Source organism: Medicago sativa, chromosome 7 (assembly GCF_051527215.1).
Source record: "Medicago sativa cultivar Bolivia chromosome 7, Bolivia_mono, whole genome shotgun sequence".
NCBI lineage: Eukaryota > Viridiplantae > Streptophyta > Magnoliopsida > Fabales > Fabaceae > Medicago > Medicago sativa.
The window spans coordinates 48,732,917-48,805,005 of NC_140755.1; the positions used below are offsets into that span (position 1 = coordinate 48,732,917).

General features: G+C 37.5%; 5 protein-coding genes, 1 long non-coding RNA gene and 1 other non-coding gene across 7 annotated transcripts; 2 read left to right on the plus strand and 5 right to left on the minus strand.

The window, feature by feature from the left end:
- Nucleotides 1–11,316: 11,316 nt before the first annotated feature.
- Nucleotides 11,317–16,070, minus strand: LOC146906379 (uncharacterized). Its single transcript, XM_085728805.1, has 4 exons — nucleotides 15,574–16,070; nucleotides 13,846–14,773; nucleotides 12,289–13,689; nucleotides 11,317–11,862 (listed from the first exon to the last, which is right to left on the minus strand). Exons 1-4 carry the CDS (start codon nucleotides 16,068–16,070, stop codon nucleotides 11,317–11,319), a joined length of 3,372 nt encoding a protein of 1,123 aa, XP_085584931.1.
- A 7,552-nt stretch (nucleotides 16,071–23,622) lies between these two features.
- LOC146906380 (small nucleolar RNA R71) lies at nucleotides 23,623–23,729 on the plus strand. The gene has a single exon (XR_015020774.1). It is a non-coding gene; the product is annotated as a small nucleolar RNA R71 (small nucleolar RNA).
- An 11,783-nt stretch (nucleotides 23,730–35,512) lies between these two features.
- On the plus strand, nucleotides 35,513–38,489 carry LOC146906381 (protein FAR1-RELATED SEQUENCE 5-like). Its single transcript, XM_085724936.1, has 2 exons — nucleotides 35,513–36,455; nucleotides 36,943–38,489. The coding sequence occupies exons 1-2, from the start codon at nucleotides 35,525–35,527 to the stop codon at nucleotides 38,469–38,471; spliced, it is 2,460 nt and encodes an 819-aa protein (XP_085581062.1). The 5' UTR covers nucleotides 35,513–35,524; the 3' UTR covers nucleotides 38,472–38,489.
- A 1,617-nt stretch (nucleotides 38,490–40,106) lies between these two features.
- On the minus strand, nucleotides 40,107–40,874 carry LOC146906382 (uncharacterized). Its single transcript, XM_085727171.1, has 2 exons — nucleotides 40,809–40,874; nucleotides 40,107–40,721 (listed from the first exon to the last, which is right to left on the minus strand). The coding sequence occupies exons 1-2, from the start codon at nucleotides 40,845–40,847 to the stop codon at nucleotides 40,197–40,199; spliced, it is 564 nt and encodes a 187-aa protein (XP_085583297.1). The 5' UTR covers nucleotides 40,848–40,874; the 3' UTR covers nucleotides 40,107–40,196.
- Nucleotides 40,875–40,992: 118 nt separating this feature from the next.
- On the minus strand, nucleotides 40,993–45,259 carry LOC146906383 (uncharacterized). Its single transcript, XM_085728806.1, has 7 exons — nucleotides 44,464–45,259; nucleotides 44,148–44,375; nucleotides 43,988–43,991; nucleotides 42,868–43,036; nucleotides 42,657–42,761; nucleotides 42,310–42,555; nucleotides 40,993–41,203 (listed from the first exon to the last, which is right to left on the minus strand). Exons 1-7 carry the CDS (start codon nucleotides 45,070–45,072, stop codon nucleotides 40,993–40,995), a joined length of 1,572 nt encoding a protein of 523 aa, XP_085584932.1. The 5' UTR covers nucleotides 45,073–45,259.
- A 1,614-nt stretch (nucleotides 45,260–46,873) lies between these two features.
- LOC146906384 (uncharacterized) lies at nucleotides 46,874–48,640 on the minus strand. Its single transcript, XR_015019414.1, has 3 exons — nucleotides 48,404–48,640; nucleotides 48,068–48,281; nucleotides 46,874–47,510 (listed from the first exon to the last, which is right to left on the minus strand). It is a non-coding gene; the product is annotated as an uncharacterized LOC146906384 (long non-coding RNA).
- An 8,819-nt stretch (nucleotides 48,641–57,459) lies between these two features.
- LOC146906385 (uncharacterized) lies at nucleotides 57,460–58,002 on the minus strand. Its single transcript, XM_085728807.1, has one exon. The coding sequence runs from the start codon at nucleotides 58,000–58,002 to the stop codon at nucleotides 57,460–57,462; it is 543 nt and encodes a 180-aa protein (XP_085584933.1).
- Nucleotides 58,003–72,089: the final 14,087 nt, after the last annotated feature.

Below are 72,089 nucleotides of genomic sequence, written 5' to 3' on the forward strand. Positions count from 1 at the left end.
TCTAATCTGGACGAAATTCTGAGGCTCATCAAAAAGAGCGATTATAAGATTGTAGACCAACTGCTGCAAACTCTGTCGAAAATATCAATCTTGTCTCTGCTCCTGAGCTCAGAAGCTCACAGGAAAGTGTTAATGAAGGTATTGGAACAGGCTTATGTTGATCATGAGGTCTCCGTGGATCAGTTCGATGGAATAGTGGGTAACATTACTGCTTGCAACAACTTGGGGTTTGGTGATGATGAGCTCCCCGAAGCAGGGAAATACCACAACTTAGCTTTGCATATCTCGGTGCACTGTAAGTCTGACATGATATCCAATGTATTAGTGGACACTGGATCATCCTTAAACGTAATGCCTGAGTCCACACTGAGACAGTTGAGTCATCATGGACTCTCTCTAAGGGGAAGTAGCTATTTGGTTAAGGCTTTTGACGGATCTCGCAAGGATGTTCTTGGGGAGGTAGATCTACCAATTACCATTGGGCCTGAGACATTTTAGATCACTTTCCAAGTTATGGATATCAATGCTTCTTACAGTTGTCTCCTCGGAAGACCATGGATTCACGACGCTGGGGCAGTAACTTCCACTCTGCACCAGAAGCTCAAATCCGTGAGGAATGGTAAGCTTGTCACTGTACATGGTGAAGAAGCATATCTGGTTAGCCAAGTGTCATCTTTCTCTTGTGTTGAAGCAGGGTCCGCTGAAGGGACATCATTTCATGGCTTGACTGTTGAAAGTGCAGAACCCCAGAGAGCTAGTGCTAGTATGGCTTCATTAAAAGACGCCCAGAAAGCTGTTCAAGAAGGGCAAGCTGCTGGCTGGGGCAAAGTGATACAGATTTTGGAAAACAAGCGTAAGGAGGGCCTTGGGTTCTCCCCGACCTCAGGCGTTTCAACAGGAGCTTTCTATAGTGTTGGGTTCATCAATGCTATTGCTGAAGATGCTGCTGGAAGTAGTTATGTGCCAACGTTTGTTGTACCAGGAGGCACTGTGATAAATTGGGAGGCCATTGATGTTCCTTTAGTCATGCATGCTTCCATGTAATGTGTCTTGTTGCTCATGTTTTTCTTTGTTTTCAAAATAACAATCCTTTCGCTCTGCCCAAGGCGAAAGTGATATCCTTGTAAGGGCATGTTTGTTTCGGCATTGCCGTTATCAATAAAAGTTGTCGTCTTTCTCACGACTCTTTGTTTTTTTTACTTTTTAGTGCCTTTTTCTTGGAAATAATGGTAATGCCAGAAAAAACCAAAACATCTGTATTTTCTTATTAATTTCAAAAATCTGCATGAAAAACATTTTTCTAAAACATCCCAATCATATTATGCTGATTGAACTATAATAAACCTGTTGAACACAGTGACCCTATGGTTCCTCCAAATTTTGAATTCCCTGTATATGAAGCTGAAGATGAGGAAGATGATGAAGAGATACCGTATGAGATCACTCGACTGCTTGAGCAATAAAGAAGAGCCATTCAACCTCACCAGGAAGAGATTGAGCTTATCAACCTGGGTACTAAAGAGAACAAGTGAGAGATCAAGATCGGTGTTGCACTCGAGCCAGAAGTGAAAAAGAAGATTACTCAGCTTCTCCATGATTATCCAGATGTCTTTGCGTGGTCCTATGAAGATATGCCGGTTCTAGATCCCAAGATTGTGGAACATCGGATACCGATAAGACCTGAATGCCCTCCTGTCAAACAGAAATTGAGAAGGTCTCGTCCAGACATGGCTCTTAAGATCAAGGCTGAGGTGCAAAAGCAGATTGACGCGGGTTTCCTCATGACAGCTGAATATCCTGAGTGGATTGCCAACATTGTACCAGTACCAAAGAAAAATGGGAAAGTTCGAATGTGTGTTGATTACAGAGATTTGAATAAAGTCAGTCCTAAAGATAACTTCCCATTGCCTCATATTGATGTGCTTGTTGACAGTACTGCTCAATCCAAAGTATTCTCTTTTATGGATGGTTTCTCTGGCTATAACCAGATACGAATGTCACATGAAGATAGAGAAAAGATGTCCTTCATCACTCCATGGGGAACATTCTGTTATAAGGTGATGCCGTTCGGCTTGATCAATGCGAGTGCAACGTATCAGAGAGGTATGACAACTCTGTTTCATGATATGATTCACAAAGAGATTGAAGTATATGTTGATGACATGATTGTGAAATCAAGTGATGAAGAGCAGCATGTTGTGTATTTGAAAAAGATGTTTGAAAGATTGAGAAAGTACAAGCTGCGGTTGAATCCTAACAAGTGCACATTTGGTGTAAGATCTGGGAAGTTGCTAGGCTTCATTGTCAGTCAAAGAGGCATTGAAGTTGATCCTGACAAAGTCTGAGCCATCAGAGAGATGCCGGCCCCTCAAACTAAAAAGCAAGTCAGAGGTTTCCTTGGACGCCTGAATTATATTTCAAGATTCATATCTCACATGATTGCTACCTGCGGACCAATTTTCAAATTGCTCAGAAAGAATCAGCCTGTTTGTATGGAATGATGAATGTCAGGAAGCTTTTGATAGCATTAAAGAATACTTGTTGGAACCACCTATCCTTGTCCCGCCAGTGGAAGGAAGGCCTTTGATTATGTACCTGTCAGTGTTAGATGATTCTGTAGGTTGTGTTCTCGGTCAACAAGACGAGACTGGAAAGAAAGAACATGCTATCTACTATCTGAGAAAGAAGTTCACCGACTGTGAGACTCGGTATACAATGCTTGAAAAGACTTGTTGTGCTTTAGCTTGGGCTGCCAAACGCCTGCGTCATTATAGGGTGAATCACACAACTTGGTTGATATCCCGAATGGATCCAATCAAGTACATCTTTGAAAAGCCTGCTGTTACTGGAAAGATTGCACGTTGGCAAATGTTGTTGTCTGAATATTATATTGTGTACAAAGCTCAGAAAGCAATCAAAGGAAGTATCCTTGCCGAGCATCTTGCTTGTCAACCTCTTCATGATTACCAGCCAATTAATTTTGATTTCCCAGATGAAGAGATTATGTATCTGAAGGCAAAAGACTGTGAAGAACCACTGATCAATGAAGGGCCAGATCCCAATAGCAAGTGGGGGTTAGTCTTTGATGGTGCTGTCAATGCCTACGGTAAAGGGATTGGGGCCATTATTATAACTCCGCAGGGGCACCATATTCCTTTCACTGCTCGAATAACTTTTGAATGCACGAACAACATAGCTGAATACGAAGCATGCATCTTGGGCATTGAAGAAGCCATTGATATGAGAATTAAGCACCTTGATGTCTATGGAGATTCTGCACTTGTTATTAATCAGATAAAGGGTGAATGGGAGACTCACCATGAGAAGCTGATCCCTTACCGTGACTGCAAGACGGCTGTTGACATACTTTACAAAGGTTGAGTTACACCATATTCCTCGGGATGAAAACCAGATGGCTGATGCTCTTGCTACTTTGTCTTCCATGTTTCGTGTGAATCACTGGAATGATGTGCCCGTAATCAAGGTGCAGCGTCTCGATAGACCCGCTCATGTGTTTACTATTGAAAATATGCCAGATCAGGCTGATAAAGATGTGAATGATGGAAAACCTTGGTATTATAATATCAAACAGTTCTTGCAGAATCATGAATATCCACCTGGTGCTTCCAACAGGGATAAAAAGACCTTGAGAAGATGGGCTAGCAGATTCCTTCTGGACGGAGAAATCCTATACAAGAGGAACTATGACATGGTCTTGTTGAGATGTGTTGATAAACAAGAAGCTGAGAAATTGATGCATGATGTACATGACGACACCTTTGGGACCCATGCTACGGGTCACACCATGTCAAGAAAACTGTTAAGGGCCGGCTATTACTGGATAACTATGGAGCGTGACTGCTACAGACATGCCAAGAGATGCCACAAATGTCAAATCTATGCTGACAAGATTCATGTGCCTCCGCATGCCCTCAATGTTATGTCTTCCCCATGGCCTTTCTCTATGTGGGGCATTGACATGATCGGAAGAATTAAACCGAAGGCTTCCAACGGACATCGTTTCATTCTAGTCGCAATTGACTATTTCACCAAGTGGGTTGAAGCTGTCTCCTATGCAAATGTGACCAAGCAAGTGGTAGTAAAGTTTATCAAGAATAACATCATCTGTCGATATGGTGTTCCTAACAAAATCATCACTGACAATGGTTCCAATCTGAACAATAGCATGATGCAGGCTTTATGTGAAGAATTCAAGATTGAACATCACAACTCTTCTCCTTATAGACCTCAGATGAATGGTTCAGTCGAGGCCGCTAACAAGAACATCAAGAAGATTGTTCAGAAGATGGTCACTAATTACAAAGACTAGCATGAAATGCTACCTTTTGCCTTGCATGGTTACCGTACTACAGTGCGCAGTTCAACCGGGGCAACTCCTTTCTCTTTGGTATATGGCATGGAAGCAGTTCTCCCTCTGGAAGTGGAGATTCCATCTCTTCGTGTGATCATGGAAGCAAAATTAACTGAGGCTGAATGGTGTCAAAGTCGGTATGATCAGTTGAATTTGATTGAAGAAAAACGTATGGATGCTATGGCTCACGGACAGTTGTATCAAGTACGAATGAAGAATGCTTTTGACAAGAAAGTCCAACCTCGAGAATTCAAGGAAGGCGAACTTGTATTGAAAAGAAGAATAGGCCAGCAGCCCGACCCAAGGGGCAAGTGGACACCTAACTATGAGGGTCCTTACGTTGTCAAGAAGGCTTTCTCTGGTGGTGCTTTGATTCTTACACACATGGACGGTGTCGAACTTTCGAATCCTGTTAATGCCGATATAGTCAAGAAATACTTTGTCTAAAAAGAAAAGAATAGCGTGGTAGGTCGAAAACCCGAAAAGGCGGCCTAGGAAAAAATGCGCTTCCTGGTGGATCGAAAACCCAAAAGGGCGATCCAGGCAAAAGTTAGGGACAAAAAATGAATATGAAAAAGCTCGCTGAGATTGTACGCAACTCAGGCAAGAATGAGCGTCTCGATGAGCCGAAAACCCGAAAGGGCGGTTCATGCAAAAATGAGATTGATAATAAAAGACAAGTAACTATATCTGGCAAATCACCCCGCTGATTGACAACCTATGAAAACAATTCAGGCAAAAATGGGGCAATGAAAAGAATTTATTCCCGGCGAATCGAAAACCCGAAAGGGCGGTTTGGGCAAAAATGGGATTGAAAAATGGAAAAGAAAGAATGGAAAATATGAAAAGCATTGACCACAGATGCGAACATCCTATGTTTACCCAGCACTGACACGCCTAACAACGGCGACCTGTATCCAAGAATCTTCCAAGGGTCCCTCCTCTACAAGTTTTTATTGACCTCAGCCATGGGTTTGATACGTCTTCCAACGACGGTCTCTCCAAAGAGGATTTCCATATGAATATGTTATAGCACGAGCCACTACGTGCCCAATCTTCCAACATTTTGTTTGTCTCTGTGAAACTTCTCTGTCAAACTACAAACCAATCATGCATTTTCAAGCATTCATACATGCATAATCATGCATTTTATGTGCTCATACATTTAATAATCTTGTTATACCATACATACATGTTGCATTTCCTTTCAATTCAACCCAATTTCAATTTTCAATTCAATTCAATTTCAACTATCCATTCAACTCAATCTCCACTTTCAAATTCAACTCAGTCTCCAATTTCAATCCAATCTCAATTTCAATTCAATTCAATTTCAACTGTCAAATTCAATTCAATCTCAACCTTCAATCCAATCTGAATGTCAATTTAACTCAGTCTCAATTTCCAATTCAATTCGATCTCAATTTCCAATTCAATTCAATTCAATCTCAAATTTCCAATTCAATTCAATTCAATTTCGATGTCCAATTCAACTCAATTTCAATTCTCCAATTCAATGTCTATGTCTATGTCTCTGATTAATCTCAATTTTCAATCCCTCTTTCAATCTCAAACTTTCAATTCAATGTCTTTGTCAATGTTAATCCACTCTCAATTTGCTTTTGGGCCAACAATAATGGTCATGTCTATCTTCAAATCAAGTCAATGTCAACTTACTCTCAATTTGTATCTTTTCAAATCAAACTTCCAATTTGTATCTGGTTATATGTCTTGTTATCGGTCAAGTGGCTAGTTCGATCCAAAGAACAGCTTGTACTTGCTTACATGCCTATGTTTCCGGTCAAACGGCAAGTTCGATCCGAAGAACAGTTTGTACCCTGCTAATGTTTTGTTATCGGTCAAACGACAAGTTCGATCCAAAGAACAGTTTGCACCAACCTACATGTTGTGATATTGATCAAGCCGCAAGTTCGATCCAAAGAACAGCTTGTATCAACTTTTTGTCTATGCCCCCAGGTCAAATGGCAAGTTCGATCCAAATAACAGTTTGTACCTGCCTATCTGTTTGTGTTTTCAATCAAGCGACAGGTTCGATCCAAAGAACAGCTTGTATCTTCCTATATGTCTATGTCTCCGGTCAAGTGCCAAGTTCGATCCAAAGAACAGCTTGTTCCTGTCTTGTATTTCTATTCCCAGTCAGGCGGCAAGTTTGATCCAAAGAACAGCTTGTACCCATCTTCTGTTTGTATCTCTCGGTCAAGTGGCAAGTTCGATCCAAAGAACAGCTTGTACCTATCTTTTGTCCCCTGGTTTGTCTACCCTGTCAATGTCTACCTAAATCCCCAGTGATATGACATGCTCTGTAGACTCCAGTTCGTTTGTCTTGCATTCATAATCAAAATGTTGCATGGCATTCATGTTTTTGAAAATGTGAGAAGCGTATTTTTATGTCCAAAAACAGTGCAAATGTTAATATTTAAGTATCTTCGTCCCGTCAAATCAAAGACTTCGTCTCTTGACTCCCCGAACAAAGAAACTTAAATAGGGGCAGCTGTTATACCCTAATTTTGGACCTAAAAATACTTGTTCAAAATTTTCTTTCATCTTTGATATATGTCTATTACCCTTGAAGAATTGTCAATTTGCTATTGTTTACACTGACATTTTACTTTGCTTTCTCTCCCTGTGTAGCTTTAAAAATCTTTTCAACTGTGTATTTGTCTATGCTTTCTTGTATTTCAAGTCATCCAAAAACATTTTTTCTTGCATTTCAAGTCATTCGACTTTGTCTCTGATCAATTGCATATTTCTCTACATTTTATTCCAATATTATTTGCAAAATTCATGAAAAAGGGTATTTTAGTCATTTCCTGCATTCAAATTCATTTTAGTCCTTGAAAATTATTTGTGTCTTTTCAAATGATTTGTATAAGTCCTTGCTTCACTCTCATGTTAAAATCCATTTCAAAAAATTACATTTGAAGTCATTTTGAGTCAGTTTAGCCCCTAGGGGCATTTTAGTCATTTCCTGTGTTAGAATTCCTTTTAATCGCTGAAAAATTGTCTCTGAGTCTTTTAATTTGCTTGTATAAATTCTTGCTTTATTTTCCTGTTAAAAAACCATTTTGAAATTGCATTTGAGTCATTTTTTTGAGTCGTTTTAGTCCCTAGGGGCATTTTGGTTATTTCACACAAAATTTTGACAGAGAGAGGTTACTTTGAAGTACCTCATTTTTGTAATTGGTTCATTTTAGTCCTTTTTGTGTTTTTTAATCGTTTCACTTTACGTTTTGTTCATTTTACCAATTTTATTCCAATTTTATTATTATTTTTTCATTTTTTGGTCCTTTTATTTTCAGAAATTGCATTTAAGTCCTTTTGGTCTTAAATTTGTTTTTTTGGTCTGTTTTTTTATTGCAGAATGGTCCCTATTAGTGTCAAGTCTTTTTTTTAGTCCATTTGTCTCAATTGCAGATTGGTCCTTTAATTTCAAAGAATTGCAGATTAGTCCAAAAGTTTGTTATGAGTCCAAGTCCACGTGTTAGCTTACTACTGGTCCAGAAAGCCACATGGCAACCTATAAAAGGCGCATTCACTGCACAAGTGTCAGAAGGATCAATCAGGCAGTGCCAACTCATAAACACATCCACATTTCTCTCTCCCATATCAAAGAATCAAAGTCCAGAAAGATCCCAAGAACATGATGAAGGTTCGAAGAACCTAACAAACCCTAACCGTTCCAGATTCACCAAAACAAACACGAAATCAAAAAATTCATCATCAATTACACAAGAATCAACGAAATTTCTCAGAGAATCAAAAACCAAAACCATTTCAATTCAACAAATTTTCACCAATTTCAATTGGATTCGTGTAAGTTCTCAGTGATTTTCTTCGAAAATCATCATCATCGAACTGCATCTCTCTTCTTGCAATTCGAGCTCAAAGGCGATCACAAGAAGGAGATTAAAGGAGAGAAGAAGAAGGATCAAAGCAAGATCGAACCAGAGAAGGAGATAGAGGAGAAAGAATCAGACCAGTGTGTCAAAACAGATTCACCGTCGTGTCTTTTCAGTTGAAACAACAACGAAGCGTTCACAAGAAGATCAGAGAAGAATCAAGGAATCTTCCTTCGTCTTCCTTTGAATCTCCAATTTCCAACAGGTAAACACGTTAAACTCCTCAGTTCTTTCCTTTAAATACATCTGCGAAGTCAGATCGAAGTGAATCGGTGTGAATCTGCACTTCTTTCCTCGTTTTTTGAAAACGTTTGCAAATAGAGGAAGAGGTGAGGATTCACATCGTAAAAACGAACACCAAAGCATCGTTTCAACTTGTTCTTCGTCAGTCTCAACATAACCGAACCCTAAAAGTGTAGATCTAGGAAGATCTACAAATTTTTTGCAAAAAATAATGAAAGATTCAGATAGAGGACGAAGAAACAAGTGTTACGGTGTTTCAGTTCTAAAGAAAACGTTTAAGTTGAATGTTCATCGGAGTCTGGAGGCTACGTCGGAGAAGATGAAGTTTTCGACCGGTATTCATCCTCTCCGGCGAGCTCTTTGCAGAGCTTTGAGAGAGAGAGAGAGCCTTAGAGAGAGAAACTAGGGTTAAGAATGAAGGGAACCGACCTCTTTTTGCTTTTATAGAGGCCTGAACCGAACTGGTTCATTCGAACCGGTCTGGTTCACCCTTAGTCCACGTGTTTACGCCGTTTAATCTAGGGTTCTGGGGACTGGATCAATCCAACGTCCCTGATACGTTTGGATGATCCAGGATCCATATTCCCTTGGGCCTGGGCTTGGTTTCTGCGCATACTGCTTCTCTTTCATGTTTTCTTGCTATTTCATATGTTGCTTTTTACTTTTTACACCTCTTTTGACTCAAAAATCTTTTTATAAAAATATCTAAAAATTCTTGTGTGTTTTCAAAGTGTTTCTTGATATTTTTGTGAGTGTTTTACATATTAAAATTGATAAAAGAAGAATATACTTGACACTTGTGTTTTGTTTATCTTTCTTGTGATTTTTTTTACTATATTTTGATATGATAATTTGTTGAATTAATATGGATGCTTGATGTGCAAATTTGTGAATACGTTAGTCTCTGAGTTGATTTTTTTACTGATTAGAGAATGCAATTTGTTGATTTCTTGTGGTGCAAGTTATGTGGATATTGATTGTGGAAATTAAATGCCAAATATGCCTAAGATATATCATGATTCTTGACTTGAATGTGTTCTTATAATTCTCATATTGTTGATTGTGACAAAAATCTTTGAACATTGTCATGATATGGGAGTTATAGGTCATACATTTGTCTTGTTATCATGATAAATTTTAGGTATATTTTGCTAAGAGTTTAGTCACCTTGTTGTCAAGTTTTTGCTACTATGTTTAATGTTCCTTTTGCTTATAATTTTCATGCTATTATACCTTATTCTACTAACCATTTCATTTCATGTTTCATTCGTTCATAAGCATTCCTCATCTCACTTCATTTCTATAGCTTTAAAGACTTAGTATGTAAAATCTAGGGATTTTGTAATTTCTTTATATTTTTAAATTCTTGCAAGACCAAAACATGTATCTAGGCCAATGATGTAAAGGACAATGGACTCTAATGATGTACACCGACACAAGCATCGACACATGCACACACATCACATAGATACCTTAGATGTATGATTAGGATATGCATGCCTTAGATGTATGTTTAGGGTTTGAATGATTTAGATGTATGTTTAGGACTTGAAACTTAGCAAAAAATTATTTTTCAAATAAATATGAACAATATCACTCAAATCATTTTCTCAATAAACTTTAGGATCAAATCCCATTGAATTTTCCTTTTCCTTTCTTAAATAAAATCTTAATGAATTTTAGTCATACTTAGACCTTTTTGCAAAATAACTAATTCAACCTCACAATTTCACAATCTTATGCCCTGGAGGCCTCTCTCTCTCATTCTTCAAATTCCAATTTTCAAACTTAAAATCAACCAACAAAAACAAAAAACATTTTTTGGAAGAGAACTACGGTGGATTTGATCCCTTAAAAGGGTACGTAGGCAAGGAAACAATATTCCTTCAATTCAATTAAAACAAAAATTCAAACACTTTCTTCTCCCTCCAATTCTTCACTTAGTAAACTCTTAGGTGTAAATATCATTGTTTCAAATAGCATTTAAAAATAAAGCGCGCGCGTAGAAAGTAAAGACGGTTCCTATAGGATACTATAGTCGTTATGGGTGCCTAACACCTTCCCGTAGCAAAAACAACTCCCGGACCTCGATTCTCAAGGGTTTTGCTTATTTTTTCCCTTCCCAAGAAAAAATGAGATATCAAAGGTTAAAAAGGTTCAAACGTAATCAATGTTTGACACCCGAAAACCAAGATAAAACATAGGTATATATAGACAAAGGGTCATCGTGCCACGTTAGGTAGTGGTCGTGCCACGAAGCTACTTGTAACGGTCAAATGATTTCAAAACTTCCCACTCACGTGCCACGATGCAAGAAAACGTGGCACGATCATAAGTCTGGGTAGCATCATGTCACGATCATAGAACCATCGTGCCACGTTCATAGTTCTTCCAGCAAACGTGCCACGTTTTGAGAGGGTTCGTGCCACGAAAATTCCAATGGCGAACCTTGGGAAGTAGCTCTCAAAACGTGCCACGATGAAGAACCACCGTGCCACGTTGGTCTAGACTTAGAAATTTTTTTTCTTTTTCAGCTTTCAAAAAATATTTTTGCTGTTTTTGTTTTATGAAAATGCAATAAATAAATATAAACAATACCTTAGCGGATCTAAATCCGATGGGTTGCCTCCCATCCAGCGCTTCTTTACAGTCATTAGCTTGACTTATGATGACCCCTAAGGATCATTCAACACCACTCCCGCTCTATTCTTTGGGAGTTCACCTCCAAGGTACGGTTTCAGCCTTTATGCGTTTACCTTGAAAGTTTTTTGTTCACCAGGCTTATTCAGCTCCACAGCTCCATAAGGAGACATGTCTACAATCACGAAATGGCCCTGACCACTTGGATTTTAACTTTCCGGGAAATAACTTCAACCTGGAATTAAACAGCAAAACAAGTTGTCCAATATAAAACTCTCTCCTCACTAACCCCTTGTCATGATACCTCTTAGTTCTCTCTTTGTAAATTACGGCGTTCTCATACGCACTCAATCTCATCTCCTCTAGCTCATTAAGATTTAACAATCTTTTCTTTCCAGCTAAAGTTTGATCAAAATTTAGGGCTTTGATATTCCAATAAGCTTGATGTTCCAATTCAACTGGGAGATGACAAGACTTTCCATAAACCAACTGATAAGGGGAAATCCCAAGGTGCGTCTTAAACGCAGTTCTATATGCCCAAAGAGTGTCATCTAACTTCCAAAACCAATATTTCCTAGAATACGCTACAGTTTTCTCCAAGATTTGTTTCAACTGACGGTTTGAAACCTCCGCTTGACCACTAGTTTGAGGGTGATAGGGAGTTGCAGCTTTATGTTTGATGTTAAACTTTTTAAGCACAGTTTCAAGAAGATTGTTGCAACACATGGTATCATTAGCAACACATGGTATCGCTTCAACCCACTTGGTAACATAGTCAACACACACAAGTATGTGAAGATAAGAGTAAGAGGAGGGAAATGGTCCCATAAAATCTATTCCCCAACAGTCAAAGGGTTCAACTTCAATGATTCCAGTTAGGGGCATTTCATTCCTCTTAGAGATACTACCTGTTCTTTGGCATTCGTCACACCGCTTTACAAACTCTTGGCAATCCTTGAAGAGAGTCGGCCACCAGAAGCCACTTTGCAAGATTTTTGCAGTGGTTCTTTCTCCACTATGGTGGCCCCCATAAGTTGAGCTATGGCAGTGCCACATGATACTATTAGCTTCCGTACCTGTAACACAACGTCTAATCAAACCATCAGCACTTACCTTGAATAAATAAGGATCATCCCACAAATAGTGGTTTGCATCCTTGAAAAACTTTTTCCTCTGGTGCTGCTCCATGTCATCCGAATTTATGTTACCGGCCTTAAAATTCGCCATGTCGGCAAACCAAAGCCTTTCTTCAATAGCCATCAGCTTTTCATCCGGGAATTCGGCCGTGATGGCCTTCTCTTTCTTTGTCCCCTCCTGATTTTCCAACCTTGAGAGGTGATCAGCTACCACATTCTCCACTCCTTTCTTGTCACGAATCTCCAGGTCAAAATCTTGTAATAAAAGGATCCACCTCAACAGCCGAGGTTTCGAATCCCCTTTCGTCAAGAGATATTTAATAGTTGCATGATCTGTAAAAACAATGACTTTGGAGCCTATTAGATAAGAACGAAATTTTTCCAATGCAAAGATTACTGCAAGCAATTCCTTTTCAGTAGTGGAATAGTTCACTTGATTTTGATTTAAAACCTTGCTTGCATAGTAAATTGCATGGAATTTTTTTTTCTTTTGTTGGCCTATGACTGCACCAACAGCATAATCACTTGCGTCACACATAAGTTCAAAAGGTAGTTCCCAATCGAGTGCGATGATTATTGGTGCAGTCACCAACTTGTTTTTAATCAAAGAAAAAGCATTTAAACATTCAGAATCAAAATCAAAATCATTTTCTTTGACCAAGAGGTTACAAAGGGGCTTGGAAATTTTTGAAAAATCTTTTATAAAGCGCCGATAGAAACCGGCATGCCCCAAGAAACTCCTAACTCCTTTATCATTAATGGGAGGAGGAAGTTTCTCTATAACCTCTATCTTGGCTTGATCCACCTCTATGCCTTTAGCACTTATTTTATGCCCCAAAACTATACCTTCGGTAACCATAAAATGACATTTTTCCCAATTCAAAACAAGGTTAGTTTCGGTGCATCTTTTAAGTACATCATTTAAGTGAAACAAGCATTGATCAAAAGACTTACCAAACACATAAAAGTCGTCCATGAATACCTCAATGTTCTTCTCTATCATGTCAGAGAAGATGGAGAGCATACACCTTTGAAAGGTCGTCGGCGCATTACACAGCCTTAAGGGCATTCTCCTATAAGAAAATATACCAAAAGGACAAGTGAAAGCAGTCTTTTCTTGATCTTCCGGAGCCACCGCAATCTGATTATACCCCGAATACCCATCCAAGAAACAGTAAAAGGCTTGGCCAGCCAACCTCTCTAGCATTTGATCCATGAATGGTAGTGGAAAATGGTCTTTCCTTGTTGCGGAATTCAATCTCCGGTAATCTATACACATTCTCCAACCAGTGACAGTGCGTGTGGGTATCAATTTGTTCTTTTCATTAGCTACCACCGTCATTCCTCCCTTCTTTGGCACCACATGAACAGGACTTACCTAAGAGCTATCAGAAATAGGGTAAATCATACCTGCATCCAACAACTTTAACACCTCTTTCTTAACCACTTCCTTCATTGTCGGATTTAGTCTCCTTTGAGGTTAAACCATAGGTTTGTATTCAGCCTCCATATGTATTTTGTGCATGCAATAGGCTGGACTAATACCCTTTAAATCAGAAATGCTCCATCCCAATGCTCCTTGATTGCTTCTCAACACCCTCATTAGTTTATCCTCCTCTAGAGGTGTCAATGTATTACTAATGATTGCTGGCTTGGAAAAATCATCGCTAAGAAAGACATACTTCATGTGGGAAGGAAGTTCTTTTAGTTCTGGATTTTTTTCTTTTGCATTGTTCAAAGTTTCCGATCCCCCATACTTTTCACCAAGGATGTCTTCAAGTGGTGGCGGTTGCATTTGTTCTTTGCTTGCCTCAAGTTGCTTAACACAATCTTTCACCTCAACATCTTCAACATCTTCATCATTCTCTATAGAATTAACAATTGTTTTCTCCATAGGTTGTGTTGGTTGAGGCTCACGAGAATCATCTTCCACTATTTCATCAATAACATCAATCAGGTAGCACTTAGGATTTTCAGCTCGATGTTTCATGGCTTCAAAAATATTAAACACCACTTGCTCGTTGTGGAATCTCAACATAAGTTGGCCCATTTCAACATCAATTAGAGCACGACCTGTTGCAAGGAAAGGTTTTCCAAGAATGAGTGGCATGTCTTCATCTTCAGCCATATCTAGAATCACAAAATCAGCAGGAAATACTAGCTCATTGACTTTGACTAGCACATCTTCAAGCACACCAAAAGGGTGAGATATTGACCGATCAGCTAGAGTGAGGGTCATCCTTGCTGGCTTTGGCTCACCACATCCAAGCTTCTTCATCATTGAAAGGGGCATCAAGTTTATACTTGCCCCTAAATCACACAAAGCTCTACTAATATCTATCGGCCCAATGGAACAAGGGATAGTGAAAGCACCAGGATCTTTTAGTTTGGGTGGAAGTATCTTTTGAAGAATGGCACTACAATTTTCTGAAAGTGCAATGTTTTCATCATCCTTTGGCTTCCTTCTTCCAGTCAACAAGTCTTTCATGAACTTAGCATACATAGGCATTTGATCAAGGGCATCACCGAAAGGAATATTCACCTGAAGTTGTGAGAAAAGTTGCATGAACTTTTTGAATTGACCTTCCTCCTTCTTCTTCTTCTTAGCTAAGTGAGGGTAGGGAAGTTTCACATATGATGAAACAACTTGTTGCTTATCTCCATCCTTAAATATTTGGCTCTTAGACTTCCTCAATATTGAGTCTTCATCAATTAATTTCTCACTTTTTTCTCCCTCTATTTTTTCTTCCTTTCATTTTCGACTACTCCTTGATCATTCTCCTTTTCAACTACACCATGTTCAATTTCTTTTTCAACTACACCCTCATTATTCTTTTCAACTACACCATCCTCCTCTACTACTCCGTCAACTTTCTTTGGAGCCTTGGGAACTAAAGGTTCAAGAACCTTTTTGCTCCTTAATTCAATAGCATTGCAAGACTCATTTTGAGGGTTGTCTTTCGTGTTACCTGAGAATCCCCCTTTGTTTTGTTCAGCCAATTTCTTAGCTAATTGCCCCAGCTGAGTTTCAAGCATCTTTCTAGAGGCTTCATTGGTCTTTTTTTCAGCCTCTTAACTCTTCTTCATCTCTTCAAAGTTTCCTTGTGTCATCTTCATGAAATTGATCATAGTCTCCTCAAGAGCTGAAGGCTTTATTTGTTGTTATTGTGGAGGATTAAGCATTTGAGAATTCAAAGCATTGTTATTCGAGTAGCTTAAGTTGGGATGCTTGTTGATGCCCTGGTTGTAGTATTGATTTTGCCTTTGATAGCTCCCCATGTAGTTGGCTTCCTCACTAGTCCCTTCAGGTACACACTCTCCATTAGCATGTCCTTCACCACATAAGTCACACCTAATTGCAGCCACTTGTTGTGGCTTGTGAGCTAAAGTGAAACTCTGAAACTCCTTAGTTAGAGTCTCTATCAGTTTGTTCATGGCTGCTTGGTTGGCTAAGATTGCAGTTTGATCACTTGCCCCAAACACTCCTCTTTCTTTGTTTTTCGCTTCAGCATGATACTCATTGCTAGCCATGTTTTCAATTAGAGCTTGAAGTTCAAGATCAGTTTTACTCTTAAGACTACCTCCCGCGGAAGCATCTAAGAACATCCTAGTGTTAGATGTCACTCCTTCAATGAAGATTTGGAGGTATTGTTTCTCAGTGAACTCATGGTTAGGGCATCTCTTAAGAAGCAAATTGAATCGCTCCCAAACATCATATAGTGACTCATTCTCCCCTTGCTTGAAGTTTGAAATCTCCATCTTCTTATCCCAATATTTAGACATAGGGAAGTACTTCTTGAGGAACTTAAGCTCTAGCTCCTCCCGTGTTTGCACAGTCCCATTGGGTATAGTTAACAACCAATCTTTTGCTCTGTCGGTCAAGGTGAAGGGAAATAACCTAAGTTTCTTTTGTGCATCGGTCACAGTGGCTGGTTGTACTCAAAACTCACAAGTTTCTGCAAAGCGGCTCAAGTGTTCATGTGGGCTCATGGCCGCGGTCCCATCAAACTGTTTGTCTCTCAACGCATTCAGAACGGTGGTTTTGATGTCAAACGCAACGGGGTTTACAAGTTGAAAAGTGTGGGTCAGTTGTCCACGGTGAGTAGCTAACCCATAGTCTCCCAATTTTGGTCTTGGTGATACAGGTTCTCCCATAGTTGTAGATTTAGGAGAAGAGATTGTTTTAGATTCAGTAGTAGTCGGCTCCGGTATTGGTTCCCGTACACCCGGTGCAACGGATTGAGATAACCTTTGTAACCGGACAGCTTTCTGAAGTGCTCTAGCAGTCCTTTCTATCTCAAGATCGTACTCTAAGTCGTCGGAGCTCTGTTTACCTCACATAAACAGCAAAATACCTTAGTAGCACTGCACAACACAAAAATAATGAATGAATACTGAAACAAAGAAAACTTTAAAAACAGAAAATTAAATTGCAGAAATCCTAAATTATAACGTAATTGCCTTTTTGAAATAATTCAACAGTCCCCGGCAACGGCGCCAAACACTTGATAGAAATCTGGCAAGTGTACCAAAAACTACCGAAGTAGTAATAAATATCGATCCACAAGGACTGTGTTAATTTCAATTCTATCAAACGCGTTATACGTTAGGATGTGTAAAGTTTGTATTGGTTGCCTTAGGCAGAAAAGTTTGGTTTTATCAGACTTCGTTGAAATAGAAAAAGTTCGAGAGAAAATTATATTGAGATGAATGATTAAGCCGGTGAATCCGTTATTGCTCTATATGAAAAGTCTACCTCTCTTTATTCTTAATTGCTACTCAATTTTTACGATAAATTAACTAAGTGGTTTTGATCAATCTCTTGACTCAAAACCCTTTCCTAAGTTATAACCCTATTAATCTCTTAACTAGATTGAATAACCGTGGAAGCGATGTTGGAACGTTAATTCATACATCATAACTCTCAATTTCCTATCTCTAGGTTCCTAGTGTTGAGTTAAACAAAGTTACTATATCAGGATTAAAAGCTAGGGCTAGTAGTCATTCAATTCCTAACATCAATTCATGTGATTGCAAGAAGCTAGGGCTAGTAGTCATACAAAACAATAACATGAAAGGCAATAACCACAAGCAATTCTGAATAAAAACTGAATAGCATTGATTATAGAGAGAGTTCAACTACAAAATCATATATTACAATAGTTTCATCATGGCTTAATCAAACTAAGGGTTTAGCTACTCATAACTAAACAATCATAAGCATAAACAAGAGAAAACATACATAAATCTAACCAACGGAGAGTTGGTATGAGATTCAGGGCTTGTTCCTTGGTCTCCTGCCGTCCTCAGTGCTCAAAATCGCAATAATAATCGGTACCTGATAGCGCCAAACCGCAAGTGCACGGCCTATCGAAGTAATAGTAGTAAGTAGAGTTATCGTTCCGCTAGGGAGTTGGTCAATCTAATTAACTTTTAGAAAATGATTAGAGGAGAAAGAAATAGGAAGTTGGAGAGTGCAGTTTTTGAAAGTAAATAACAATAATATTAAAAAGCCTCGGGATCATTGGTTCATCATAATAACGAATCTTTTCACAAGCAAGCCTTAAACTTATAATTATATGTTAATCTTAATTACTAAGGACAAGTTTCTCTTTAGCATATCACAGCTCCTCTCGAAGTCAGTGAGTGTATCCCTCCAACAACCACACCTATTCTCATGGGTGATTGCCTTTGGGACCCTTGAAGATCGAAACTTTATGTGTCCCAAGGTTTGCTAGACTATTCTCATGTTTCGCAATCCTTGTCTAAATTCACTTGATCGGATATCAAAGCTCCGCGTTCGCTTTATGAATTGATATCTGTGATGATGAATTAACCATTATCAAACCCTCCGCGTTCGCTTCCACAGTTTGATAATAATTAATTCATGTCAAAACGGTGAATTTAGATTAGGAATTAAGGTAACAAATAATTAGGGTTTAAGGCTTGGCTTGATCCGGATTACGTCATTAGACTTATCCAACAATCCCAAGACAAAGAAGTCTACTCACTCATGTTCATCGTAGACATGGGGGAGGAAGAGAGAATGCGATAAAAATAAATTGCAAAGGAAGTAAAAGGAAATAAAGACTTTTTATTGAAATAATGCTTGAAATAAACAAAGTAAAAGGTGAATGTTTATGGTGGAGAGCTACTCTATTTATAGCTTTACAATCAACTTAGAAACTAAGCAACTAAAAGGGTAAAACAGTAAAGCTGCAACAGGGTAACGTGGGCCCGAAGAAAAAGCAGCAAAAGGGGCTTCTGGAGGTGGCACGGCCGTGCCACATGTTGGCACTGGCCATGCCAAGCTTCTGACTTGGTGGGAACATATTTTTGTTCCGTATCTTCGTATTTTCGCACTGTATTTGCTCCAGTCCTCTTTCTTTTGCTCCAAGACACCTTCTACCATATATTCGTTCATAAAATAAAATAAAAACCAATTTATAGTAAAATATTCTAATAGATAAAATCAAATCAAATCTTATTTAAAACTAAACTAAATAAAGCATTAAAATATACTAGTTTATGACTCATCAAACTCCCCCACACTTGAATCTTTGCTTGTCCTCAAGCAAAAGGCAATAGACATAGCAGCAACAAAAGATTTATTCATGGCAATATTAAGAACACATGTCTCAAAAGAAAGGCTTTGCTTCAAGTACACTAATTACAATTTCAAATGCTTCTCATGAACCTATTCTACCCAACATCAAGTCTCAAGTGAGTGTGTGTGTGCAGTCCAACCCTTTTATTGCTCCTGTATAAGACAGATATTATGAGGAATAGGTTCTATCCTTAGTGCTAAAGTAACCGAGAAAAGTCCTTTCTTCATTTCATATAAGAGTGATGGGAATTTAAGTTAAAACTAGATTAGATTAACAATTAACCACAAGGGGCTGCAGATGCTTAGGGACTATCTATCCTCGTAGGAAGTCTTCTCGGATGTAATTGTCCTTTCCCCCTAGATTCAAAATCACCCTAAGCAGTGCTGCAAAATTTTATTTGTTTCATCTCCGCGTAGGAAGTCTTTTTGGATGTAATTGTCCTTTCCCCCTAGCATTGATGAATTTATTTTACTTTCAGTTCAAATTAGGGAGTCACCACCACAATTAGGAAGTTAGGGATTGTCCTTTCCCCCACATGTTGGTGCCATTCTCCCGCCCCATTTTAACTTTAACAATTCAGGATATAACAATTAAGAACATAGATTAATTTCCCACACAAACTTATACTACTTTTACTCTTAAGACTTTAAAGGGTCTAAGTTAACACTAAAGATAGAACGTGTTCCTTAAAATACCTATTCATACATTTGCTCAAGGATTGCAACCGGGTGCTTTTCCCATTGGAGAATTTCACAATAAAACAAGACATGGGTATAGCAAGAACATAAGAAACACAAGAAACTACCTTCATGTACAAGAAGCAACCTAAAGAAGAGACAAAACAAAAAATTTCATGCCATTTTTTGCATTAAAACAAGCTACTAGTCATGCCTCTTGCTATAAAAACAAAACAAAAAGAATAAAGTTCAAGGGAGTTTGGACACTACGACTCTAGACACTTTATTAGCCCCCCCCCCCCCCCCCCCCCACACCTAGGGGAAGCATTGTCCTCAATGATTCAAAATTGAAAAGAAATTAAAAGAGAAGAAGAAGTAGAGGAAGAAGAAAGAAGGAGTAGAAGGAGAGTAGTAGAGAGAGAGAAGAAGGGAAGAAAGGAAGAGGAAAGCTCACATGTTATTGAGGTCCATAAGGAGGACCTTGAAGTTGGAGGTGTTGCATCATCCGACGGAGCATCTCATTATTTTTATCATTGACACGGTTGCCCCTTTGAACTTCATTGCGAAGGCCGGAGATCTCAACACCTTGCCTTTGTTGCTCGGTGCTCATCCTCTCGATTTCATTGTGAATCCATGTCCATCTTTGATTTTCAGTAAGCTCACCGGCTTCATGGCCATGGTGCCTCTCTTGGTGCAAGTTAGCACCCTCTCCTTCATCATGGTGCAAGTTAGCACCTTCTCCCTCATCATCATCTTGCTCACCAAGAACCTGCACATCATTAACATACAACCAATTTTCTTCCACCTCGGTGGTAGTCCGAGATGGGTTAGGCAATAAAAACATGATTGGCACATTTAGCTTAAGTTGGTAATGAAGGGGTGGACGATGTTTGATGAAATTCATAGCAATAAGGGTTTCTATGTTAAGCATATTGTTTCCCTCAATTGGTTTGATACCCTCATCTTCACCCACTCCAAAACACCTAGCTATATATGTAATGATGCCACCCACCACTATGTCTCCTCTACCGGCCGGTCTAGTACCGACAAAGTCTAGGTGATCAATCAAATAAAAACAAGTATTGACGGGGTGGTTGTAGAGCATTGCCCATAACATGAAAAATTCATCGGTTCTAGTGTTTCCTAGCACGGTTCTACCCCAAATAGTGCAAGCCATTACCCTCTGAAGGTACCTAAGTACAGGGTTGTGAATGTTGCTAGCTTTGTTCGCCCTAGGGACGTATTTGTTAAGACCAGTGATTTGTTTCCAAAAGGCAGCTGGGTCATAGTTAATCGGTTTTAGACTAGGATCCCAATGATCATGAATATATCCTTCATTTGCAAAACCTAAGGCCTCACAAAAGTGCTGAAGTGACATGTCATAATCAATATTCATCAACCGGAAAACAACTCTATGGTTACGGTTATCATAATCCAACTTATCTTTGGTAAAATCTATTGAGCTCAAGAATTCATAAGTGAAATTTTCATAACCCCGCATAGGTTTCAGCAATTCAGTCCATCCTAACTTTCCTATCAGCCTAGAAACATCATCAAAAAGCTCTAGCACATCCAAAGTATTGGGATCAGGATAATGAGAAGGATGCAAGTGTTTAGAGATGAGATTTTTATACCTGTCCCTTTGCTTGTTGTTTTTGAACTGGATTCCATGATTCTTCACTTGTGCTTGCTTCTTTGGGGGAGGTCCTCCTTGAGAGCTTGCTGGTTCCTTACCACTTCTTCTTGAAGCCATTGACCCTTGTTGGGATTGGTTTTGAAGGTTTAGGGTTTGGTAAGATTTTTGGTGGAAAGGATTGGTTTAGGGTTGGGGTTGATGTTGAAGGAAGGTTTGTTGGTTTGGATGTGGAGATTGGTTAAGGTTTTGTGGTGTTTGGGTTATGTTTTGAAAGATTAGGGTTTTGGTGAATTATGGGTTTGGATGGATGAAAGATGTTTTTGATTGGTGGTTTTTGTTTTGGAGGAAGTTTGTGATTGATTGGTGAAAGATTTGAGTGATTTGGGTGAGAATTGAGGGAGATATGAGGGTTTGAAGTTTTGAAGGTTATGGAGGTTTAGAGAGAAGTTTGAAAGTAGAGAGAGGTTTGTGGTTTGAGAATGAGGAAAAAGAAGAGAAAAATTTATGTATATAGGCACAAGAGGTCGGGCACGGCCGTGCCACCGATTGGCACGGGCTGTGCCATCTTTCTGACTTCAACATTGCCTTTTTCCTTAAAAACTTGGCACGGCCGTGCCAATGCTAGCACGGGCCATGCCACCTCTCTGGTCCTAGGGGCTTCAGAATTCTTCAATTTCTTGATTTTTTTCGAACTACACTTGGACAATTACCTACAAAACAACTTAAAACAAAGAAAAACAAAACAAAAACAATTAAATGCGTGGGTTGCCTCCCACGAAGCGCTCTTTTAATGTCATTAGCTTGACGCTATAAAACGTTCTTTCACAACATGATCGTTAAACATGCAACAAGAGTAAAGAGCGGGACCCTTCATAACATTTTCCAACTCAAATCCTACCATCTTATCACTCACTTGGAATACTATCCTACCGTTCTTAACATCTATGAGAGCACCTGCAGTGGCTAGGAAAGGTCTACCTAGGATTATGGGGACGTCTTCGTCCTCCGCAATGTCAACGACTACAAAATCAGTTGGGATATATATCCCTTCTATCTTAACGGGTATGTCCTCGACAAATCCTACAAGTTTCATGGTAGAACGATCAGCTAGCTTTAATTCCATTTCGGTAGGTTTCAACTCTCCTATCCCTATCCTTTTAAGAAGAGACAAAGGCAGCAAACTAACACTAGCTCCTAAGTCACATAAGGCTTTGTTTATGGTTTCATTCCCAATTTCACATGGTATGGCAAAGCTACCTGGATCTCTAAGCTTAGGGGGTGCTTCCTGAATGATTGCACTAGTTTCCTTGGCCAAGGCTATTGTCTCATTATGCTCTATAGCCCTTTTCTTTGAAAAAATTTCCTTTAAAAACTTGGCATATAGAGGTATCCTAGACAAAGCTTCAGCAAAGGGAAGTTTAATGCAAATCTTCCTAAGTATGTTAACAAATTTTTCAAACTTACCCTCTAGTTTAAGCTTATCAAGATTTAAGGGGGATGGAGTTTCGGTTTCTTCAAGCGGTTTTGCTTTTTCTATCACAATTTTATCACCTAAAGGCTTGACACTTTCTTTCCCAATGTTTTTAACCTTAGCAAAAGTTTCATTTAACTTACTACCCCCAAAAGATATGACATTAACTTGGGCTTAGATTTTGGCTTCGGTTTGACCAGGAAAGACTCCCGGTGTTTGGGAAGAGGTAGCCACTTGTTGGGCTATTTGAGCGATTTGAGTTTCAAGCATTTTAGAATGAGTAGCAATAGAATCAACCTTGGTATTGAGCTTGGAAAGAGAATCATTCAGAAATCCGGTTTTGTTTTTAAGTTCTTGAAGTTGTTTGGTTTGGTTGGCAATAGAGTTTTCCAACAAAATTTCTAAATTGGATTTCTGAGTGAATCTTTGGTTGTTTGCATAACCGGGTGGTGCTACTTGTCCATAGGGATTTTGGTTTTTATAAAAATTTTGATTTTGTCGCATCCCTTGGTTGTATTGAGCATAATTCATTTGCTCAACACCATTAATAGCACTACCTAGTTGGCAATCAACACCAGCATGACCAGTTATACCACATATTTCACAAGAAGGAGTAGAAGTAGAATTGATAGCACTAACATTGAGTTTTTCAAGTTTTTCGGTTAGTGTATCAATTTTAGAAGCAAGGTGGTCATAGTTAGAGACTTCGTACATACCTGCCTCCTTTTTGGAGGATGAAGAACTAGTGGTGGCTCTCTCGTCGGTCCATTTGTAATGATTTTGAGCCATGTCTTCAATCAAGGCATACGCCTCCGTGTAGTTCTTATTCATAAGTGCTCCACCTGCAGCTGCATCAATAGACATCTTAGTGGTATAAGACAAGCCATTATAAAAAGTGTGGACTATAAGCCACTTCTCAAGGCCATGGTGGGGACAAAGTCTTAGCATTTCTTTGAAACGCTCCCACGCATCATAGAGAGATTCCCCATCTTTTTGGTTGAATCGTGTGATTTGGTCTCTAAGTTTTGCGGTTTTAGATGGTGGAAAGAAACGAGCAAGGAATGCTTGCCTCATCTGATCCCATGAAGTAATGGAACCGACTTCGAGGGAATGGAACCAAGCGCTAGCTCTATCCCTTAAGGAAAAGGGAAAGAGATGAAGTCTTACGGCTTCATGGTTCTCCTTCATGGTTCCACTAATTCGTAGGAAAACAGAGATGTGAAGATTGGGATCCTCAGTGGGGGATCCCGAGAATTGGTTTTGCTGCACCAAGTTAAGTAGGGCAGGCTTAATTTCAAAAACCGTTGGGTACACAATAACAGCTTGTGGCTCAGCCGTAGACGGCGTTGCATACTCTTTGAGAGTGTGATTGGCCATGGCGGTGTTATTTTGTGCCGCTCTCCTTCTTCTATGCAAATACCTTTTGATCTCGTTGATTATTACAACTCGATTTCTGGTTTTTCGCATAAAAAAATTGAGAACCCAAGAAGTTAACGATAACAGAAAAATAAAAAGTTAAAAATAAAAAGAAAAGCGAAAGAAGAGAGAATTCTAATCACTAAGAAAAAGCTAATTAAATTAGTTAACACCCCGGCAACGGCGCCAAAAACTTGATAGGGCCAAACCGCAAGTGCACGGCCTATCGAAGTAATAGTAGTAAGTAGAGTTATCGTTCCGCTAGGGAGTTGGTCAATCTAATTAACTTTTAGAAAATGATTAGAGGAGAAAGAAATAGGAAGTTGGAGAGTGCAGTTTTTGAAAGTAAATAACAATAATATTAAAAAGCCTCGGGATCATTGGTTCATCATAATAACGAATCTTTTCACAAGCAAGCCTTAAACTTATAATTATATGTTAATCTTAATTACTAAGGACAAGTTTCTCTTTAGCATATCACAGCTCCTCTCGAAGTCAGTGAGTGTATCCCTCCAACAACCACACCTATTCTCATGGGTGATTGCCTTTGGGACCCTTGAAGATCGAAACTTTATGTGTCCCAAGGTTTGCTAGACTATTCTCATGTTTCGCAATCCTTGTCTAAATTCACTTGATCGGATATCAAAGCTCCGCGTTCGCTTTATGAATTGATATCTGTGATGATGAATTAACCATTATCAAACCCTCCGCATTCGCTTCCACAGTTTGATAATAATTAATTCATGTTAAAACGGTGAATTTAGATTAGGAATTAAGGTAACAAATAATTAGGGTTTAAGGCTTGGCTTGATCCGGATTACGTCATTAGACTTATCCAACAATCCCAAGACAAAGAAGTCTACTCACTCATGTTCATCGTAGACATGGGGGAGGAAGAGAGAATGCGATAAAAATAAATTGCAAAGGAAGTAAAAGGAAATAAAGACTTTTTATTGAAATAATGCTTGAAATAAACAAAGTAAAAGGTGAATGTTTATGGTGGAGAGCTACTCTATTTATAGCTTTACAATCGACTTAGAAACTAAGCAACTAAAAGGGTAAAACAGTAAAGCTGCAACAGGGTAACTTGGGCCCAAAGAAAAAGCAGCAAAAGGGGCTTCTGGAGGTGGCACGGCCGTGCCACATGTTGGCACTGGCCGTGCCAAGCTTCTGACTTGGTGGGAACATATTTTTGTTCCGTATCTTCGTATTTTCGCACTGTATTTGCTCCAGTCCTCTTTCTTTTGCTCCAAGACACCTTCCACCTTATATTCGTTCCTAAAATAAAATAAAAAGCAATTTAAAGTAAAATATTCTAAAAGGAAATAAAATGCAATAAAATCAAATCAAATCTTATTTAAAACTAAACTAAATAAAGCATTAAAATATACTAGTCTATAACTCATCAGTACCCTAGCCTTTGCTAGGAGCTGGCTATTTATAGAAAGAAATTAGGGTTTCAGAAAAAGCCCATCATCGTGCCACGTTACGGGTTGGTCGTGGCATGATGGCTCATTAATCCTACGTGGCAGCAGACAAAACTTACCATCGTGGCACGATGCATATTGCTTCGTGCTACGAAATTTCCAGAAGTGAATCCTTGTCCCACGCTTCATCAATCGTGCCACGAAGGTAACAAACGTGGCACGATGCTTAGTACTTAGGCATTTTTCCTTGTTTTCTCAAAGTTTCTTCTCTTGAGCTCTTGTTCCTGTTTTGGTTTGATTTCACCATGAATTCCTTGCAGTTGACTCTCTAAATGCTATAATAAAGGCATAAATGCGACTAAAAACTAATGTTGATGCACCGTCATCACTCGACAACATTCGACTTAGAGCCTCCACCACTTTCTTTCTTCTTTCCTTTGCCCTTGTTGTACGGTTTCCCAAATCCATGACTTTTTCCCTTCCTATCATATTGAGCCTTGTAATGATTAGCCCTAGCCCTTCCGGCGTCATTAAACATACGATACTTATAAACCAAGGTATCAAAGTCTTCGATCTCCAGAATACACATATACTGGTAGATATCGGGCCTCAAACCGCTCCCAAACTTCACACACTTAGAAACCATCGCATCCTCAGCATTGATGTGCGGACAAAACCTCGAAAGCTCCTCGAATTTAGCTGCATACTCAGCCACTAAACGATTCTCTTGCTTCAAGTTCAAGAATTCCACTTCCTTCTTGGTCCTCAAGTCTTCGGGAAAATACTTCCTCAAAAACTCACTCTTGAACCTAGCCCAAGTCACAGCCTCTTCACTAGCCTCAAGCCTCCCCTTAGCATTCGTCCACCAATACTCAGCCTCCTCAGCAAGCATATGAGTAGCCAATTTGACCGTCTGATCCTCACTAGTCACCATAGCATGAAAGATCCTCTCCATGCCTTGCATCCATGTCTGAGCTCCCTCCGGGTCATACCTACCCTTGAACGTTGGCGGATTGTTTCGCAAGAAACGATCAAGCCTCCGCTCCTCAGCTTCTCCAGGATCACGATGACCAACCGCCGCCTACTCATTAGCCTGAGCCAACACCTGGGCCATCGAAGCCAAAGCATGCGCAATCGCCGCATCATCTCTACTACCAGCCATCTCACGATTACACAAAACCAACCAACAGATAAGAACAAAAGCACAACAAGACAAGTATCGAAGGTAACTCATTACCATCCGTACATTAACAGGAAAATTCAAATGATGCTACTCCGGACAAGACTGACCACGGCTCTGATACCAACTTGTAACGCCCTATTTCTATTAAAGCGATAAAACACGCGAATAAAGCATATATTCAAGAAATAGACGCTACGTCTCAACAAAATCTCAAATCAACAACATGCATGTATAAATTCTGAACAGTCGCAGCGGATACAAATCATACATCTCCAAAATATACAGGTCATGATATCAAGATACATCATCATATAAATCCTCCAAATCCCGACAAGTGGGTAACCTCAATAATAAAATAAATCCAACAAAAGCAATAAAGACACCGACAACCTAATCAGAGCCTAAACCTACGACTCCAAAACGATAACGGAGATTAGCTCCCGCTATCCAAGCACTCACCAAAAGCGAACTACTCCTGCACAGCGTCTACCTATCCATACAGACAGGTAGGCGGTCAAAACCACTGGAGGTTAGCTTTACATCAATCATAATCAATATAAACAGTAGGACATGAAATAATTAAATCAAGTCTCAAATCATTTACATGAGCAATTAACTTCCATATACACATTCACACGACCATTCCAAATATTACAAGTATGTACTCATCAAACACACTTATCACCAACAATCATCGTTCACATGCAACAAAGAAGACATCATGCCAATATGCTATGCGCCTATATTCGACACGTATATGCATGTGGTACCATATCATCAACCATTAGATGCCAACAGAACATCTTATGTAAGAGTACACCTCATCTTACCATCCAACTATGTAAAAGTACACCTCCTTTTACATTTCTCATATGACTCAATATGTGTATGATGCATGGACATACAACAACGACCCGACAAGGCAACTTACAACATAAACTACCACCAACGACAATGTAAAAGTACACCTCCAATTACATTGACTAATTCAACAACAATTGCATTGTCAAGTATTCATGTCCACACATTCAAAAATTCACGATTCAAGTAAGAGTCATCACCATTTTATCGACAATCACCAACATCAATTGTCACATATACATTAATCCACAACAACCTCACAACATAATCCAACAATTCCATGCACTTTCTCATAAACCAAGTAAAGTGGAAAAATACAACACCTTATGATATACATCGTTTTCAACACCTAACAACCATTCACATATCCTCATTTAATCATATAAAAGTATCCACGAAAGATTTATAAGGTAGTCGGCTTTAAATATCATTTTCGACAAAGTTCGCCTCAAAAACAAGGTTGTTTCAAATAAGGGAAAAACCAAGTTAGACCCACCATATCATAGATTAAATACTCTCAAACCCCTTAATTGAACTCTTAATACTCAAGTTTGAAGTTTAGAAACCAAACCATAAGTTTTGGGATGACTTGGAAATAGTTATGCTAAGTTTCCTTAAAATTTCTCCAATACCTACTTGAAGTGTTTTCATCATAACTCAAAATCCACAAAACATTTTCAAGTGAAACCAAAGCCATTGGAAAGCTAACAAAATTATCTAAAACTTTCATGTTTACACGAAAGGCCAATTCAAAACAAAAAAGGGTGAAAAATGTGAATGTATTCCAGATTTTCCTGACAGAAAATCGGTGGCCGATTTTGAGAAATCGGAGGCCGAATTTTGCAAAGTCAAAACTGGAAAATCAGCTCAGAAATCGGTGGCCGATTTTGGCAACTCGGTGGCCGGTTTTGGGCTTCACAGCAGTTCAAAAATCAGCTTAACAATACGTTTTTCAGTTAAGATTCATTCTTAAATCACTAGACTCAAACACAAGACTCCCAAATTAAATCAAAACATTACCCATAATCATAACACTTGTAATAAACACTTATACCACTTTAAATCATCAAGTTCACATCCAAAATCATAATCAACTCATTTTTATTCAACTCATTAAGGAACAACAACTTCACAAAATGAAATATCCATGGTATAAATCAACAACAACAACATATCTAATTCAACAACAACTTCATTCAAACATGAATTCATCACAAATCAACCACAACAACACTAATTCATACCAATTTGAGCAAAATCCACAAAGTATACACATAAATATATATTGAGAATATAATTTCATCAACAACAACTTGATTATCAACAAATTCACTTACCCAAACATTACATCAAAACATAAGCACGAATTTCATCAATTAAATTCATAATAATCACTTATCTCAATTAAGCACTTATGCATAGAATTAGCGAAGAAGCTACAACTAAATATTATGATTGAAATCTAACCCTCTTACCTTAATTCTTCACAAACTCAAGCTAAGACTTCACTTTAGCTCCAATCCTTGAATCCTCTACCTCCCTCTAGCTCTCTCTACCTTTCCTCTTCAAACCCTTATCTTCTCTTGTTCTTTCTCTCTCTATCTCTTCTAAAAAATGTGTAAAATAATTATGGAACCCTATTTTCTCTAAAGACTAGAGTTTATATAGGCTCTACATAATTGGACTCAACTCACAATGCCTTAATGGGATTAACCCATTTACTAATCTAATTCAAAATGTTTCTACCCACTTAACGGTAAAATATAATAATAACGGTCACTTACCGGTTATAAAATAATTCACTACAACTCTCTAATGCTCAGTAAGATAATAACGGCTCTCACTAAGCACTAAAATAAACCTCATCAAAATTACTAAATTACCCCTACTCACAAAATGACCAAAATACCGATGAGTCCAAAATGACTAAAATACCCTTCTAACACTGAATTCTACGATTCCCGACCAAAATACACACATAAGCAATTAATCACATAAGAGCACATATAAACACACATTAATAAATAATAAAACAAATCTAGCGAGTAATCGGGCTTTTACAGCATGCATTGTGCCACACAGGAGCGCTCCTTTGCACATGGATCGTGCTACATGTGTCCTGCTTCGTCCTTAATCATACGCCACATAACTCAGAGACAGTTATGGCCACCGCGCACCTATATAAGGGTGAACTTGCTTCACCCTTAAGATACACATCACTTTTCACAACACTTCTTACACACTCTTTCTCAGTTCCATTACTAACTTGAGCGTTAGAGTGCTAACGTGCATGCAGGCACCTTCCATCTCACCGCAAAGTCTCACTTCTGTTGTTCCGGAAGCCGTTACAGTCACACCGGAGAATTCTCTGCCGCTGTTGCCACTCAACCATTCTCACCGGATATATCAGTTGATGAGTGTCGATGAGTGTTGATGACATGTGTAATGGTGTGTGAATATATGCATTGTTGAGTCATATGTTCATGCATATATGGTCAAATCCAAGTGTTGATGTTGAGTGTTGATGAGTGTCACTGAGTGTCGCTGGGATCAATCGGGAAAAGAACTCCGACATCCAAATCGTACCACATGCATGTAGAGAAGTGTCTTGAACATTGCATGTGTATGGATTGATGTGAGATTCATGTATTCAATTATGTGTGATGATGCGGACATGATTATGTTTTCTATTTGACAATTCTTATGCAATATGTCATGATTATGATGAATTGAGAATGATGCAAGAAAACTCTTTGTGTTAAATTGGTTATGTTCACTCTTGTATGTTTGATGTTGTTGATTTAAGAATAAATGTATTACGTGATAATTGGAATCCTAATATAATATATTTGAGTTCATAGTTTCTTAATGTTGAATGTAAACTTACCCTATAGTGTGTTCTTGGTCGCCTCACCATTGTGAAATGGTGTAGACGTGCAGGTCGAGGATGCTTGAGACGGCGTGAATACCGAGGACTAGCTTGACGCTTCCTCATTTTCTTGCTGCTTTGGAGTCTAGTTTGTGGCTCTTATTAAGATCTTTTTTGGGAGTTGTCTTATTTATAACCTATGTTGAGTTTATGTGGAGAACCTTGTGGTTTTATTTGATGTATCTTGAGATTGAATTATGTTGCCTAGACCTTGAGATATTTTTGGAGATGTTGTTTATTCCGTTGCGAAACTTTGATGAAAAAAAAATGAATTATGCATGTTTAGAGTTTTCATGACGTAGCACCTTGATCATAATAAGAATTAATTGTTGTATTCGTATTAATTATTGCATATGAGGTTCAAGGGTGTTACACTTATCAGTTTGTTCCATCAATCAATTCTCAGACTCGTGGACTTTAGTGAACCATATGATGTTGTCCCAGATCATGACACGTCCACCTTTGTTATGGTATTGCACCGTGAATGCTTAATATCATTCTTTCTTCTCATATCGAGTAGGAGGACATAATAGGTTAGGGTTTCAAAGCATTACCTTATCCCTACTTCAAGGGATGGTTTTTCTTTCGTTGGCCCTTGCTAGGTATTCCCAAATGCTTGTGTTGTCATCTGGATCTTCATCTGACACCTTAGTTTGTATGACTATGGGCTTCTTGAGCGTTATGCTTCTATGTGAATACCTCACCCTTTCCCTTTTACATGTTTCCTTGGAATTTTGTCCTTTTTAGTGGCAGCAACAATATAGGTGATGTATGGATTAGGCAAGTGTACCAAATCATTTACAAGGTAATAAAGTGATAAGTAAAGTATCGTATCCACATGGATTGTCGTTTCGTCCAAACAATTCACGTTACTTATTTTTAGTCTGACGATAAAATAAAAGAGTAAAGGATTATATTTTTGCACACTCATAGCACACACTCTCTCTCACTCTTAGTAGTTCTACAAACGGGCAGCCCTATCAGTGTCTACCTTTCCAAGGGTTTAAGAGAATGGTTCTACTAGGCTACGGTTTATTTTCTTTAAACAGACACTTATTTCCTTAATTATTAACTAGTTACCTCATAGATTCAATAGATTTTACTCAATATTAGTAATGTCACCTCCTAAGTACTTACTACTAGGGTCATCTCGCTTTCGATATCTTTCACTAGTTATAACTAATTACTTCCTAGACAGATAGATATTAGTATCAAGATATAAATATCAAGATATAAGCATCAGGATGGTAAAATCAATATTAGGCCCTATCACAACCTAAGTATCTAATCTAGGGTTGCGTTACTACAGAAATAAACTAAATTCCTAATAAAACTTAATAACGAACAAAAGATAAGTAACATAAAAATGAAATGAAATTAAATCAATATCCAACAAAAAAATAAAGGTTCGTCTTAGAACTCTAACCTAAAAAGAATTAGTTACACATGGCAATTAAAAACAATTTACTAAAGATAAAAACATACGCTAGAAAATCAAGGTGAAGATAGAAACTCCTCCAAAGCTCTAGAATTGCCTTCCTCTTTTTGCTGCTAATACCTAATGAAAATGACTGAAAAACATGCTAAGAATAACGTAAGAAGAAGAAGAAGAAGAAGAAGCAGCAGCCTGGAGGTTCCTTAGACAATTGCGTCTACCTCGAGACGCTAAACAAGCACTGGATGGGAGGAAACCCATGCATTTATTTTCATTAATTTTTCAATTTTAGTCATTTCAATTTATGTTACATAGCATTTGATCTAACAATTTCTTTCTTTTATTGTTTGCTAACTCGCGACTAGGTGCGTTGTTTTTACATGAATTGTATAACCTTTCCTTCTCTGAAAATCTCAAAATTTTGTTTTAGTCTCAGAGAATTATTCCAACCATTAACAGCAGAGGGCTAACTTACTTCCGAAGTTCAATAACACGATAACTTTTGGAGATTGCTGCGGAAGATACTTAGAAATATTCACCATTAAAATTTTGTATAGCATAACCGGTGAGAATTTTGAGCCAAATATATTCCACTCTTTCTACTATAAGTCTTTCTATAAGTGTATTCCATGTGGATTGTTATTTGTGCTCGAAATTGTGGTCGTTCTTTATGGACAATCGGTTGTATTATCATAAACACGAGACACTAAGTCACCCTTTATTATTATTACTATATACTTTGTGAAACCACTTTGAGCCTCCATGCAAATTTTCTTTCTTTATTACTCATGTGACTTGAATTATGTCACAAGTTTTAAACCTTATAAAGATGCATATGTTCCATTTTTTTTTTTGAGTTTGATAGGTTAATAAAATATTTGTCATGATTTGAAATTAATTTTGATGTTGTTCTTTGGAATTAGCATATTCTTAAGTTTGGGGGTGGGGGTACTAGTAGAACTTGGTTATCAAAAGAAAAAAAATGTAGATAAAACATCAAAATGATAGTTTGCACACACAAAAAATATAAAAAGCCCACAAAAGTTTGGTTTCTTAAAAAAAATTATACATGTAATTCAACTACTACTCATCTATCTTGAATAGCATAAAAGCTAGTTCCTCATAAATTTTGATTGTGAAAGTTTGTGAATCTCATAAACTTTGGTTGTGGTAGATTATGAATCAAATGCTAAAGGTTGGAAGAAAAATATTTCAAATAGGGAATCCTTAAGAAACTAACTCCAAAACATTTGTTAGCCTATTTTCTCAAATATATCAAACCTTTACTATAAGCCATGTTATAACCTTGAAAAGACCTCCATATGTGTGTGTGGTAATATGTGCCTTGAATGTCTGTCTGTTTAGAATTGCTTTAATTTTATAACAAGGTACAATTACATCATTTACGACTGTAGTAGAAACATAAGGACCATTCTTGACTGTCTCCTAAATTTCTTCAACCTGTGCTTCAAGAAACATTTTCATCCTAATTTTTCAGAAATCATAACTGTTCCACTTCCTCGATCGTCACTGGACCGATCAACATTTTTACTCTTAAAATTCTTTTTTTGGTCAAGTAGCCTAGTGGCTAGAGCTCACACATTACAAATGTAGAGAAGTGGGGTGTCTAGGGTTCGAACCCCAGCCTCTGCATATAAATATCTCTATCAACTGAGCTAAGTTCATGGGGATACATGTTTGTTGCATTTCAAACTACGACTTGTCGTTATCTCTAGTTTTTGAACAAGTTGGAATAAACAAATATAACAAGTCCTTTTATCTATTTCCATATTCTGCCGTCGATATTAAAAATTGATATTAACCGACGGCATAAACGTCATAAGGCTTTTAAAAAAACATTATCAGAAATGAAGGGTGCTGCAGTCAACTAGGGCAAAAGTTATGGTGCATAAGCTATAACTTATGCACCATGCATAAATTAATCACAACCATTAGATGATTGGACACGTGTAATGATCCTGTGCTTCTCAACTCATACCCCAGAAAATTTTTCTCTTTCTCTCGCGCTAACCACTTCTTCCTCCTCTGGTGCCGATTTTCCGGCGTCTTTTTCCGGCGACGTCACGATTTCTTCCTCCTCTGCTCGCCGATCCGACGTTGGCTCTCCGCTCCGATTTCACCAGTGATTGCAACGATTTCACATGTGTGTGTAGATTTCACGATTTTCACCCTTTCTCACCGGATTGACGTCGTTTTTCCGGTTATCTCCAGCAAATTCGTACTGCATTTTGAAGAGGTAATCTTGTTTAGGTTTTCTGTTGTAGCAAATTCTTATTGCATTTTCCAGATTTTTTTATTCAAATTTCGAATTTAGGTTTTGATTGAAATTTCCAATTTGTTCTTAGTATAGTATCAATTTAGTGAATCAAATTTAGTGATTCAGTTGTGGCAATAAGCTTCATTTTTCGATTTGTATAAGAATCAATTTTGGTTTAGTATAAGATTAAAACTTGAAAAAACCATTTACACAGTATATTGGTTTTGGCATATTGATTCAAATTTAGTGATTCTCAAACTTTTCCTCAAGTTAACATTCTGAAATACGAAGGATGCTATTACTGATAAAACTGTGTTATTTTTTACATATATGTTAATGCTCTGAAGTTGTTTTGATTTGAGATTACAAGTAGTTCACTTATTTGGAGTCATTAACTATGGTCATAAGATTAAAGTTCTACATTGTTGTTTGTTCAACTTGTTGTATCTGCATTGTGTAGTCTTATTTGTCACTGGCTTTAGCCTTAAATTTGGACCTGGTATCTTTAGAAAACTATATTCCTGTTACTTTGGACCTGGTGAACCTATTTAATTTAACTTGAGGCACTAAGCTTTGATGTGGTCTCATTTATGGACTCCAATTCCATAAATGAGGCACTAAGCTTTAATGGTTTTCATAGTTAGTTGCTTCATTGTTAATAAGTATATATAATGTATGGCTGTTCTCATTGTTATTTTACTACTGTTGTTGCTTTCTTATCTTAATTTTATCAGCACTTTCTTTTATCTTAGTAAGTATTTAAAAAATTCTAGCTCTAGATACCTTTCTGTTGTCAGGATTTTATAGAGGTAATGTAGCAGAAATGGAACTTTTCTTAAGTAGCCTATAGAGATTAAATTTTTTGTGGATATAAGTCCTATCTCTGAATAAGGTTGTAGTGAAAATGGGTTTTGTACAGGTGTCACATTAGCTTCAAGTTAGGATCTTATAGTCACAACCAATGTAGCCAGGATTGAGCACTGGCTCGTAGGATCGTGCGATTCTACATCCCACGGCACCTCACATGTGCTTCGACTTTACTCCGATTCGTTTTTGCTCTGTTGTCCTCTGTTTTTCCCTGTTTTCCCTCTACACTCTGAAACCATTTCCACAACAAAATGGTTTCAGAGTAAAACTTGAAAAAACCATTTACACAATATATTGGTTTTGGCATGTTGATTCAAATTTAGTGATTCAGTTGTAGCAATTAGCTTCAATTTTGCTTTATTTGTAGTTTCAATTTATGATATCTAATGGTTGTTTGTTCTTAATAGTGTTTGTTGCTGTTTTCAATGGATTTGACATCAACTTCATCTGATAGTGGACAACTGAGTGTTGAAACTTCATCACTGATTCATGCTGAGAGTGGACAATTGAGTGTTACTCCCCGAGCAATGATTCATGCTGACAGTTCTCAATGTTACTCCCCTAGCAATAAAGAATCATGGAAGTCTTTAGTCTTTCAATCTATTAAAGAGATTGAAGATTTTTATGGTAATTATGCATATAACACTGGATTTTCTATTAGGACTATGTTGAAGTCGAAGAATAATTCACAAAACAAGAAATCTGATAAGGTACATTATTTGCGTTATGTTTGTAACAAAGAAGGTTTCAAGAAGGGAAGTTTACTTAATCCTAACAACAGGCCAACAACAGACAGTCCACAGGTTATTGAGTTTGTGAAAGTGAAAGAAAAACCTGAGGAAAGGGTTGGTTGTAAAGCTGGAATATATTTGAAGCTGGATGAAGTTTTGAATGTGTATAAGATATATAGATGGGATGTGGATCACTGTCATCCATTACATAAACCAGAGCATTCGTGTTACCTTAGATCATTTCGAGAAGTAAATGAAGTTCAAGGACAACTAGCTCTTATAAATTCTAAAGCTGGAATGTCGATGAGAACGTCTTATGAAGTTATGGGTCAGGGAGTTGGAGGCACAGAGAATCTTCCTTTTCGGTTTTCAGACTTAAAGAACTATCTAATGACAATTCGTCAAAAAGAGATGGTGGTTGGTGAAGCAACTGTAATTCAAGAATTCTTTAGAAATGAAGCCCTCTCGAAACCATCTTTTTACTATGATATTCAAGTTGATGCTGCAGAAGACATAGCTAGTATTTTTTGGTCAGATGGAATTATGCAACTAGATTATTCTCTATTCGGCGATGTCATCAGTTTTTATACAACTTACCGAACAAACAATAAATATCGGCCATTAGGTTAGTGTTTTTTACTTCTCTCAGGTTTTAAATTATTGTTTAATTTCATTAAGTTGTTCTGGCATGTGTATTATAAGTAGCAGTACATTCTGAACTGCCTAGGATTGACTATAGGTCTTACTTATTTGAACTACACGGGTTTAACCATGTTGTTTGTTTAGGGATTTTCTCGCTTCTGCCATTTGGTTTGAGACAAACTTAAATGATGTTGATTGGAATTTATATTTTGAACTGCCTAGGCATTTTGTCTTGTGTGATCGAACTTTAGTACATACTTATTAGAATACTTAGGTGTGTTTTATCATTTAGTTTACGCATTGCTGAGGCATGATTTTTTATAATTTGTGATTACAGGCTAGCAATGACTTAAATTAGTGATTTCTCTAATTATTTACTGTAAGCTATATATATATATATATATATATATATATATATATATATATATATATATTGTATTTTGTTCTGATATGGATAATTTAAATTTCAGCTGCCTTTATTGGTTTTGACAATCATCGAAAGAGTGTTTTGTTTGGTGCTGCGCTATTGTACGATGAGACAGCAGCTACTTTTGGTTGGTTGTTTAAAACATTCTTGAAGTGTATGTCCAATAAGAAACCACAGACGATTTATACAGACCAGGCTAGTGCGTTATTGTGTTCAATTCCGAATAGTTTTCCAGGTGTTTTTCATGGGCTTTGTTCATGGCACATGGCAGAGAATGCAAAGAAAAATCTTGGCTCTCGTGCAAACAGTGCATTTTTTGATGAGTTAAATAATTTGGTTTCAAATGTAGATGATGAATCAGATTTTGACTATAATTGGGATCAGATGATGATAAATTTTTTTGATGGAAGGCCTACCTCAGACTTTAGGTGGCTTGTCCAAACTTACGCAAATCGTATGCATTGGTCTTCAGCTTGGGTCAAGTCACATTTTACAGCTCGTCTGAAAACGACTCAGTTAAGTGAGTCTTTCAATGCTTTTCTTCGTGGATTTCTACAGCCAGACCACTCACTTGTTCGATTCTTTAGTCATTTCAACATTATGGTTCAGAGAATGAGGGATAATCATGCTGAGTTGGACTTTAAGGCTGCAAACACTAGAACAAAAAATAATTATCCCAACAGTCAGCTGATGCGGTCCGTTGTAAACAAGTACACCCCTTCTTGCTTTGCATTTATTCACAGGCAGTATGACATTTCCTTCAAATACTATTATGAGGAGGACACAACAAAAGGGTCTGCCTTTGAGAAGTTTTTCAAAGTTTTCACAATTGATAAGGTTGATGATAATTATGATGATGCTGATAATGACGGGCCTTCGAATGTTGATGTTTTGGATGCAGAACTTCAAGAAAAAGTTTCCCCAAGTTTTGAAGATCATGATCGATTTGATGAAAGGCTTGTCACAGTTGACATTAGAAGCAAAAGTTTTAGTTGTTCATGTCGTATGTTTGAGAACAGGGGCTTCTTATGTCGACATGTTTTGAAGATCTTGGAGTTCTTAGGTGGACATGTGCAATATCATTCTTTGAAGACAATACCTGGACAATATGTTTTAAAGCGTTGGACTAGAGATGTGCGTCCGTCTGTCGATAAGATGAAATCGACCGTCAATGTTGGCACTGAAGACACCAGTCAAGCACAACGATATCAACAAATTTGTGCTGTTACAGTTCAGCTTTCTACACGTTTTTGTGCAGATCCAGAGTCATCTAAAATTTTTCTCGACGGTGTTCTTGAAGCTGGAAAAAAGGCAGAGGAGTTGCTTCTTTCTAAAGGTATTCGTACAGGCCCGACGCCATCTAAGTCTTCAAAAGTAGCTGCTGTTGGTGAAACATCTGCTGGGGTGAAGCCCACCGCACCAAAGTTCAAAGAAAGACCAAATCCAATTAAGTCAAAGAAGCGACTTAAAAGTGATTATGAAAAAGCTAGAGAAAGGCAGAAATTCCTTATCAATCGGAAGAAACAAAAGAGAGATGATGAAGCTTTATCAGTGATTGTGGTCCCTGATTGATTGTTTTTATAAGTTTGGTTTTTTAGGTTATAAGTTTGTACTAGATTTTATTTTGATTATTTTGATATGATTTATTGGAAATTATACATTTTCACATTCTTTAATGTTATGTATTGATGATTATATTTTGGATATGATCTAAATGAAATTATACATTTCGCATTAAATACTACTTATGGTTTCACATTTTCACATTTTCACATTGCTTTTTATGTATTGATGATTATAGTTTGTTACAAAACCATTAGATAATTATTTTGGTTTCATGTAATACACTAACAAAACCATTAAATACTACTTATGGTTTTAGTAATAGTCATTATTTAAAACCATTTATCATTAATAGTTAAACCATGACTCTGGATAACTAGTGTCACTTTTTCGTAAAAATTGGAGGGTAACACAAAAAGCAAACATAAAGTGAAAGCGCGGGACATGCGACGTTACAACCCCAACATTAAATCCTCTTCTTCTTCTAACGACATCGTTTTGCTGAAGTTAGAATTTGAGTTTGAGCTTGAATTTGAGTTTAATGTGAATGGAATTGAATTTGAGAAACGAGTTATTGGTGCGGTGTCTTTGTCTTTGTTACTCTCACAAACACAAAGACAACACCAAGGTCAACTGTTTTGGGAGAAAGATAGAACAAAAACCACATTACCAGTGTGCACTGGTGAGTTACCAAACAAAGAAATTGTTAAAAACAGTTCCAAAGCAAATCAACGCTCTGAAACCATTTCCCCGGCAAAATGGTTTCAGAGTAAAACTTGCTAAAACTATTTACACAGCATATTGGTTTTCAGAGTAAAATGGTTTTCTATATGATTTTTACCAAACAAAAACCACGTTACCAGTGTGAACTGGTGAGTTACCAAACAAAGAAATTGTTAAAAATAGTTCCAAAGCAAATCAGCGCTCTGAAACCATTTCCCCAGCAAAATGGTTTCAGATTAAAACTTGCTAAAACCATTTACACAGCATATTGGTTTTCAGAGTAAAATGGTTTTCTATATGATTTTTACACAACAAAATGTATCTGTTGAAGAGATACAAAACTTTGTGTGTACTCGCTTCAAGGCTGAGTTTCCCGATTTGACAAGGTAAACTTCGCTCATGGTTTTATTCTATGTATAATCATTAATTTCCATGCTGCTAGAACAAATGCTCTGATCATGACATTGGCCCATTCAATACCTACTTTTTGGGTGTAGCTCAAACACAAATCATGTTTTTGAGGCACATGTGCTTTATGTTAACTCTAAATCTTCAGTTAGGTTCCCTTATATATATTCTGAATTATTACTGCATTCAAATTTATGTGGATTTTAGATATAGAACAGGTGATTTGTTCCATGATTTTCCACATGTTCACCCTGGCTGTGTAATGCTTGAAAACCAGTGTTATAAGCATAAACAAAATTCTGCTATGAACCACAAACTATGCAGAAAAGAGTAAACTGATTTCAGGCCTATGTAGTCAAGCCTTACTCTTACTGCATGAAATTATTTCAGTAATATGATGATGAATGAACTGTAATGGAAGAGGGGACAGGGTGCTAAAGAGTGGAAGGTTGAGAAGCCCATTTTTACTTATTTTTTAAAGATCATTAGAAAAAAAACATATCCAGAAACATAATAAAAGAAATTAATAGTATGAAGTTGATACATATCCAAAAAATCTTTAATCAAACTCAATAATATAAAAACATTAAAACTAATTCGGATTCAAGTTGGACGTGCTAGCTCTTGAAGCATTTCTTCATAGTATGAAGTTGCTTCCTTCTCGACATGGGTTCTTCTGCAATTGCTTGTGTCGGTTATTATTTTGGAACATATTCCGATTCTGAAATCCATAATTTTCCCTTTCTTTTCATTCTTTCTCATTTTGGACCAGTCTTTGAATGATTCCATTTGTGTATTGCCACCCTCCCATTCAGCAAGAAACTTCATGCAAAAGACTCCACAACTGTCTTTGTCAGGTTGAGTAGGCATCCATGGTGTTTCCCACTTAAATGTGCTAAACTCGAAAGGCATTGCGATTTTTCTTTTCTTATACAAATCTGTCACAAATGCTTCCACCTCCTTCAGCCATACATCAAACATCTTCTTGTAGACAGTTGCTTCGCCATTCTTCATGTGCAATGTCTCTCCCATCAAGCTGTTCAGGAATTGGAATTTTTGGCTCTTGAGATTAACAACAAAGCATACATAATGAAAGCCCGGATTTCCATTTAGTGCTGGCGTCATTATCTATTTCATCAGTAAAATAGTCAACATCATATAATTCAAACAATCAATCTGCAGAAATTTCCAAAACTATAATCAATTGAGTCTTACATATTCTAGGCATGTAGGGTCAATAGCCTTGCAATCCATGTATTTGAACTTTTTTAATCTCTTGATGAACCTTTTGCATGCAACTTGTTTTGTTATATTTAGGGCATCAGGTCTTTCCAAGTCAACCTGTATATATGAAATGAGTAAAATAAATTCCAAAAAGACATAAACAGTTTATAAAATTTTAACTTTTATGGAATGTAATGCATACATAATTGATTAATGGTGTAACCAGTCTGGTCCTGTTTTCATTTGGTTGATTCCAGTTCAAGCAATTGACCCAGGCATTTAGCACGAAGCATGACACCCATTCATCTTTTTGAAGTGTCCACAAGTCACTCCTTTGCAGACTGAAAGCATGAGCCCTGTTTTCTGAGCAGTACAAAATCTCCTCCCTACAATATTATAAAGCATTTAGCATTTAGGATATTATCTGAGATCAAATTATTTAAGACCAGATCAAAGTTACAACCAGATCAAATTATTTAGGATATTAATGGCTCTGTGATTTTGTGAAAATGTAAGTGACAAACATCGTTGAAACTCACACACGGGATATTGATTTTAAACCCGAGTGAATATTATATTCGCCGAGTGAATGTCTATCCTTAATATTCTTAATAACCAGGCTAACGCTGAATGTTTTAATAATACTGTCATCTGCCTAATTTCCAACCATATGAATGCTAGTGATTTCAGACCCATAGCCTTATGTTATGTGATGCTTAAGATTTATAAGTCCCTATCAGAGTGCCTATCAGAGTGCCTTCGTTCCAGGAAGACTAATAACTGACAATGTTTTACTTGCTTTTGAAACTTGTCATAAACTTCATATGCTCAAAAATAAGAAAAAAGGTTTTATTGGTCTTAAACTAGACATAGCTAAGGCGTATGATAGGCTTGAATTGAATTTTATGGAAGAAACTTTAAGTGATATGGATTTTCAAGGAACTAAGAAATAATACAAATTTCCTACTAAATTCTACTAAACTATAGCTTTATAGATCCTCATATTTGTACTCCAAAACCATTAAGTACATGTATTGGTTTTGCAGTACAACACATAGAAACCATTTCAACAGGAAAATGGTTTTGGAATAATTTAGGGCAGCGGCTTTTGATCTTCTGGTTATATGAATTTGGACTATTTGATCAAGTTGTTATGATTCAGAATTCATGTGTTACAAGTCATTGGATTAAGATGGAATGACTTCATGTGTTACAAGTCATTGGATTGAGACTTCATGTGTTACAAGTCATATATCTAACGGTATGATTAATTACGCCCACCCTCAACTATAACATTCATTATTAGGTAACTTATAATTTATCAACAACTTTCTCCAACCATAGCCTAACTAAAGATTTCAATTTAATTAAAATCCAGTTATCCAATCAAAAAGCTACAATAAATATCTTCACACCTACTGCATGTTTACTTACTCTAACCACATGCAAGATATATCAAAATTTTAAACAAATGAGTGATAAATCAACTTACTCATCATGTGAAATGCTCCATACAAATGTTGATATATCCTTCTGCATCTTATTTGCATTTGACTCGTACACAGCTTCATCGTACGGGCTTGCAAAGTATTTTGATTTTTTCACAGTTCTTCTACGCTCAGGATATGTGCCACCAGAATAAAGCATATCATGCTTCTTTCTTTTCTTTCTCTGCACAGTCTTGACATTATCCATGTTGATTATTTGTTCTGGTAACACCGACCTTAACGGAATTGCACTGTCGAATAAATCATGTAATTGTTAGTTTGCAGAATTAATATTTTATAGAATTTAATGAATCAAGTGTAAAGTAGAGTTGTCACATTGAATCATTCTTACTTTATAACTCTATCAGATTCCAAAGGCTTCTGCCCCTCAGGGTTCTCCCCCTCCAGGTTTGCTTGCTTCACATTGCTTGCTTTGCATTGTGTCTTAACTGATTCACTATTGGCAAACACATCATATATAGGAAACCATTAGTTAGTTCTTATAGTTATACACAACACAAATTTAAAAAAATTATAACTCATTATATATTTTCATTTCTTACCCTGCATTTGAAGCTTGTCCTCCATTAAAAGACTCTGGAAACTTCAAGTTTCTTTCCTCGGATTTCAAAGGCTTCTCCTCCTCCATCACGGGTGCTTGGTTCACATTGCTTGTTTCGCTATATAGAAAACCATCATATACCATTATATATAGAAAACCATTAGTTAGTTCTTATAGTTTTACACATCACAAATATATATATTCATATAACCATTAAAACACATTATATATCTTCATTTCTTACCCTGCATTTGAAGCCTGCCCCCCATTAAAAAACTCTGGAAACTTCAAGATTGTTTCCTGTGTAAAGGAAAGATCTATATCGCATGCTTTTCTCACTGAATCATCAAGGCTTTTTGCATCAATTTCAGCTTCTTCATCATCATCAATGATTTTGTGATCGATCTCTTCTTCTACATCTTTGTCATCATTCAACCTGAAACCATCATTAATAATTTGAGACAAACGAGGTATTATTGAACAACAGTTATTGAACATTATTTACAAAATTATTTTACAGAGTCTAACTAAACCCTCGACTTAAAATTAGATGTAGTACCTTTCTTCACCTCGAGTGCTTGTTTGTGGGATCGATGATTCATTTTGAGTCTGCCCATTATCCACACTAGATCTTCTTTCTTTTCTTTTGCGGGTTTTATCTGTTCTGGCACTCACACTTCTACTATCATCAGTTTCAGGTTGCACTTGAGTCGGTTGCACTTTAATCGGATTGTCCTTGGGTTTGTTTGTTTCTTTTGGAACTGCATAATATTGCATACTATTAAGCATATGTCATTTTGACACATAATATTGCATAATATTGCATAATATTAAAAACCATAATATTGCATAATATTACAAACACATAACAGTTAAGCATATGTCATTTTGACACATAGTAATTTACATCCAAAGAAAATATTGACACACTGCTTCTATGCAATCTCCATTAGTCACATCATGAACTACACAATCTTGTTTGGTTTAAAAATAATGGTTGTAAAATATAGTCTCAATTGATCAGTATGAGGCTCCACATGCACATTAAGCAATTATGTAAAGTGTAATGTGAGAAATATGTGAATCAGAGAGGCTTGGATCTCTGGCTAGCAAATTTCAACTCATCTATTTACAACCATTATTTCAATCATATCCTAATGAAAAATCATATTCAAAAGACCAAAAGCAACAATTAGGTAAAGTGTAATGCGAGAAAATTTCTCACATACACGTTATAATGATATTGCATAAATAGTAGTTATATGATTATTTTCCTCTCACCTCAGAGAGTGGACAAGTATTTGCATCAAAACACAACACAAGCGGACCTTCATCGGTGTTGTGCAGCCTTGTTACCCCGGCTGTCAGTCCATGCTCGAGTCCCATAAGGTCATGGACCTTCTGAAGGTCTTGGTTTGCCGTCTTGACATCCCAATCACGGAGTGATGGACGCTTGTATTTTCCTGTCAGAAATGGGCTTCTCTTCCCCATTTTCTCCATGTAATTAATCTGCACAATAAATACAGCACATACATAATTTAAATGTCAACCACTTTGTTGTTTTAAATATATATATATATATATATAAAATGATTACCATTAGGAAGTGGAAGTCCGCTAATGGATTTGCAACCTCCGGAGTTTGCAGGCCTTCTTTCATATATCCAAGAACATGTGAGCACCAGTTATATGAGGATACCCCAGCTGGATCTTCTAATATGTGTGCATATTGGAGAGATACAAAGCTACTATTAGTCGGGCACAAAACACAGTGAATGATATAACAAATTGCACCCTTCACCCACGCTTTTGGTTTCTCTATAGTCTTCAATACTCTCTCCAACTCTGTCACCCTCACAGAAGCAGAATAATTACCATTCAATCCTAATTCTTTCCTCAAGCTCTTTATTGCTGCCTCCGAGCAAAGATCGACTTTAATCTGCTTCCCCGCCATTGGAAGCTCATACACCCTATGTACATCATCTTCTTTCAAGGGAAGTACCTCAGTCTTGCTTAATCTAATCCACATATGCTCTTTCTCAAAGTTTTTAACTACCCAATCCACAAAGAAAGTGTGGACTTTTGTCCAGTTGCAGATATGCATCAATCCTCCAAAACCACTGTCATTCAGAAGCCCAATTATCTCATTTTTTCTTCTTTTGCCATCTACTGAACGCATAAGATCATATACCTTAGGTATACTCATCTTGTGCCTCAGTCTTTGTTTTGCATTTTCATCATCCGATTTTCCTTCATCGGAATCTTGTGCTTCATTCTGTTGTTTCTTTTTTTCATTCTTCTTTATGTACTGCTTCTTTTCTTTTCCCTTAGTCTCGTCTGATTTCCGCTCCTTATTTTTATCACCACCGCTCCTTAATCATGTGACATTCCTTTGCTCCTCCTCCGATTGTGTCAGTCCAATACTGAATGATGGAATTGGCCCTAGGTCTCTGGTTTTTTTCACCTGCATGATCACAGAAAACCATTAATTACATCTAATGGTTTTAGTGTACAACACATAGAAACCATTTCTGCAGAAAAATGGTTTTGGTAAAATTTTATTAAAAACAACAAATACATTATGGACATTTTATTAAAGTAACTTTTAAGTTCTAACTAAACATAATATTGTATCAAGTAGAGTTAATTGTAAAAACTTTCTTACATAGAAACCATTTCAACATCCTGTAAAGTTTCAACTTCACAGGATCAAAATAATACAAGTAGTCAACATCAAATCAAAATAACAGAACACAACTTTCTTGATGGATGACAATTATAATTTTACATATTTTCAATTTCTCACACAAAGTCAACTAGTTGCATTCAACTCATTGAACTAAAAAATATGATGGATGATGGATGTCCAGCACAAGTTCAGTTTCATACAACGTAATCCAAAATTCACTTGCATACAATGTTCTCTATATCTCTAGACTTGCTCCCAATGCTTAGTTTAGTAGTACAGATTCCAGCATACAATGTTCCCTTCTACTTCTATACCAATTTTAATAATAAAACATGTTTAACACTACAAAGATTCAGTCAACTAAACAACATGCACCCAAAACAAAAACAAACTAATGTAATTCTAATTCCCATAAAAACAAATAAGTCAACATTGTTCAATGTTTTCGTCTTTGAGCATCTCACAAATGAAATTACTTCCTCCTTGAAACCATTTAAATTATTACATAAGCCATTCCACCACAAGGATTAAAAGTGATTTTTTAAATGACCTAACAGACATTTTTCACAAGGTGTTGACCCAACTTAATGGAAATGTGTTGACAGGACAGCCATACAATAGAACTCAATACGATAAAATGTTGCAGGTTCTCTCCTATGGCTTTGACTAGGAACCACTTGGTAGTTCGGTCCCGTGTGGAAAGAGTGTTCATGGAGATAAATATGGAACATGTGGTTGTTGTGAAGATATTATAACAACTAAATTAGAGGAAGTCAAATTATGATGCGAAGCAATGCATAATAAATCTCAGACTGAGTTGTTGTAACAGATCAATATCATCAAATAATAACTTCACTCATTCAGTTTTTCTTGAAAGAAAAGGAACCAAATCCACAGAAACGAATCTTAGCATTTAATTAACAAAACTAGTTACTTGGTCAATAAGTCCACAAATTAATTCAAATCACTTATCAGAAGCTACATCATAACAGAAAGATGTGGTAGTATCCGTTCGGTGTGCTTCTGTTTCATTTCAAAAATGTATTTGTCATTCTATAATGATTTTTGAGTTTACAATAAGTAGCTATACACGAACCGAAAATTACTTTTGACCCACTCGGGAAACAGATAAAGCAATCCAAATCCAAAGGGTCACAATATTTAAAGTAAAAAAAGAAGAAATGATGGGCAACTTCTCATAAAAAATGGAAAGTCCTTGCTTCTGATACATAGAAATAAACTTGTTTGTGAGTTGAAATACATAGAACATTTCATAAAAAATGGAAATTCTCAAGGATATTCTCAAGGATATCCCAAATAAACTTGTTTGTGAGTTGAAATACATAGAACATTTCATAAAATTGGACTTGGTTCTATAATTGCTTTCGAGTTTCAACAAATTCTTAGATGAAATCAAAGAAGAAATGGTATGTGCAGTTTTGTATGTTATTTGATAATCTATCCAAATATATGAAAAAACACATCAAAAATTAGTCTAATAAAATTTGAGTTAAAAAGGATCATTGTGACCACTTATTTCCAATAATCTGAATCAAATAGTCACCATAAATAATTACTGGAACAATTTCCATTTTTGAAGTGATTAAACTTGAAGGAGTCTCTAACAACAATAATCACACCGACAACCTTAGACATGTATTTAATGGATTGTGACAATCACCACATATTCTCAGATTCTTAAAAATATGTATCGTCGACTGTCGATTCAAATTAAGTATCCCAAATGTAACAGCAAAAGCATCTCACTGTGGTTACAAAGACTCAATTTGTTCCTCTTGTTCAATATCATGAAGATTATAATCAATGTAGGCTTATATGCTGCCACTTTTATTTTCTTTATCAACTTATCCAAAAAGTTGTAGATTTTATCACTCTGCATATTACTTTTATCTCCAGCAACAAAAGGGTGAACTCTATTTCCCACTTGAAGCCAACTACATCGTGGATTTTTTTTAAATAACAAGATTAACAATACCTAACAACATCTTCAATTTCTACTAAATAACAAGATTAACAATCTACTAAATAACAAGATTAACAATACCTAACAAGATTAACAATACCTAACAAGATTAACAATACAAATTTTCTACTAAATTCTACTGAACTATAGCTTGATAGATGCTTCTATTTGTACTCCAAAACCATTAAGTACAACTAATGGTTTTGGAGTACAACATATAGAAACCATTTCAACAGGAAAATGGTTTTTGTATAATTTTTAATTTTTGGAAAGATTCAACAGTCTGAAAGCATTTCCAATACAATTTTCAAATGTTTTCTCCAAATCAAAATTAAACCGTCAGTTTAGAGTTACACATTTGCACATTAATCAGTCAATTTAGGGCATCGGATTGAGATTTTCCCAAATTGAAATCAAATTTTCTTTCCAACTAACAGAGAAACCTTATTGATCTAAACAAAACCATTTTAAACTAACAAAAACACTTTGATTCATAGCACAATAATGATAAAGAAGTTAAGTTCAAACCTGATTTGATTTCGACATGTTGCTGTTTGTTGAGTTTGGATGGTGAATGACGGTAATGTTGATGAAGATGCTGGTGTTTGAAGACGTTGGTGTAGTGAACGACGGCGTTGGAAGTGAACGACGGCGTTGGAAGTGAACGACGGTGAAGACGCTCGTGTAGTGAACGACGGTGTTTCCGGTGGTGAAGGAAGACGACGATGTTGCTCGTTACCTTCTGTTGATGAAGAACAACGGCGATTGTTAAAGGAATTAGAATCGGTTAAAGAGTTGAATGAAGAACGACGCTCGTAATTGTTAAAGGAATTAGAATTGGTTAAAGGAATTAGAATCGGTTACCTTGTGTTGATGAAGAACGACGGCGATTGTTTCCGGTGGTGGAGGTTGTTTCCGATGGATTTCCGGTGGTGGAGGTTGTTTCCGATGGATTTTGAGAAATGACGTGAGTTGTTTGAGAAATGAAATTTTGTTTTGCCAATTTTCTTTGTTTTTAGTTTTGGGGGGTGTAGGAAGCAAATTTTGTTGGGCTACAGATTAATGGGCCATATTAAAAATCCTTATGCAGGGTTCATAAGGAAAATCCTTATGCACCATAACCAGACCCGTCAACTAGGGCAGCTATCATAATGACTTAACTTTTTATGATTTTTTATTATAATTTTAATAATTAGAATTTATATATGCTCGTGTACTTCTGGCAGCCACTTAAAGAAAATTGTACTTCTAACCGCGTTGGATTCAATTTTCAAAATTGAATTCTTTAGAATAATTTATTCGAATATATCTATTGAAACAAGTATTCATAAATCATAAGACTATATAGGACCATGCAGGAACGGAAAGAGTTTAAAGAAACATATCCATGCATGAACAAAACCCTAACAAAATTTCTTGAATTCGTGGACTTGCATATTATTTATATACAATTCATGTTTCATATTACACATGTATGTATCACTTGTTCTCATCCCAACTAATGTCATTGCCATGATAAAATTGCCAAACCCATCCAATGAGCAAACAATTTGTAAAGAATTTCGTCATCATTATATTTACAAGCGTTAAGATGGGCACCAAACGTGTCCGCCTTTCCACTTTTATCTTGTGCTTAACTATGTGCTTAGTTTATTGTAGTTGACTATAACTTTTTTAGTGAAATTGTTTAAATTATAATGAGATTTATTAATATTTATTTTCAAATTAAAGACTTAAACTTCCTGTAAGCCAAAAAAAAAGGATGAGATAGATTCTAAATTATAATGAGATTTATTAATATTTATTTTCAAATTAAAGACTTAAACTTCCTGTAAGCCAAAAAAAAAGGATGAGATAGATTCTAGAGAGAGACTATAGGGGGGTTGGGCCCACAAGGGACATATTGAGAGAGAACTCTATACAAAGGCATCTGTACGGAGGACAATAACAACAGACACGGTGGTTCAAGGCTTGTTCAGGGGAGGCGCAACTCAGAGCAGGCGAAAACTAGAGGATGTTTGGGTGGAGGACTGTTGACTAATGGTCAATCTGGCTAGGTTTGGGAAGGAAGATCAAAATCAAAGGCTGAAGGTATCAAAGAAGGTGGTGAAGGGAGATGGAGCAGTGATACAACATGGAAGATCCTTCAAGAATGTTTTAACAAAGGAAGAAGAGGTTTTAGGGGAGGCAGTGGAGCAGGTGTCAAGTATGGAGGCGGTTCCAAGCTCTGATAGACTTGAGGAGTTAGAGAGTTGTTTTGTTGAAGAGCTTTCAGTCTTTAGGGAGGCAAAAACGGTTCAGCATTGTTTGGTGATGGAGGGGTTACAAGACATCAAAGTGACCTCCATGGGTGATGACATAATGTTGATCCAATCGGTGATTTCCTGCGAAATTGAGGAGTCCCGTTCGGAACGTGGAGACTGCTGGAGAGCGATGTTCAAAGAGGTGAAGCGGTGGTCTCCTCCAAGGGTGGCTCGGCGTAGACGGGTTTGGTTGCGGATTTTCGGGATACCTCTCCACATATGGGATGAACCGTTCTTCAAGAATTTGCGTTCCAAATTCAGAACTTTAATCGACTTTGATGAGGATACCGTGATGGGCAATCGTTTGGATTATGCAAGGATTCTGATTTCTTCGCCAAAATTGAATTTCATTGACGAACAGATTAAGGTCCATGTGGTGGGAGCGAAGTTCTCTTTATGGGTGGTGGAGGAGCGGTCACAGGAGGTGGTAGGTTCAGCGGAGGATAATCGGAGGTGGGAGGAAGAAGCATCATGTGGTTCTTCTTGTCATGTGGAGGCGGTGGGGGAGGTTCTGGGGCTTGACTCCAGTAAGAAGGAAGGGGAGGAGGAAAGTGAGATTCACAGACATGTAGAGTCCGTAAAACTAGTGGAGAAGGATGATTTGAGTGTTTGCAGACCTAAGGTGGTCGGTGTGAGGCAAAAGGAAGATTTGAGTATGAATCTGATGGGTAATTTGGGATCTGTCCCACTTTTGGGGGAAGGTTTTTCAAATCAACCTGTTGTGGAGGTACACGTGGTGGAGAGAGAGAGGAAGGGGTAAAAGATGGCAATGCAGAAAGGGGGAAGGGGAAATTTGTATTGATCTCTTGGAGCTTTCAAAGGAAGGACAAGTGGGTCCGGGGCTCCCGTTGTTTTGGAGAATATGGATACGGGTTTTGACCCGGATGATGTTGGGTTGCTGGGTTCTTCAGGCAATGTTGGGCCAATTTTGGAGCCTTTAATGTTAGTTAAGTTGGGCCCTAGTTCCTTACTTCCAGATGGCCAGGTTCACATTTTTGGGCAGGAGGGGTGCAGTTAGCAAAAACAACAACATTTTTGGCTGCCGAATGTGGTGATGGATCGGATTTCAGTGACTCTTTGGATGAGGTACCTGATGACCAACTTTTATTGAAGTATTTCCAAAACCAAAGGTATAAGAGGAAGCAAGCAAAAAATAATTATAATCCCTTGGTAACACCTAAATTTGTCCATATGGCGGACGTGGTGCGTCAAAGTAAGGGGGGGTTAAAGGTGGCTCAGCAGTGGGAGGGAAATCCTATAAAAAAAGGTTCAATTAAGGAGATTGGAGGTAGTTCTAAAGCTGCTCAACATTGTTATACCCTAATTTTGGACCTAAAAATACCAACTCAATTCCTTTTTTCTTGCATCTTAAGTCATTTGATATGTCTCTGATCAATTGCATCTTTCTCTGCATTTTATTTCAATGTTATTTGCAAAATTTACATGGAAGGGCATTTTAGTCATTTCCTATGTCAAAATTTCTCTCAGTCTTTCAAAATTTTGTTTGAGTTCTTTCAAATAAGTTTGAATAAGTCTTTGTTTCAATTCTATGTCAAAGTCCATTTTAAAAATTGCATTTGAAGTCATTTTGAGTCAATTCTGCCCCTAGGGGCATTTTAGTCTTTTCATGTGTTAAAACTCTGTTTAATTCTAAAAATTGTCTCTGAGTCTTTTAATCCGCTTGTATGAACTCTTGCTTTAATTTCCTGTTAAAAATCCATTTTAAAATTTCATATCTGAGTCATTTACAGCTGTTTTAGCCCTAGGGGCATTTTGGTCATTTCACACGAAATTTTGGCAGAGAGAGGTTACTTTAAAGTACCTCATTTAGGCCATTGGTTCGTTTTAGTCCGTTTTGTCAAATTTTAGACGTTTCACTTTACGTTTAGTCAAATTATCATTTTTTATTTTCAATTTTTATGTTTAGTTTTTTCTAAGTCCAAAGTGTCCAAAATTGCATTCAAGTCCCTTTTAGTTTTCTTTTTAGGCCTTAATTTCGCATTTTTGCATAATGGTCCTTTTTACTTCAATTTTCTTCTTTAAGTTTTTTTAAATTGCAATTAAGTCCTCTTTTCCATTTTGCAGTTTTGTCCCTTTAGCTTTTTAATTTGCAGAATGGTCCTCCAACCTTCAAAAATTGCAAAAAGGCCCAGAGTCCAGAATTGGCCCAAGAACGAGTTAGTTACAGGTCCAGTACAGGTGTCACAAAATCATTGGGTCTCAAGCACACATGGCAGCCTATATAAAGGCCAACTCATCAACATGCAGGAACAGAATCAATCATTGGGAGCCAACTCATCAACACATTTCCATTTCTCTCTCTTCTCCACAAAAGATCAAACCCTAACCGTTTTCCAGAAACACGATGAAGTTCATGAAGAACTTCATCCCCAAATCATAAACCCTAACTCAATTCAACCTCAATCCTTCACAAAACCGTACCAATTTCATCACCAGAAAGTTCAATTCAACAGTTATGTACAAAATCAATTCAAAATAAGATAATTTGTTACGCAGTTCTCAGAGATTCGAATTGAATCTTCATCATCGAACAAAAGTCTCTGCAATTCCAACACCGAATCCTCCAAGGGACGAAGCGGTGTGATCACAGAGACGAAGAGGTGAGAAGAAGGAGAATCGAAGAGAGAACCAGTGAAATCACAGAGACGAAGAGTGAGAAGACAAAGAAACTTCGATTTATTTTCGAAGTTTCGATCAAAATATTCCTCAGAGACGAAGAAGAAGCTTCAACATCTTTCTCCTCTTTCTTTTGGCTCGAATCTCCAGTTTTCAACAGGTATATTCAAAGAACCTCCTCGTTTTTTTTCTTTAAATCATCATCGAAGGCTCAACGGCAAAAATAAACGGTGAAACTGAATAGATCAACAAGTTTCGAAACTTGTCCTTTCGAAAAAGTTTGAAAAAGATTGAAGAAGTTCAAAGTCGAAACCCTAACATGTAGATCTAGGATGATTCACCGTTTATTTCGTAAAATCAAGTTCAGATTCATAATCAGTGTGAAAAAAAACACAAGTTAGGGTTTAGATCCAAACAGATCGGAGAAATTTGAGTGTCGCCGGAATCTGGAATTCACGGCGGTGACAATGAAGATTCCGACGAATCTTCATCGTCTCCAGCCGTTTCATTCCAGAAACCGGCGGTGGAGGATGAACATTGAAGAAGAGAGAAGTGAGAGTTTCTCTCACTAGAAGAGAGAAGAGAGAGAAGGACGAGTGAAAAGTGAGCTGGACCGGTCTCCAGGCACTTATATAAGCCTGTGAACCGGTCTGGTTCACTTGGTTTATTCCCCTGACCGTTGGATCTAGGTTTGATCCATCTGGATCAATCCAACGGTCCCTGAGTCGTCCTCTGATCCGTTTCCTGCTGGTGTTTGGGCCTTAGGCCCTTTGGTTCGTTTTCTGGATTTTTCCTTGCTATTTGTCTTACTGCCTATGCTTTTCACACTCCCATTCATACTAAAATTACTTGGCAAAATTCTATAAAATTTGTGCATGTTTCTTGTTAATTTTGAAATGTTTTTGTGTAACTTTTTGTACTGAAAAAACTTATAAAAATATGTGTGGTATTTTCTTGCTAATTGTTACTATTTTAATTGAAATTTGTGGAATTTTATATGTTCTTGAGCTTTTAAAAATCCTTCAAAAATTCTATAAAAAAATTGTGTATGTTTCTTGTTAATTTTGTGATACATCTGTGCATTTAGTTCACTGAAAATTTTGCCAAGAGGTGTTAACACATTTTCTTGCAATATTCCTTGTTTTTTATGTGAAAAACCTCTAAAAATTAGTTCAATTCTATGCCATGTTCTTGATGACCATTTGATATACTTGATATGTGTTTCTATGAATCTCTAGTCACTGTTTGAACATAACTTTGATGCCTGTGTGTGGACCTTAGTTAGTTGCTTGGTTTACAAGTCATGTTTGTAAATAAATAGTGTAAATATGCCTAAATTCATTCAAAATGCAAAGCTTATCATATTGCTTCGATTCTCCTTCTAAAACCTGAGTTTGTGCCTTTGGAAAATATGTTGAATTGTGAGAATTATAAGCCATATGATTCTTGCATTTTGTTTGTTTGAATTTTGGCTATATTTTGCATTGTTTTGGTTTTGTCTTGTGTTGATTTCTATTGCACTTGTTATGGTATCTTACTTGCCTTATCTTTACCATATTATATCTTGTGCTACTAACTCCTTTCATTTCATGTTCCATCATTTCATAAGCATCTTCATTTCACCCCATATTCATTTCTTTCTTGCAACTTAATTTGTACCAAAGTTAGAATGTAAACACTTAGGAGTTGTAATATTTTCCTTTATGCACTTTTAATTTCTTGGCAAAGAGGCCATAGAATGTATCTAGGGTATGATGTAAAGGACAATGGACTCTAATGATGTACACCGACACAAGCACCGACACATGCACACACATCACTATATAGCTAGAATATGCATGTTTAGATGTATGATTAGGATTGTATGTTTAGATGAATGCCTAGGACTTATACTTAGAAAAAACCCATTTTCCAAACAAATATGAACAACTTCACTCAAACATTTTTCATAATAAACCTTGGGGTCAAAACCCCATTGAATTTTCCTTTTATTTTCTTAATCAAATTTCAACACATTTTAATCATACTTTGACTCGTTTTTGCAATTCACTAATTCAACCTCACAATTTCCTAATCTCATGCCCTTGAGGCCTCTCTCTTATTCTTCAAAATTTCATTTTCAAACTTAAAATCAACCAACAAAAACAAAAACATTTTTGGAAGAGAACTACGGTGGATTTGATCCCTTAAACGGGTACGTAGGCAAGGGACAAAATTCCTTCAATTCAACTAAAATAAAAATCCAAAAACATTCTTCTCCCTCCAATTCTTCACTTAGAATATTCTTAGGTTTAATAAACACCTTCAAAATAGCATTTAAAAATAAAGCGCGCGCGTAGAAATTAAAGACGGTTCCTATAGGATACTATAGTCGTTATGGGTGCCTAACACCTTCCCGTAGCGAAAACAACTCCCGGACCTCGATTCTCAAGGGTTTTGCTTACTTTTTCCCTTCCCAAGAAAAAATGAGATATCACCGGTTTAAAAGGTTCAAACGTAATCAATGTTTGACACCCGAAAACCAAGATAAAACAGCTGGCGACTTCACTGGGGAGATTCGAGAGTTACGCCTAGTCTTTATTTCCACGCTTGCGCTCTTTTTTACTTGTTTCTTTTACTTGCTTTCCTATGTGAATAAATGTTTAATTTCTTGCAAACGTGTGGGGTGAGAATATCAAAAGTCCTGCACCCGGGCTGAGTGAACTTAGGATTTAGGAGGGATATAATCGACAATTCATTCCGGGGGTTGCCTCGTGTTTTGGATTATGCGATCAATCCCACATAGCTGAGGCATTTTGGGGGTGATGTTGTCGGCGCGTGTTGTCGCGTTTAGGCACTTTACTTCTAATTGTTCTATGACGCTATGAACCGTAGATAACCAAACCCATCCATGGCCATTTTTCTAGGATGTAGTGCGGAGGCTAAACCGAGTGTTGTCTCGAGTTTTAGTCGTCACGCGATACTACACTCAAGTTAGACCTTCCGCGGATAATCATGGAGCGAGTGTTGTCTCGTGACACCATGAGATACGTCGGAGAGGTTGCAACTTGGGAACCTTTTAGAACCCGGTTACTATTATCCTAAAGCCCTAGTTTCACCGGACGCCGTGTCCACCCATGACTCCTCAACTTTGAATCTCAACCCTCTATGTTTTCTCCGAACTTGAACATAATCATGCATTCATGCATGCATGCATACATGCATAAACTTTTTCCATGCATTGTTATCGAAGGGCTTAGACAAGTTGAATTTGTAAACATTGTAGGAATGAAGAGGACTAATTCCTACAAGTTCAAAGAAGTGGATTTGGCTAGTTTGAGAGATTTGGCACTCAAGGTTGAGGATCCGACTGGTTTCCGACATCGTTACGGAGCTTTACTTCCTATTCTTCATACTAATGTGGATGAGAAGCTTGTGCACACTCTAGTACAATTCTATGATCCGAAGTATCGGTGCTTTACCTTTCCGGACTTTCAGCTGGTGCCTACTCTAGAGGCTTATTCTTCCTTGATGGATCTATCTATTGCTAAGGGGGTACCTTTCTCAGGACTTGAGTCTCCTCTTACTCCATTGGTTATTGCTAAGGATCTCTATCTCAAGACCACCGATGTCTCCAAGAATCTTGTCACTAAGGCACGCATCCGAGGGTTCACTTCAGAGTATCTTCTTGGGAAAGCCAATCTCAATACCACTTGTCAGGACACTCTCAAGGCTATTCTTGCACTTCTCATCTATGGGCTTATTCTCTTTCCGAATCTTGATGGCTTCGTGGACATGAATGCTATTATGATCTTCCACTCCAAGAATCCGGTTCCTACTTTGCTAGCTGACACATATCATGCTATTCATGATCATTCCGGCAAGGGCCGTGGCTACATTCTTTGTTGTGTGCCTCTCCTCTATAGGTGGTTTATTTCGCACCTTCCGGAGTCTTTCCATGACAATCCGGAGAATTGGTCTATTTCACAGAGGATTATGGCTCTCACTCCTAATGAAGTGGTTTGGCTCACTCCAGCTTCTAGAGTCAAGGAAATTATCTTTGGTGGTGGAAAGTTTCTTAATGTACCTCTTCTTGGTACCCGGGGTGGAATCAACTATAACCCGGAGCTTGCTTTGCGACAATTTGGTTTCCCGATGAAAGATAAGCCCATCAATCTTGCTACGGCTCCTTATTTCTTTCACTACTCCAATGCTCCCACCGGCATAAGAGAGGACTTCATAGATGCTTGGTCTAAGCTTCGGAAGAAAGAGGTGAAGCATATGGGTGTAAGGTCCGGTATTGCTCATGAGGCCTATACACAGTGGGTGATAAACCAAGCCGAGGAGATTGGTATGCCTTACCCCTCTATGAGATATGTGTCAGCATCTGTCCCTACCATGCCTTTGCCTCTACTCCCACCTACCCAGGAGATGTATCAGGAGCATCTAGCTATGGAGAGTCGGGAGAAGCATCAGTGGAGGGCTAGATACTATGAGGCTGAGAACTTGATCATGACTTTGGATGGAAAGGATGAGCAGAAGACTCATGAGGTCTTGACATTGAAGAAAGAGTTAGCTAAGGCTAAGAGGGAGATTGAGGATAAAGATAGGTTGCTTATGAGGACCTTTGCCAACCTCCTAGCAAGAACCTTGGAAAGTAATTTATAAATACTCCCAAGCAAAGAAATCGACCTAAAATCCTTAAGCTCTAGAGGCGAATTAATTTTAGGGATAAAAGTAACAAAGTACGCCAACAAACCCCTAGGCACAATTTCATTAGCATGGAATTGATCGAAGAAGATCCTTGAATCCGTAACCTTTGCCAACCTCCTATCAAGAACCTTGGAAAGTAATTTATAAATACTCCCAAGCAAAGAAATCGACCTAAAATCCTTAAGCTCTAGAGGCGAATTAATTTTAGGGATAAAAGTAACAAAGTACGCCAACAAACCCCTAGGCACAATTTCATTAGCATGGAATTGATCGAAGAAGATCCTTATGTCATTCTTCAATCCCCTTCACCACCTCCTCAATCTCACTAGCTTCGAAAGGACATACCAATCCCATATGTTGCTCCTCCGTAACGGAATGAAAATGAACCCCATCAAGCTTTGGTCTCTCCCATGCAATCGACTCTACATGCCTTGTAAAAAAATCCACTACCTCTCTTCTCACTTCCAACGTGGATTTTACCCACCTCTCCCCCACCTTTAATGCCTTTATTACGTTTCGGCTAGTCCTCCTTTTGATGCAATTGTGGATGTATTTAGAATTCGCATCACCCTCTTTTATCCATTTCAACCTCGACCTTTGCGCCAATATGGAATCTCTAGCCTTCAAATTCCTCCAAAGCTCCCCAAATTTAGACTTCCGAGTTTGGATTTCGAACTCTTCCAACCAAACATATTCCCCTTTGCAATTGAGCTCAATAATCTCCTCCACCAACCTCCGGACATTCTCTTCAGGATCCCCATATTCCTCTTTGTGCCACCCTTTTAACCCCAGATCAACCCCTTTTAATCTCCTCCCGATGACACACCACATTAAAATCCCCTAAAACACACCAAGCTTCGTCCCCGATCTCCCTCCTAAGCACCATAATTCTCTCCCAAAACCTTGATTTAGCCTCCAAGTCACATTTAGAATAAACATTTATGATAACACATCTATGTTTTAAAATCCCCCACTCCAAACAGACTCCCACAAAGCCTTCTTGTAACGCCCTATTTCTATTGAAGCGATAAAACACAATATAACATATATTCAAGAAATAGACGCTACTTCTAAACAAAATCCCAAATCAACAACATGCATGTATAAAATCTCAACAGTCGCAGCGGATACAAATCATACATCTCCAAAATATACATGCCATGATATCAAGATACATCATCATATAAATCCTCCAAATCCCGACAAGTGGGTAACCTCAATAATAAAATAAATCCAACAAAAGCAATAAAGACACTGACAACCTAATCAGAGCCTAAACCTATAGCTTCAAAACGATAACAGAGATTAGCTCCCGCTATCTAAGAACTCACCAAAAGCGAACCACTCCTGCACAGCGTCTACCCATCGATCATAATCAATATAAACAGTAGGACATTAAATAATTAAATCAAGTCTCAAATCATTTACATGAGCAATTAACTTCCATATACACATTCACACGACCATTCCGAATGTTACAAGTATGTACTCATCAAACACACTTATCACCAACAATCATCGTTCACATGCAACAAATAAGACATCATGCCAATATGATATGCGCATATACTCGACACGTATATGCATGTGGTACCATATCATCAACCATTAGATGCCAACATAACATCTTATTTAAGAGTACACCTCCTCTTACCATCCAACTATGTAAAAGTACACCTCCTTTTACATTTCTCATATGACTCAATATGTGTATGATGCATGGACATACAACAACGACCCGACAAGGCAACTTACAACATAAACAACCACCAACGACAATGTAAAAGTACACCTCCAATTACATTGACTAATTCAACAACAATTGCATTGTCAAGTATTCATGTCCACACATTCAACAATTCGCGATTCAAGTAAGAGTCATCACCATTTTATCGACAATCATCAACATCAATTGTCACATATACATTAATCAACAACAACTACACAACATAATCCAACAATTCCATGCACTTTCTCATAAACCAAGTAAAGTGGAAAAATACAACACCTTAGGATAGACATCATTTTCAACACCTAACAACCATTCACATATCCTCATTTAATCATATAAATCTATCCACGAAAGATTTATAAGGTAATCGGCTTTAAATATCATTTTCGACAAAGTTCGTCTCAAAAACAAGGTTATTTCAAATAAGGGAAAAACCAAGTTAGACCCACCATATCATAGATTAAATACTCTCAAACCCCTTAATTGAACTCTTAATACTCAAGTTTGAAGTTTAGAAACCAAACCATAAGTTTTGGGATGACTTGGAAATAGTTATGCTAAGTTTCCTTAAAATTTCTCCAAGACCTACTTGAAGTGTTTTCATCATAACTCAAAATCCAAAAAACATTTTCAAGTCAAACCAAAGCCATTGGAAAGCAAACATAATTATCTAAAACTTTCATGCTTACACCAAAGGCCAATTAAAAACGAAAAAGGGTGAAAAATGTGAATGTTTTCCAGATTTTCCTGACAGAAAATCGGTGGCCGATTTTGAGAAATCGGAGGCCGATTTTTGCAAAGTCAAAACTAGAAAATCAGCTCAGAAATCGGTGGCCGATTTTGGCAACTCGTTGGCCGATTTTGGGCTTCACAGCAGTTCAAAAATCAGCTTAACAATACGTTTTTCACTTAAGATTCACTCTTAAATCACTAGACTCAAACACAAGACTCCCAAATTAAATCAAAACATTACCCATAATCATAACACTTGTAATAAACACTTATACCACTTCAAATCATCAAGTTCACATCCAAAATCATAATCAACTCATTTTTATTCAACTCATTAAGGAACAATAACTTCACAAAATGGAATATCCATGGTATAAATCAACAACAACAACATATCTAATTCAACAACAACTTCATTCAAACATGAATTCATCACAAATCAACCACAACAACACTAATTCATACCAATTTGAGCAAAATCCACAAAGTATACACATAAACATATATTGAGAATGTAATTTAATCAACAACAACTTGATTATCAACAAATTCACTTACCCAAAAATTACATCAAAACATAAGCATGAATTTCATCAATTAGATTCATAATAATCCCTTATCTCAATTAAGCACTTATGCATAGAATTAGGGAAGAAGCTACAACTAAAGATTATGATTGAAATCTAACCCCCTTACCTTAATTCTTCACAAACTCAAGTTAAGGCTTTACTTTAGCTCGAATCCGTGAATCCTCTACCTCCCTCTAGCTCTCTCTAGCTTTCCTCTTCAAACCCTTATCTTCTCTTGCTTTTTCTCTCTCTATCTCTTCTCAAAAATGTGTAAAATGATTATGGAACCCTATTTTCTCTAAAGACTAGAGTTTATGTAGGCTCTACATAATTGGGCTCAACTCACAATGCCTTAATGGGCCTAACCCATTTACTAATCTAATTCAAAATGTTTCTACCCACTTAACGGTAAAATATAATAATAACGATCACTTACCGGTTATAAAATAATTCACTATAACTCTCTAATGCTCAGTAAGGTAATAACGGCTCTCACTAAGCACTAAAATAATCCTCATCAAAATTACTAAATTACCCCTACTCACAAAATGACCAAAATACCACTGAGTCCAAAATGACTAAAATACCCTTCTAACACCGAATTCTACAATTCATGACCAAAATACACACAGAGGCAATTAATCACATAAGAGCACATATAAACACACATAAATAAATAATAAAACAAATCTAGCGAGAAATCGGGTTGTTACACTTCTCCTACCACCTTAGTAATAATAGTAGCACTAGACTTCCTCCACAAGGAAAGAATACCTCCACTACTTCCTTCGGACGGATGAAAAGACCAATCACAATCATCACTTCCCCAAAGACTAGAACAAAATTTAATAGAAATATCCTCCATCTAGTTTCTTGAATTGCCAAAAACTCTATATTGTTAAGCCGAATCAACTCTTTCACCTTCTTCCTCTTCACCCACCCAACCAAATCTCTAGCATTGAAGGTTGTAATTATCATTGGATAGCATGCACTTTCCCCTTTAACACCTTTTTCTTAACATCCACATCTTCCATCACTCTCAACTTCCCTAAGACCACTTTTTGTCTAGACAATAACTTGTTAGCATCCAATTCCTTCAAAGACACACCAACTCCACCCACCTCCTGTGTTTTCGGAATTGCCTCTTCTTCCTCAATCAATAGATGGAGACCGGAAGACATGTTAGCTTGAACACCCGAACTTAGATCATGTTTGTTTTATCTTGGTTTTCGGGTGTCAAACATTGATTACGTTTGAACCTTTTAAACCGGTGATATCTCATTTTTTCTTGGGAAGGGAAAAAGTAAGCAAAACCCTTGAGAATCGAGGTCCGGGAGTTGTTTTCGGTACGGGAAGGTGTTAGGCACCCATAACGACTATAGTATCCTATAGGAACCGTCTTTAATTTCTACGCGCGCGCTTTATTTTTAAATGCTATTTTGAAGGTGTTTATTAAACCTAAGAATATTCTAAGTGAAGAATTGGAGGGAGAAGAATGTTTTTGGATTTTTATTTTAGTTGAATTGAAGGAATTTTGTCCCTTGCCTACGTACCCGTTTAAGGGATCAAATCCACCGTAGTTCTTTTCCAAAAATGTTTTTGTTTTTGTTGGTTGATTTTAAGTTTGAAAATGAAATTTTGAAGAATAAGAGAGAGGCCTCAAGGGCATGAGATTAGGAAATTGTGAGGTTGAATTAGTGAATTGCAAAAACGAGTCAAAGTATGATTAAAATGTGTTGAAATTTGATTAAGAAAATAAAAGGAAAATTCAATGGGGTTTTGACCCCAAGGTTTATTATGAAAAATGTTTGAGTGAAGTTGTTCATATTTGTTTGGAAAATGGGTTTTTTCTAAGTATAAGTCCTAGGCATTCATCTAAACATACAATCCTAATCATACATCTAAACATGCATATTCTAGCTATATAGTGATGTGTGTGCATGTGTCGGTGCTTGTGTCGGTGTACATCATTAGAGTCCATTGTCCTTTACATCATACCCTAGATACATTCTATGGCCTCTTTGCCAAGAAATTAAAAGTGCATAAAGGAAAATATTACAACTCCTAAGTGTTTACATTCTAACTTTGGTACAAATTAAGTTGCAAGAAAGAAATGAATATGGGGTGAAATGAAGATGCTTATGAAATGATGGAACATGAAATGAAAGGAGTTAGTAGCACAAGATATAATATGGTAAAGATAAGGCAAGTAAGATACCATAACAAGTGCAATAGAAATCAACACAAGACAAAACCAAAACAATGCAAAATATAGCCAAAATTCAAACAAACAAAATGCAAGAATCATATGGCTTATAATTCTCACAATTCAACATATTTTCCAAAGGCACAAACTCAGGTTTTAGAAGGAGAATCGAAGCAATATGATAAGCTTTGCATTTTGAATGAATTTAGGCATATTTACACTATTTATTTACAAACATGACTTGTAAACCAAGCAACTAACTAAGGTCCACACACAGGCATCAAAGTTATGTTCAAACAGTGACTAGAGATTCATAGAAACACATATCAAGTATATCAAATGGTCATCAAGAACATGGCATAGAATTGAACTAATTTTAAGAGGTTTTTCACATAAAAAACAAGGAATATTGCAAGAAAATGTGTTAACACCTCTTGGCAAAATTTTCAGTGAACTAAATGCATAGATGTATCACAAAATTAACAAGAAACATACACAATTTTTTTATAGAATTTTTGAAGGATTTTTAAAAGCTCAAGAACATATAAAATTCCACAAATTTCAATTAAAATAGTAACAATTAGCAAGAAAATACCACACATATTTTTATAAGTTTTTTCAGTACAAAAAGTTACACAAAAACATTTCAAAATTAACAAGAAACATGCACAAATTTTATAGAATTTTGCCAAGTAATTTTAGTATGAATGGGAGTGTGAAAAGCATAGGCAGTAAGACAAATAGCAAGGAAAAATCCAGAAAACGAACCAAAGGGCCTAAGGCCCAAACACCAGCAGGAAACGGATCAGAGGACGACTCAGGGACCGTTGGATTGATCCAGATGGATCAAACCTAGATCCAACGGTCAGGGGAATAAACCAAGTGAACCAGACCGGTTCACAGGCTTATATAAGTGCCTGGAGACCGGTCCAGCTCACTTTTCACTCGTCCTTCTCTCTCTTCTCTCTTCTAGTGAGAGAAACTCTCACTTCTCTCTTCTTCAATGTTCATCCTCCACCGCCGGTTTCTGGAATGAAACGGCTGGAGACGATGAAGATTTGTCGGAATCTTCATTGTCACCGCCGTGAATTCCAGATTCCGACGACACTCAAATTTCTCCGATCTGTTTGGATCTAAACCCTAACTTGTGTTTTTTTTCACACTGATTATGAATCTGAACTTGATTTTACGAAATAAATGGTGAATCATCCTAGATCTACATGTTAGGGTTTCGACTTTGAACTTCTTCAATCTTTTTCAAACTTTTTCGAAAGGACAAGTTTCGAAACTTGTTGATCTATTCAGTTTCACCGTTTATTTTTGCCGTTGAGCCTTCGATGATGATTTAAAGAAAAAAAACGAGGAGGTTCTTTGAATATACCTGTTGAAAACTGGAGATTCGAGCCAAAAGAAAGAGGAGAAAGATGTTGAAGCTTCTTCTTCGTCTCTGAGGTATATTTTGATCGAAACTTCGAAAATAAATCGAAGTTTCTTCGTCTTCTCACTCTTCGTCTCTGTGATTTCACTGGTTCTCTCTTCGATTCTCCTTCTTCTCACCTCTTCGTCTCTGTGATCACACCGCTTCGTCCCTTGGAGGATTCGGTGTTGGAATTGCAGAGACTTTTGTTCGATGATGAAGATTCAATTCGAATCTCTGAGAACTGCGTAACAAATTATCTTATTTTGAATTGATTTTGTACATAACTGTTGAATTGAACTTTCTGGTGATGAAATTGGTACGGTTTTGTGAAGGATTGAGGTTGAATTGAGTTAGGGTTTATGATTTGGGGATGAAGTTCTTCATGAACTTCATCGTGTTTCTGGAAAACGGTTAGGGTTTGATCTTTTGTGGAGAAGAGAGAGAAATGGAAATGTGTTGATGAGTTGGCTCCCAATGATTGATTCTGTTCCTGCATGTTGATGAGTTGGCCTTTATATAGGCTGCCATGTGTGCTTGAGACCCAATGATTTTGTGACACCTGTACTGGACCTGTAACTAACTCGTTCTTGGGCCAATTCTGGACTCTGGGCCTTTTTGCAATTTTTGAAGGTTGGAGGACCATTCTGCAAATTAAAAAGCTAAAGGGACAAAACTGCAAAATGGAAAAGAGGACTTAATTGCAATTTAAAAAAACTTAAAGAAGAAAATTGAAGTAAAAAGGACCATTATGCAAAAATGCGAAATTAAGGCCTAAAAAGAAAACTAAAAGGGACTTGAATGCAATTTTGGACACTTTGGACTTAGAAAAAACTAAACATAAAAATTGAAAATAAAAAATGATAATTTGACTAAACGTAAAGTGAAACGTCTAAAATTTGACAAAACGGACTAAAACGAACCAATGGCCTAAATGAGGTACTTTAAAGTAACCTCTCTCTGCCAAAATTTCGTGTGAAATGACCAAAATGCCCCTAGGGCTAAAACAGCTGTAAATGACTCAGATATGAAATTTTAAAATGGATTTTTAACAGGAAATTAAAGCAAGAGTTCATACAAGCGGATTAAAAGACTCAGAGACAATTTTTAGAATTAAACAGAGTTTTAACACATGAAAAGACTAAAATGCCCCTAGGGGCAGAATTGACTCAAAATGACTTCAAATGCAATTTTTAAAATGGACTTTGACATAGAATTGAAACAAAGACTTATTCAAACTTATTTGAAAGAACTCAAACAAAATTTTGAAAGACTGAGAGAAATTTTGACATAGGAAATGACTAAAATGCCCTTCCATGTAAATTTTGCAAATAACATTGAAATAAAATACAGAGAAAGATGCAATTGATCAGAGACATATCAAATGACTTAAGCTGCCCCTATTTAAGTTTCTTTGTCCGGAGAGTCAAGAGACGAAGTCTTAGAGTTGACGGGACGAAGATACTTAAATATTAACATTTGCACTGTTTTTGGACATAAAAATACGCTTTCAGATTTTCAAAAACATGAATGCCATGTAACACTTTGATTATGAATGCAAGACAAACAACTGGAGTCTATAGGACCTGTCATGTCACTGGGGATTCAGATAGACACTGACAGGGTAGACAAAACCAGGGATAGGAAATAAGGTACAAGCTGTTCTTTGGGTCGAACTAGTCACTTGACCGAGAAATACAAAACGAGAGATAGGTGCAAGCTGTTCTTGGGATTGAACTTGGCACTTGACCGGAAACATGGACACATAGGCAGATACGAGTTGTTCTTTGGATCGAACTTGACACTTGGTTGAAGATACAAACAGATAGGCAGACACAAACTGTTCTTTTGGATCGAACTAGCTGTTTGGCTGGGGACATAGACAAAAGGGTTGATACAAGCTGTTTCTTTGGATCGAACTTGCTTGTTGGATTATCACCACGTCATGTGGGAAAGTGCAGACTGTTCTCTTAGAACGAACTTGTCGTTTGACCGGTAACAAAGCATAAGCTGGGTACAAACTGTTCTTCAGATTGAACTTGCCGTCTGACTGATAACAAAGCATGAGCTGGGTACAAACTGTTCTTTTTAGATCGAACTTGTCGTTTGTCCGGAAGCATAGGTATATGAGCAGGTACAAGTGGTTCTTTTTGGATCGAACCTGGCACTTGACCAGTAACAAGATACAAATTGAAAGTCTGGTTTAACAAGATACCAATTGAGGGTAACTTGTCATTGACTTGATTTGAAAATAGACATGACCATTTTTGTTGGCCCAAGAGCAAATTGAGAGTAAATTGACATTGATTTGAGTTGAAAATTGACATTGAAAGTTGAGATTGAAAGTTGAGATTGAACAGAGACATAGACATAGACATAGACATTGGATTGGAGAGTTGCAATTGTCATTGGAATTGAATTGAAAATTGAGATTGACATTGACATTGGATTGGAATTGAATCGAAAATTGACATTGACATTGACATTGGCATTGGATATTGACATTGAATTGGAAATTGAAATTGGAGATTGACATTGAAATTGGAATTGAACTTGACATTGAAATTGACATTGAGGATTGTCATTGGAGATTGACATTTGAAATTGGAATTGAAATTGGAGATTGGAAATTGCTTCGAATTTGACATTGAATTGAAATTGAGATTGCTTCGAATTTGACATTTGACATGGTTTGAAATTGAGATTGGAAAATTTAGATTGCATCGAATTTGACAGTTGAAATTGAATTGAATTTGACATTGGAATTGGAATTGAAATTTGAAATTGAACTTGACGGTTGACAGTTGGATATGCAACATGTATGCATGGTATAGCAAGATTATTGGATGTATGAGCACATAAAATGCATGATTATGCATGTATGAATGCTTGAAATGCATGATTGGTTTGTAACTTGGCAGAGAAGTTTCACAAAGGAAGACAAGACATTGGAAGATTGGGCACGTAGTGGCTCGTGCTGCGACATATTCACAGGGGAAAAACCTCTTTGGAGAGACCGTCGTTGAGAGACGTATCGAAACCATGGCTGAGGGCAATAAAACTTGTAAAGGAGGGACCCTTGGAAGGTTCTTGGATACAGGTCGCCGTTGCTAGGCGTGTCAGTGCTGGATGAACATTGGATGTTCGCATCTGTGGTCAATGCTTTTCAATTTTTTTCCATTTTTCATTTTCAAACCCCATTTTTGCCTGAACCGCCCTTTCGGGTTTTCGATTCACCGGGGGATAAGATTCTTTTCATTGCCCCATTTTTGCCTGAATTGCCTTCATAGGTTGTCAATCAGCGGGGTGCTCATTTTTTACCTAAGCCACCCTTTCGGGTTTTCAACTTAGCGAGCTTTTCATTTTCATTTTTTCAATTTTTCATTTTCCTTCTGTTTTTCATTCTTGCCATTGACCACAGATCATCCTGGGGAGTAACCTGCTTGTAACGTGTATTGAAATAGACATTGACATTCATTCATTCATGCATGTTTCATTGAAATGTACCTTATTGCTCAGGTTTGCTTTCGAAATAGACAGAAAAAGGATTTTTCAATTTTCAAAAGATGTTTGTTTCAGACATTGATATTATCAAATAGAAAGAAAGTATTTTGTACAAAGCATTGAAAGTGGAAAGAAAAGTAGAGTTTCAAACAGTAGAAAGGCTCAAACTGATGTAGAAGAGTGAAAATCAGCCAAAGGCATGACTTCACGGATTTACAAAGCTTGGAAAATGGTAATTTTATTGGTTGGTGATACATTGAACACGATGACCGCTACATTTCATAGAAATTTTGAATCCACAAGTACAGAAGCCTCTGATGAAGAAAATCATTGACAGTTGCAGATGTCCCAAGGGTTAATGGTGATTTGCCAGATATAGTTACTTGTCTTTTATTGACCTCATTTTTGCATGAACCGCCCTTTCGGGTTTTCGGCTCATCGAGGTGCTCATTCTTGCCTGAGTTGCGTACAATCTCAGCGAGCTCTTTCATATTCATTTTTTTTTTGTCCCTAACTTTTGCCTGGATCGCCCTTTCGGGTTTTCGATCTACCGGGAAGCGCATTTTTGCCTAGGCCGCCCTTTCGGGTTTTCGACCTACCACGCTGTTCTTTTCTTTTTAGACAAAGTATTTCTTGACTATATCGGCATTAACAGGATTTGGGAGTTCAACACCATCCATGTGTGTAAGAATCAAAGCACCACCAGAGAAAGCCTTCTTGACAACATAAGGACCTTCATAGTTAGGTGTCCACTTGCCCCTTGGGTCGGGTTGTTGACTTATCCTTCTTTTCAATACAAGTTCGCCTTCCTTGAATTCTCGAGGTCGGACTTTCTTGTCAAAAGCATTCTTCATTCGCACTTGATACAACTGTCCATGAGTCATAGCATTCATACGTTTCTCTTCGATCAGATTCAATTGATCATACCGACTTTGACACCATTCAGCCTCAGTTAATTTTGCTTCCATGATTACTCGAAGAGATGGAATCTCCACTTCCAGTGGGAGAACTGCTTCCATGCCATATACCAGAGAGAAAGGAGTTGCCCCGGTTGAACTGCGCACCGTAGTACGGTAACCATGCAAGGCAAAAGGTAGCATTTCATGCCAGTCTTTGTAAGTAGTGACCATCTTCTGAACAATCTTCTTGATGTTTTTGTTAGCGGCCTCAACTGCACCATTCATCTGAGGTCTATAAGGAGAAGAGTTGTGATGTTCAATTTTGAATTCTTCACATAAAGCTTGCATCATGCTATTGTTCAGATTGGAACCATTGTCAGTGATGATCTTGTTGGGAACACCATATCGACAGATGATGTTATTCTTGATAAACTTGACAACCACTTGCTTGGTCACGTTGGCATAGGAGGCAGCTTCAACCCACTTGGTAAAATAGTCAATTGCCACTAGAATGAAACGATGTCCATTGGAAGCCTTTGGTTCAGTTCTTCCGATCATGTCAATGCCCCACATAGAGAAAGGCCATGGGGAAGATATAACATTGAGAGCGTGTGGAGGCACATGGATCTTGTCAGCATAAATTTGACACTTGTGACATCTCTTAGCATGTTTGTGGCAATCACGCTCCATAGTTATCCAGTAATAGCCGGCTCTTAATAGTTTTCTTGACATGGTGTGACCCGAAGCATGGGTCCCAAAAGTACCATCATGTACATCATGCATCAATTTCTCAGCTTCTTGTTTATCAACACATCTCAACAAGACCATGTCATAGTTCCTCTTGTATAGGATTTCTCCGTCCAGAAAGAATCTACTAGCCCATCGTCTCAAAGTCTTTTTATCCCTGTTGGAAGCACCAGGTGGATATTCACGATTCTGCAAGAATTGTTTGATGTTATAATACCAAGGCTTTTTGTCATTCACATCTTTGTCAGCTTGATCTGGCATATTTTCAATGGTAAACACATGAGCGGGTCTATCAAGACGCTGCACTTTGATTACGGGCACATCATTCCAGTGATTGACACGAAACATGGAAGACAAAGTAGCAAGAGCATCGGCCATCTGATTTTCATCCCGAGGGATATGGTGCAGTTCAACCTTTGTAAAGTATGTCAACAGACGTCTTGCATAGTCACGGTATGGGATCAGCTTCTCATGATGAGTCTCCCATTCCCCCTTTATCTGATTAATAACAAGTGCAGAATCTCCATAGATGTCAAGGTGCTTAATTCTCAGATCGAGGGCTCAGCAAGGACACTTCCTTTGATTGCTTTCTGAGCTTTGTACACAATATCATATTCAGACAACAACATTTGCCAACGTGCAATCTTTCCAGTGACGGCAGGTTTCTCAAAGATGTATTTGATTGGATCCATTCGGGATATCAACCAAGTTGTATGATTCACCATATAATGACGCAGGCGTTTGGCAGCCCAAGCTAAAGCACAACAAGTCTTTTCAAGCATTGTATACCGAGTCTCACAGTCGGTGAACTTCTTGCTCAGATAGTAGATAGCATGTTCTTTCTTACCAGTCTCATCTTGCTGACCGAGAACACAACCCACTGAATCGTCTAACACTGACAGATACGTAATCAAAAGCCTTTCTTCCACTGGTGGGACAAGGATAGGTGGCTCTAACAGGTATTCTTTAATGCTATCAAAAGCTTCCTGACATTCATCATTCCATACAACAGGCTGATTCTTTCTGAGCAATTTGAAAATTGGTCCACAAGTAGTGGTCATGTGAGATATAAATCTTGAAATGTAATTCAGACGTCCGAGGAACCCTCTGACTTGCTTCTCAGTTTGAGGAGCTGGCATCTCTCTGATGGCTCGGACTTTGTCAGGATCAACTTCAATGCCTCTTTGGCTGACAATGAAGCCTAGCAACTTTCCAGATCTTACACCAAATGTGCACTTGTTAGGATTCAACCGCAGCTTGTACTTTCTCAGTCTTTCAAACATCTTTTTCAAATACACAACATGCTGCTCTTCATCACTTGACCTCACAATCATATCATCAACATATACTTCGATCTCTTTATGAATCATATCATGAAACAGAGTGGTCATACCCCTTTGATAGGTAGCACCAGCATTTATCAAGCCGAACGGCATCACTTTATAACAGAACGTTCCCCACGGAGTGATGAAGGACGTCTTTTCTCTATCTTCAGGAGACATCCGTATCTGATTATAACCAGAGAAACCATCCATAAAAGAGAACACTTTAGATTGAGCGGTACTGTCAACAAGCACATCAATATGAGGCAATGGGAAGTTATCTTTTGGACTGGCTTTATTCAAATCTCTGTAATCAACACACATTCGAACTTTCCCATCTTTCTTTGGTACCGGTACGATGTTGGCAATCCACTCAGGGTATTCAGCTGTCATGAGGAAACCTGCATCAATTTGCTTTTGTACTTCAGCCTTGATCTTAAGAGCCATGTCTGGACGAGACCTTCTCAATTTCTGTTTGACAGGAGGACATTCAAGTCTTGTCGGTATCCGATGTTCCACAATCTTGGGATCTAAGCCCGGCATATCTTCATAGGACCACGCAAAGACATCTGGGTAATCATGGAGAAGTTGAATGATCTTCTTTTTCACTTCTGGCTCAAGTGCAGCACCAATCTTGATCTCTCGCTTGTTCTCTTCAGTACCCAGGTTGATAAGCTCAATCTTTTCCTGGTGAGGCTGAATGGCTCTTCGTTCTTGTTCAAGCAGTCGAGTGATCTCATACGGTATCTCTTCATCATCATCATCCTCATCTTCCGCTTCATATACAGGGAATTCAAAATTTGGAGGAACCATAGGGTCACTGTGTTCAACGGGTTTGTTATGGTTCAATCTGCATAATATGATTGGGATGTTTTTAGAAAAAGTTTTTCATGCAGATTTTTGAAATTAATAAGAAAATACAGATGTTTTGGTTTTTTCTGGCATTACCATTATTTCCAAGAAAAAGGCACTAAAAAAGTAAAAAACAAAGAGTCGTGAAAAAGACGACAACTTTCATTGATAACGGTAATGCCGAAACAAACAGCCCTTACAATGATATCACTTTCGCCTTGGGCAGAGCGAAAGGATTGTTATTTTGAAAACAACGAAAAACATGAGCAACAAGACACATTACATGGAAGCATGCATGACTAAAGGAACATCAATGGCTTCCCAATTTCTCACAGTGCCTCCTGGTATAACAAATGCAGGCACGTAACCACCTCCAGCAGCATCTTCAGTAATAGCATTGATGAACCCAGCACTGTAAAAGGTTCCCTTTGAAACAGCAGATGTCGGGGAGAATCCAAGGCCCTCTTTTCGCTTGTTTTCCAGAATCTGAATCACTTTGCCCCAGCCAGCAGTCTGCCCTTCTTGAACAGCCTTCTGGGCATCCTTCAATGAAGCCATGCTAGCACCAGCCCTTCGGGGTTCTGCACCCTCGACAGTCAAGCCTTGAAACGACGTTCCTTCTGCGGACCCTGCTTCAACACAAGAGAACGATGATACCTGGCTAACTAGATATGCTTCCTCACCATGCACAGTGACAATCTTACCATTCCTCATGAACTTGAGCTTCTGATGCAAAGCGGAAGTCACCGCTCCAGCGTCATGGATCCATGGTCTTCCAAGGAGACAGCTGTAAGAGGCATTGATATCCATGACTTGGAAAGTTATTTGAAATGTCTCGGGACCAATGGTAATTGGCAGGTCTACTTCCCCGAGAACATCCTTGCGGGATCCATCAAAAGCTTTAACCAGATAGCTGCTACCCCTCAGGGAAATTCCAT

Bases quoted from the DNA above. Each gene is read 5' to 3' on its own strand.
- LOC146906379 (XM_085728805.1), bottom strand. From the start codon at position 16,070: ATGGAGATTTCAAACTTCAAGCAAGGGGAGAATGAGTCACTATATGAT. The intron at 14,774-15,573 runs GCAAAATCAATA...GACTGGAAGAAG, and splicing joins TACATGGGGAGCTATCAAAG to GAAGCCAAAGGATGATGAAA. The intron at 13,690-13,845 runs GCCTATTGCATG...GATAGCTCTTAG, and splicing joins ATTTAAAGGGTATTAGTCCA to GTAAGTCCTGTTCATGTGGT.
- LOC146906381 (XM_085724936.1), top strand. From the start codon at position 35,525: ATGGATTTGACATCAACTTCATCTGATAGTGGACAACTGAGTGTTGAA. The intron at 36,456-36,942 runs GTTAGTGTTTTT...TTTAAATTTCAG, and splicing joins CAATAAATATCGGCCATTAG to CTGCCTTTATTGGTTTTGAC.
- LOC146906382 (XM_085727171.1), bottom strand. From the start codon at position 40,847: ATGGATTGCAAGGCTATTGACCCTACATGCCTAGAATAT. The intron at 40,722-40,808 runs GTAAGACTCAAT...CTGATGAAATAG, and splicing joins ACCCTACATGCCTAGAATAT to ATAATGACGCCAGCACTAAA.
- LOC146906383 (XM_085728806.1), bottom strand. From the start codon at position 45,072: ATGAGTATACCTAAGGTATATGATCTTATGCGTTCAGTAGATGGCAAA. The intron at 44,376-44,463 runs GTAATCATTTTA...TTTATTGTGCAG, and splicing joins CGGACTTCCACTTCCTAATG to ATTAATTACATGGAGAAAAT. The intron at 42,762-42,867 runs GTAAGAAATGAA...GTTTGCCAATAG, and splicing joins GGACAAGCTTCAAATGCAGG to TGAATCAGTTAAGACACAAT.
- LOC146906385 (XM_085728807.1), bottom strand. From the start codon at position 58,002: ATGTGGTGTGTCATCGGGAGGAGATTAAAAGGGGTTGATCTGGGGTTA.